This window comes from Dromaius novaehollandiae, unplaced genomic scaffold, assembly GCF_036370855.1.
Source record: "Dromaius novaehollandiae isolate bDroNov1 unplaced genomic scaffold, bDroNov1.hap1 HAP1_SCAFFOLD_32, whole genome shotgun sequence".
Taxonomy (NCBI): domain Eukaryota; kingdom Metazoa; phylum Chordata; class Aves; order Casuariiformes; family Dromaiidae; genus Dromaius; species Dromaius novaehollandiae.
The window spans coordinates 994,561-1,066,649 of record NW_026991447.1 but is presented as its reverse complement, the minus strand read 5'-3'; the positions used below and the strand labels follow the sequence as shown (position 1 = coordinate 1,066,649).

General features: G+C 41.4%; 3 long non-coding RNA genes across 3 annotated transcripts; all 3 read right to left on the bottom strand.

Annotated features, from left to right (window-relative positions):
* Positions 1 to 26,825: 26,825 nt before the first annotated feature.
* On the bottom strand, positions 26,826 to 30,659 carry LOC135326589 (uncharacterized). Its single transcript, XR_010386909.1, has 5 exons — positions 30,527 to 30,659; positions 29,152 to 29,274; positions 28,981 to 29,040; positions 28,183 to 28,340; positions 26,826 to 27,965 (listed from the first exon to the last, which is right to left on the bottom strand). It is a non-coding gene; the product is annotated as an uncharacterized LOC135326589 (long non-coding RNA).
* Positions 30,660 to 34,647: 3,988 nt separating this feature from the next.
* Positions 34,648 to 36,958, bottom strand: LOC135326590 (uncharacterized). Its single transcript, XR_010386911.1, has 3 exons — positions 36,770 to 36,958; positions 35,205 to 35,318; positions 34,648 to 34,791 (listed from the first exon to the last, which is right to left on the bottom strand). It is a non-coding gene; the product is annotated as an uncharacterized LOC135326590 (long non-coding RNA).
* Positions 36,959 to 37,288: 330 nt separating this feature from the next.
* Positions 37,289 to 43,518, bottom strand: LOC135326591 (uncharacterized). Its single transcript, XR_010386912.1, has 3 exons — positions 43,424 to 43,518; positions 37,487 to 37,580; positions 37,289 to 37,372 (listed from the first exon to the last, which is right to left on the bottom strand). It is a non-coding gene; the product is annotated as an uncharacterized LOC135326591 (long non-coding RNA).
* Positions 43,519 to 72,089: the final 28,571 nt, after the last annotated feature.

Sequence of the window (72,089 nt, the reverse complement as noted above, 5' to 3'; positions counted from 1 at the left end):
TCAGGCTGCTGTGACCTCACAAGCACAGCCAGCAGCGTTGAGCCTGCCACTGGCCTCAGAGGCACTGAGGCTGCTGTGACCTCACAAGCACAGCCAGCAGCCATGAGGCTGCCACTGGCCTACGAGACACTGAGTCTGCTGTGACGTTACAAGGACATCCACCCGGGGGCACTGGACACTACCCAACGAGGGACTGAAGCTGCTGTGCTCACTGTCACTGACATGGGTGAGGAAACAAACTCTCCTCTATTTACAAAGCAAAGCAAAGATTCCTTTTGCAATTAAAAAAATAATGTAATGCCAAGCCTATATTCCCTGGGAGGCTCACGCATTACCACAGTCACAGGCAGGGAACCAGGGTCCTTTCTGGTTTTAAAATCCAGCATGTTTCATCCAGGGGCCACGCATCCCCCACAGAGGCACCCATCCCTCCGGCACCAGGAGATCATGGGCTGGGTGCCCAAGGACAGATGCCCACCCGGCCGGCTGTGGCACCCCCCCACCACCAGAGGCCTGCACCCTGTGTCCATGGCCCCTCCGAGGCTCTGGCGTAGCCTAAGGAGAGTGGGGAGAGCAGCAAGGTGGGTTTTGCATCATGGAGGAAATGCAGTTTCTGCTGGGGACCCTCCTGGGCACACAGGCAGCCCTTGCCCTGCCCCGGATGCAGCTGACTCTGGAGGTCCCTCGTGGGGCCTGTGGAGCACAACTGCAGCCTGCCCTTCCTGAGAGCGGGCAAGGCACTCCCTGTCCGCAAAGTCACCCCCTTGGCCAAGCAACCTGTGGCTCCGGCATCCTCTTTCCCTTTCCGACACGAAGCTCTCGCTGGCCCAGCCCTGCCGGGGGGCAGGATGCCCGGGACATCCCCAACGCCCAGGCGGGACAGGCGGAGGAGCTGGGGCCAGGCAGCGCCCAGTGCGGGCAGTGCTGCCCTCACGCGACATGGCCGCCACCACCAGCCTCCCACAGCAGGGAAGCCACCGGCTGCCCTTCCCTAAGATGGCGGCCAATGCCCCACCCCACTGGGTGCTGACAGCCCCACCCCTGTCGCCATGGGGACGGCCCAGCCCAAGGCAGAGCCGCCATGTTGGCTGCGCCCTGCAGCTGCTGAGGGGCAGGGAGAGAGCTGGAGGCAGGGCGGGCCAGGGCCGGGGGCCGGGCTGAAGGGGCGGGGGATGTTTGGGGCCAGAGACCCTCCAGGACCCCACACACCACCCAGAACGCCCCGCCACCCCAGGGCAGCTGAGAAACCCCCTCAGGCTCCCACACACCCTCACTGCTCCCCCCAGTTTGCCGCCCTGGGCCTAAGGGCACGATTTTTTGTGTTATAAGGAGGACAGCTCAGTTAGGCATACATGGACCTTGAATTCTTTTGCCAAATTGGCAATTCATACCTAGAAAGGAAACATTTTGATTTAATGTTTCTTTTAGGGCTTTAGCAGTTCTAGGATGTCCTTGATTAAAGAATGCTTCTTCTCAGAAAATAGAGATAGAGGTTACCGTGATCTTCCTACCACAGGCTTTGGGGTATCCAGTGCACCGTGACAGTGGGAGGCCGGATCCATCGTGGGGAAAGGCGGTGCCGCGGCAGGGTGAGAGGGTCAGAGCGGGAAAGCACTGAAACAGCGCGGTACTGCTGGAGCTCTGGTTTGGTGGCCACTTCTGCTCCAGGACTCACCCACACAGTGTCCATTAGGCAGCTGTTTACTGTTTTCCTGCTTGTTTGTGTGCTGAAACATTTTGCTTAAAATGGAGGATTTTGAGTTCTTTATTTACAGCTTCTCGTTCAGAGTTTACTACTAAGGGTTTCTCCTAGGGAGATTATGACTTAGTACTTCATTGCATAGTGCTCAGAGCTCACACTTTATCATTCAGGGTCTAAAATTTCAGCCACTGATTAGAGGTCAAGGTTTAAAATGTGACAACCCATAAATATGAAACCTCTAAGTGTAGTTTGTGTTCCAGGGTTTACAGTCCATTGCTTCGAGTTCAGGGTTTGTGGCTTACTGTTAAATAGAAAGTCTAAACCATTAGATGAAGAACTGTAAGCCTTGAGCGCCAAATGATAAACTGTAAATACCTGTGTGGGATTTGTCACTTTCCACTCTGCCACCCAGCATGCAGCTCTGTGGTCTGAGGTCTAGGCTCTGCTCTAGGTGCCAGAGTAGAACTGCAGACAGCTAGGGCCAGGGGTTTCCCGCTAGAGTATCAAAGCTGATGCTTATCCCCAAGGGAAAAAAGAGGGGAGTCCAATGCCAGCTGGGTGACTTAGCCACACCCATGGCCTTGTCCAAGCAACAGCAGAAGCCAATCAGTTGGATGACTGCCAGTCCAGTAACTACTCTTCAGGTGCCTTGGAGAGCTGAGGAAGCATACTGGTACTTGGGCCCATGGCTAGTCCACTCCTAGCTGTTGTTTGTGCGTATTAATGAATAAAGAGTTGCTTTGATCTCCAAACTTGGCTCTGTGGTTTCTGTGGTCTCTGCACACAGGAAAAAGTGCCTGAACACAGTGCCCTGGGGAGGAGGTTACACAATGTTTCTGGAGGATGAGGCAGCCTGCCCTTAGATCTCTCCCACTATTTCGGGTGCCCTTGGACAGCCCCAGTGTTGTTTACAAGGCCTCAGGAGCCTTCCATATGGATTTCCATGGATGTTTGAGACTGTTGGAGGCTTTTCCCACTGCCCTGGAGACAGCTAGGGTCCCTCCAGGGCGGTAGGAGGGCCCAGATGCCCTCCTGATGCTCCCTGAGCTGCTCTCGGCACCCCAGCAGTGTTTCGGAGCACTCTGGGGACAGTGGGGTTTTCCATACCCATGGCTCCCACTGTCCCAGTACTGGGTGGGGGATGTTTCCCATCTCTGGTGGGATCAGGCAGGGTTTTACAGGAAGGCTGGGACTGTCCCTGTTGGCAGTGGTGCAGGGCAGACCCACGCTGGGTGCAGGCCCACAGTGCTGTGTGCTGGGCAGCTGGAGAAAGCAGAGGGGGTTGGCCTGAGCAGTGCAATGTGGGGCAGGTCTGGGGTGACAGGAGGGATGGGGGGGCTGTGGTGGCTCTCAGTAGCAGTGCCTTTGTCTGGGGCTGGGAAGGCAGCAACCTGGAGCAGAGGATCACTGGGACCACAAAGGACCACTGAGAGGAGGGGAAGCAGTGGGAGAGGAGGGTCATGAGAAGGATGAGTTTTAACAAGCTTTTCCTTTTCTAGTCTCCTATAGGCTTGTCCAGTGGACATGCAATTCCCTCACCGTGAAGACTGGATGGCTGCAGCAGGGTGGTTCTGCTTCCAGATCCCTCCATCTTCAGGTCCTCTGTGGCATGCCCTTCTCGCTAGTGTCTCAGCTGCTCATGCCACGGTAGAAGCTGGGCAGTCAGGCCAGATTGAGGCCAGAGCAGTCTGGCCAGAATATTTCCGTAATGTCCATTGGACACTGCAGACTTTGGGAATGGAAAGAGGGCATGGGTCACTCCTGCTTGGGGAGGCACACTGGGATCTCCTCCGTGGTCTCAGCTTGCCTCACATGGAAACAGTGCTGTGTGTAGTGGTGGAAGAGGTGCCTGTCCCAAGGAGAGTCATGAGACAGGCTGTTTCCCTAAGCCTATTGTCCTGTTCTCCTGTGGCAGCATCATTGGAAAGCTTTGTGTATTTGTTTGGCCAGTAGCCCCACTACACTGCACAAATCAAAGAGCGGATCTGTTGTGTGGCACCCAAGGGAGTCTTAACAGTGTGAGCAGTGCTTGTGAGTGAGGAGAAGTGTGAAGCCAGATGAAGTGAGTAGAGAGAGGGATTTGGAGAGACACGGTTGGGCTGTGGATTGCAGTGGATTGCGAAGAAAGAAGGCCTTGCACACTGGTTGGAGAAAGAGTTGGGGAGCAGACAAAAAGCCAAGGTTAGTAAGCATCTGGACAGTTTCCTGGTGCTGTATCTTTTCAGTTGCTTCACGTACTATGGTGGTGAGCTGGACAGCATTGAACTGGACTTTCTGCCTGTCCTATGATGAGATTAAGCTACATGAAACCTGTCCTCCAGGGATATTTGCTTTTTGGCACTCACATTACTGACATGCATGGCTTCCCAAGGACCGTTCTGGGTGGGTCCTGGTGCACGAGCAGTGATTGCTGAGTTGTGTGCTGGGCCGACACTACTGCTGAGAGAGCTGGGTTTGGCTTCTCAGAGGTAAGAAGTGGGGTCTGAGTGGGAAGGTGTTCAGGAAGTCCCTCAGAGGGTCCTTTGCTTCATCGGGAATGTGTACAACCCTGTAGTCTCTGTTTGCACACAGCAGCCAGTGCCTTCTCAGATGTGACCTGAGTTAACAAAAGCCGTTGTTAATGCTAGTGTGTGCTAGCAGCCTTGCACAGATTCAGCAGCCTTTCAGCCTCCTGAATTTATTAATTCTCATGCATTCCATGTCACTACTCATCGCTGCAGCTAACCAGTCTCTGGGTGACTGTGGCCCATTGCCTCTCAGCACATGCTTTTCCTCTCTTTGGCCTGCTGTATTCTGCTTCCTGCTTTTCCATCCACACCCTCAGGTACCTAGAGAGCCCATTCGCAGAATCACAGAAACCCTGGAGTTGGAAAGGACCCCTGGAGATCATCTAGTCCAATCCTCCCGCTCAAAACAGAGACCCATAGAATAGGTTGCTCTCAACTGTGTCTACTTGGGGTTGGAACGTCTCCAGCAATGGAGACTCCACAACCTCTCTGGGCAACCTGTTCCAGTGCTCAGACAAAGTTCTTTCTTATGTCTAAACAGAATTACTTGTATTTCAGGTTGTGTCCATTTCCACTTGTCCTGTCACTAGCTATCACTGAGAAGAGCCCAGCCCCATCTTCCTTACTATCCCTGCATCAGATATTTATACAAATGGATAAGGTACCCCCCCCCCCCGCCCAAGTCTTCTCTTCTCCAGGCTAAGCAATTCCAGCTCTCTCAGCCTTTCCTTATATGTCAGATGCTCCAGTCCCTTCATCATCTGTGCAGCCTTTTGCTGGACTCACCCCAGTAGGCCCACGTCTTTCTTGTACTGGGGAGCCCAGACCTGGACACGGCAGTCCTACGAGGTCTGAGCAGAGGGGAAGGATCACCTCCCTTGACCTGCTGGCAACGTTGGCCTTCCTTGCTGCAACAGCACATTGCATTGCATACACTAATACAGAACGGTCTTCTATGAAATCCCTTCCTCTCGGATTACAAGTTACAGCTGTCATACCATTAATATCACTCAGAGTGGACATAACTGCTGATATTCACTTTGGTGTTATTTTCATTATATTTACTTGTAACCATGAGCATAAGCATTTTTACCTTGTTATGATTATCATAACTGATAAAGTACAAGTGCAATTAACCATTCAACAGGGTGCCTTAAAAGATACAGAGCAGTAATTCCCTTAAGGATCCATCCCTTAAAAACTGACCCCAAATATCTCCCCGTAACAGGCAGACAATGGTGGGATGTTTCCCTTTCCACATATAATTAATCTATTTGCCAGGACATTCTCTTTTACTGTGAGTAAAATTATACTTACAACTTACCTTTTCCAGGACACAGGTACATCCTACCTTGTCACATCACCTAATTTAGCTCAGATACATAAACAGTGCTATTTCCTGTCATTACTGCAAGAGGTAGTGTGCAATTATGATGTGATGATCAAACCAGTTCCATCCCTCTTGCTGTTGACAGCAACAGCTTCATCTGACTCACAATTTTTGCCTGGCCTACCCCTGTTCTTAGCCTTCTTGTCTTCTTGGAGGATGTTTCACACACTAGCAGTTGTCTCCGAAGTCTGGGCCAAGGTTATGCGGCTGCGCCACATCAGAGCTGGGCTTCAGATCCTTCAAATGCAGGCAGCTAAACAGGCAGGAGGAGAGAGTGGTGGAGAGAAAAAGCAGAGGGGAACTGTACAGAGTTGTCTTTAGGCCTGACAGAAGTCCCTGCTTCCAGTCTGAGTCTCCACTCCTTCACACTGCACTATCATTCTAGGATCTTTGGCTACAGTCACCCACAAAATAACAACTTGCTATGGCTCTCTGTATTGTTAGAGTGCATAGTTAGACGCAGCTAACTAGACAGAGGTTTTATTACAGGTGAGCTAGCTAACCACAAATAATCTTATTGGAGGAATTACTGGTTATGCCAGTTAGAGCAAAGTAAAGTTCCAAGCAAGCAACAACCTGACACGCCTGGCCTGCAAAGTTAGCTTAATACAGGGCCTGTGGCCCTGCTAGCAATGGCAAGGCCATATTCACTGGCCTACTGGTTGTTGTTCCCCTTCTCCTTTGGTAGTCCAGGAATCACAGGTCCAGCAAGGATGTTGTAAACTGTCCTATTGCTCAAGGCTCCCAATCAGGAGCAAACAGAGCATCTTCTTGGAGGCATTGGTTTTCTCCTATCATCTGGTTTGCCTCGTGATGACTCATTAAGGTCTTGAGGTAGCCTGTAGTTCTTCTGGGCAGTGTAGGGTCATTACCTGATTTGCTACATGTCTGTCATTAACACAAAAACTAATACAACAGCTAAAATCCTTGCTGTAGGATGTAGAGCCAAGTTAAAAATGCTGGCAATTGCAGGAACCCTCTCTGAGTCCAACAGAGCGAGCCATACACAGCACATCCTAGAGCTCAAGGCCAGCAACTGCTACCGCCCAAGTTCTTCTGGCAGTATCTCAACTGTGGGCATCTCAACTCCTCAGACTTGCCTCAGTTTCCACTGTGGCATTGTAGCTTGGTCAGTTATTGGCTGTTGATGGAGCTGTATTAAAATCTGTCGTCTCACAAAAGATGATAACGCGCAAGCCACAAGCTTGTCCCACCCTTTGTTTCTGAGGGATAATGATTTGCTGTGGGTGGGAAGGAGGGGGAGTTAAAACTAAATAGCCTGTGGAGGTATCTTTAAGAAATGTTGTGTGTCCTTATTTTTGGTGCAGCTGTGCTCTGCCCCTTCTTCAATTAAGGCATAAGCAAGAAGATCCAGTTGCTGTAATGCTTGTACCCCTTCCCCCCTTCGTTAATATTAATGACCACTGTGCCACTTGGGCAGATGACACTGCCTACTGAAAACTACAGACTTCTAGACTGGATTACCACTGGACTAGAACAGCCAGCTGGACTATTCAAGCCTCAAAGATTGTCACAATCCCACCTGCTGCATAACCTTCTCACAGCTGGAGGATTTCTGTCACAAAGGGGACATGGTTCCTGTGCTACTGCTACCCCTTTTTCCTTCACTATTGTTTTGTAGCAGTCCTGCTCCCACAGAATCAGCCGCTCTTGAAATCCTTATCGCAAAAGACTTTCCTTGCACTCAGAATTCTAATGCAGGAACTTCTTTTTAAAGAAGTGTCTTTCAATGTGGTTCAAACATCAGCATATTCCTTGCCCCAAGTCCTTTACTGTTTCTCTGAACAGTGTTTTAAATTGTCACTGACTAGGAGGAGCTTTTATTTCACTCGAGACCTTAAGCTTGCTTTCTGTTACCTATCAATTTCTCTGTTTCTCCGACCACCATTCCCAAGTAATTAACCTGGGGTTGCACTAACAGGGCTTTGGTCAAATTGATCTCTTAATTTTAAAACTCAGATACTTCTCCCCCATACTACTTCTTCTGTGCCTCCGGTCACTAGAATATCATCTAAAGAATACCTTGGTTTCTTACAGCCCTTAAAACATAGTCTTTTGTAAATGCACAAAATCACACACAAAAATATATATACGTGTATATACCGGCATGCACTTTATGTTATCTATACAGACCTTACCTTATGTGATGGTGTTCCATTAATCATGGTCTGTATTCACAGCAGTATTAAGAAGACATTGATGCTCACCAAGAGAAACAGAGGACCTCATCTGGAGATGGAGACACTTTTCAGTTGGATCCATTTGCTTTTACTGCCTCAGTTTGTATGTATTTTTCCCTTTTAACTTCAGCCACGACAATTAGCCTATAAAGAAGATCTTATATGCTTCTTTTTAATGTATGCATATAGGATAATAAAACAAACGTGGTGACAAAAAGCTAAGCAACATACGGGTTTGAATATCCATAGGGCTGGAATGGATTACTTGTTCTTCTGTGCTACAACTGGAAGACAAAAATAACAAAAGATTGTTATTAGCAGTTATCTTAGTTACCCAAGCTGGAACATCTCCCTCCCTCAGAGTTTCTGGTGATAGTCAAGGTCTGCTAAGCTGTGGTTTTGCTTCCTTCACTTTATCCAGTTCATTAGCTATTGTTCATAAACAACTGCTCACCAGTCTTCCATCTGTGTTATCCATCAGTGTTTGTTATCCACTGGCTCCTTCTCTTCTACACAGCAAAGAGATAAGGTTCATACTTCTATTTAAATTGCCACTATTTACACGTACGCATAAATTTTGACCATCTTCTTTTTCTTCTTTCTTCTCTAAAAGGTTTTAAAACATGGCTTCCCATTATGTTACAGAGTTAACTTTGGGGGAACATTAATACAGCACTTCTGTTTCGGTTACTGGATAGGTATGAGTATCCTCCACTACTCTTGATATCCTTCCTAGATCCCTCCTATACTTGCAGGCCCTTGCTTCAAAGAACATGACTGAAATCAGTTCTATCACTAGGTCTAGCCGCTTCTCTTCAAGTTGTCCTTTGGAGAGCTACCCTGGAAAGAAACCCTAAAAAATACCTAGAGAGGCCTTGAGGTTTCTATATTTCGGGTCACTTTTCCAAAGCTTTTACTGTGAGTAATAATGGAACCACTTCTAGGATATTTTGGTTACATTTCTGTGTTACTTAAGCCTGAACTTAATTGTGTCAGCCACAGCCTGCACCTCATAGATACTTTTTTTTTTAATATATCGATGGATGTGTTAGTGTCCAGTAGGCGCCAGGGGGCTCTTCATTTCTTGACCACCCAGCAAAGTTTTCAAATTAATACTTACAGGGTCATTTACATTTAGTTTTAAACGACTAATATTCTTAAGTTTACAAATTGACCACTATTCCATTTTGAGTATGAACACTGATGACTAAATTGTCTTTAGTAAACGACACAGAGCACAAGCACTAGTCAGTTTAGCTAGTTCATTTACATTTAACTCCTAATTTAAAACTCCTAATTTGAAAGTGCCATGCTCCAGTCCACGGCAGTGCTTCTTTTTCATGATCTGAGATCTGGAGGCTGTGGAGGGAGCAGAGCTCCTGGAGTTGGGGTAATGGCCTGCATCTACAGGGTGAGCTGGGGAGTGTCGGGGTCATATCGAGGCATGTACTAGCAGGGCAGTACAGGTTTGGGCACAGTGCCTGAGGCCACGGGCTGTATGTGTTTTCAGAGGGGTTCTGGCTTGGCTGTTTTCCCCTGCCCAAGGGCATGAATCAATCAGTGGGAGGGAGCTGCACTGCTGGGAAGGAAACAAAGTAGGACTGTATGCAACGTCTTGCAGGAAAGGGCAGTTTTACAGTCCTGCACTTGCCTGTTTTCCCACTAAAAGCACCTAGGAAGCACCCCGAGCACGTCAGAGACATCAACTGTGGTCCACTGGACAAGTTCCAGAGTGATTCCTGGGTTTGGGGTGTTTGGCTGAAAGACAGGTGAATGCAGGTACCGGTGGGTCTGCTGTGCTTTTCGAGGCAAACATGGCATGGTGTGAGGGGCTGGGGATTTCTGCAGCAAAGGTGGCTGCCCGGGTATGAAGGTGGAGGGCGAGAGCATGGGGATATAGAGTGGGACTTCTCAGGGGAGCCAAAGGAGCAAGGAGGTTAATATATATGGGGGCGGGGGGGAATGAAGAGGATGAGGACTGTGGTGGTGGTCAAGGATCACCTGGCAGCCTTCAGTGCAGCCCAACTAGGTATGGTGTTACTCTGAAGAGCAGAAAAGTGTAAGGATCATAGTGCTGTGATTGTACTAAGCTGTGTGGCTCTTAGTTGCAGGTGTGTGTTAGTACATGAAACATCATGATAGGAAACAGTTATTTTTTTAACTGTGAAACAGAATTCCGAGCTTTCCTTGTGGTTCTGTAGCAAACAGGCCTCATCCCTAAAAACCGCTGTAGCTGACCTGCTTTTTGTTTAGGAATTATGTAGGTGAGATAATGAGAAGCTACTGCTGGCAGAGTAAGCATGATTCTGTACATCTCAGACAGTACTGGCCATCTTTACTACCTCTGTGTGTATGATGCAAGAGAATTTGTCTTACTTGCAGAGTCCAGGGGTGAGGGTTACTTTCCTAGAATCTGTTCAAGTCTGTTATAGAGAGGGTGGTCTTTAGTAACCCAGAGACCCAGAAGCAGCGACAAAAGGCGCGCTTGAGCAGAGGAATAAAAATGGGACGATGCGGGCGGGATGGGGGTGCATCGCAGAGGAGACAAAGAAGAGGCTCTAGGCTGCAGAGGCCAAAGAGGGAGCCACAGGACAAAGTTCAAAGGGACAGAGACGCGGCAGCCACGGAAGGTCCGAGTGGCAGGTCCACATCGAGCGACGGACAGCCACCTGGGAAGAACTGCGCGAGGCTAAATGCAGGGCGGCGGGCTCGTGCCCGGGGCGAGGGACCAGGTGGTGGTGGCGCTCCAAGTACTCACCGCTCTGTGGTGGACTGGAGCTGCCCCAGTCGCAGGTGGCAAAGCTCCTCCTGTCCCATGTTTGAGCAGGCACTTACTTTAGTGGGGGTGAAAGCGCTCCTGCGGCTCTGCCTCTGCCTAGTCTGGGCTCAACTTGCCGGGGAGGCAAACCACAAGCAGCAGGGCGGAGGTGAGGGCAAGCGTGTGAGCCTCGGCCATGCCAGGGCGGCGGGCAGCGCACTGCCGGGGGCCTCGGAGGAGAGGGGCCGTGAGGGCAGGGCTGGGGGGCTGCGGGGGCAGGGCTGGAGGCGTGGAGCTCCGCGCGCCAGGACAACAGGGACATCGGTGCCGCGCAGAAAGGCTTCCCCGGGGGACTCGGTACCTAGCAGAAAGGCTTCCCCCCGGGGACTCGGTGCCGCGCAGAAAGGCTTCCCCCGGTGCTCTCGGTGCCGCGCAGAAAGGCTTCCCCCCGGGGACTCGGTGCCGCGAAGAAAGGCTTCCCCCGGGGGGCACTCGGTAGCTCACACAAAGTCTTCCCCGGGGCACTCGGTGCAAGCAGAAAGGCTTCCCCCCGGGGGACTCGGTAGCTCACACAAAGGCTTCCCCGGGAGCCTCGGTACGTCCCAGGAAGGCTTCCCAGGAAGGCTTCCCCTGGGCACCTCGGAATGCCACAGCAGAATTCCCCCCGGGGACCTGGCAGCGCTCAGACTCCTGAATGCTCAGAAAGCATTCACCCCAGGACAGCCTGTGCTTCGGAAAAGTGTGACCTCCCGTAAAAGACCCCGTCCTTCTGCGCATGGTGCCTCTGGCCAGGCCGCTTCCACCTGCTTGCTGTCCTGTGCCTGCGTGTGCTCGGACAAGGCCCGGCAGGTCTGGCCCTGCTGGTACCAGCTGCTGGAGAATGCACTGCCCGCCAGTCTGAACAGCCTCTAGCACTGATGGCTGTGTTGCAGTCCAGCACATTCAAGGCGCATGTCACTGCGGTTAGGCTTTGCCAACCCATGAAGGCTAGCCCACCCGCAAAGCTCCACTGAAGCTGAGGGATTTGTTCTGGCTTCAGGTTTGATAGCAGAGGAACAGTGTTGGGAAGCTACACGTTCAGTGTCACGACCTACAGCGGGAATGACCAGGGAGCACAGTGTCTGTATTAGCCCCGCTGCTCCGACCCCTCTCAAGGATATGCTACTTTTGAAGCCTGGGCACAGCACTGCCCGTTACAAGGAGCCCCTACATTCCCACAGAAGATGCGATTGCAGCTGGGACTGTCCTGACTTATTGAAGTGGAGGCTCGTGGGTGTCTCAAGAGAGACATCAGCTGATACCAGGGGAAGATATCCACTATGTATCCAGCTGATGGGAATGGCTCTCCAGAAATACCCAGCTCTCTCCCCTGACTACAGGCTTTGACAGAGAAAGCGACCTTTTAGACCCCCAGGCTGGCCTTTCTCTGGCCAGATGCCTAGAAGTAGCTGAAATGAAGGCCCCAATTAAACACGAGTGGTGCAAGATGCGTCTTTCATCCCTGCACATAGTCCTCAGAGCTCACCCACCTCCTGCTGCAGTGCCATCCCGATCTTTCCCTCCTCCAAGCAGAGCACCCCCTGGGACTGATGGCAAAAGGCAATCTTGCCACAGTTGTCCTGTTCCCCCTTTGGGGATTTACAGACCACCCAAAGAGGCAGGTTATCCTCCTAATGTCTTTGTGTGCACCTGTGCCTCCCTCTCAACAGCTGCCAGCATTTTCTATGCACTGCTGTTTTCATGTCTTTACGGCCCAATTCACAGCACTCCATGTGCTGTCCGAAAAGCAGATTCGCTGCCCGATGTGCAATAAGCCAAGAATTACACACATTTACGTACAATTATAATATTGCTTGCACACCATTTTACTACTATGCATGCTCAGGGGAGGGGTCGTCACCCGAGCGCGGGTCTTTTTGGCCTATGGGTATGATTTTTTTGTGTTATAATGAGGACAGTTCAGTCCTTGAATGGACTTGAATTCTTTTGCCAAATTGGCAATACACACCTAGAAAGAAAAAATTTTGATTTAATGTTTCGTTAGGACTTTAGCAGTTCTAGGATGTCCTTGATTAAAGAATGCTTCTTCTCAGAAAATAGAGTTAGAGGTTACCGTGATCTTCCTACCACAGGCTTTGGGATATCCAGTGCACCGTGACGGTGGGAGGCCAGGTCCATCGTGGGGAAAGGCGGTGCCCCAGCGGGGTGAGAGGGTCAGAGCGGGGAAGCACCAAAACAGCGCGGTACTGCTGGAGCTCTGGTTTGGTGGCCGCTTCTGCCCCAGGACTCACACAAACAGTGTCCATCAGGCAGCTGCACTCAAGGTGCCCACTGTCCATGTTGCCACTTTCTCCTCTGGTGAGCAAACAAGCCTGCCACACCGCTTAGCAGGCTAGTGCCGGCGCTTGGCTGAGCACACTGCCTGTGCACGCTGCAGAGTGCCGAGTGCTCTAGAGCTGCCGAGGACGCTTGCTGTGGCCTGCTGCCAGATTGGAGATAGGGAGGCGCACGTTCTCAGCTCTGAGGTGTAATTCCCATGTTCAAACCATTCCCCCAAGTTCCCCGGGTATCTCAAGGGAGTCTCATCCAAGACGCCGTTCCCAGATTTCAGCACCTCAGTTCACAGGTACGTGATTATGCCAAGATGGCTGTCTACAAAGTCCTTGCAATCATACGGAAGCAGTTAGAAGAAGAAAATAATCAAAAGGCAGATGCTTTGTGGGGCAGGCCAGAGGAAGACGACACAGGATCGTAGATTCCATCTTAGGTCGGTGCTGTCAGCATCTGACTGCCTTGCCTTCAGACCCACATTTTGCAAGGTGTGTGGCAGAAAAGTGGACACCGTCTGGAAAGGAGGCCTCTCCTGCTCGGGGCACACTCAGGCCACGGGGAAGGAAAATACCTGTGAGAAAGTTAGAAAAGATTCAGCCAAGAACCATCTTGCCACCTATCAACATCCCTGGAATGGCCGTTTACTCAGAGAAAGAAACAGAAAGCGAAGAGGAAATGCTTTGTGATCTCCTCCCCTCTGTCCTCCTAGACTGTGTGCCAGGGGCCCAGACCACACAATGGGGGATTCACAAGTCCACGTACTGGACCGCTGCATCCACAGCAAGCTCTCCAAAGCCAGTGCTGCATTCCCTACCTAAACTGAGGCCCAGGAGCACCAGCGAGACCCTGCCCATCATAGGCCAGGAGTTTCCAAGAAAGCCCTTCCCTCCTCCGTGTGCAAAGCCCCCTTCCCAGAGGGCAAGGCTGCGGAGACCAGTGCGCGAGGCGCCTGTGCCAAGCGAGCCAGAGCAAGTCCAGTTGGAAGAGGGAGCACTAGCCAGCAAGCTGGTGGAAGGAGGGTGCTGGGGAGCACGGCCCCTCCTTTATACCGCAAGTCCCAGAGGAAAACGTTGTTTGTGTAAATACACATTAAAGGGCCAGATAAGTATCATCTAATTGCCATCAGTCCTCCCCCTCTACAAAAGATACCGTTCACACATTGCCACAGCTCGAGGAGGCTCGGCTCCGCCGTGTCTGCCCCTGGAGGAGTTCACTCCACCGTCAGTGATTTACAGCACTTGTTACATCCTATCTCCATGCAAATGGCATTTATAGCGCTGAGCGGCCTCAAACGGCGCTGGGGAATGCATCCCCGGGGGGGCGCACAGGGACCGCCTTCCCCCCGGCGCTGGCGGGACCAGGGTCGCCGGCGGGTCCCAGTCCCCGTTCCCCGAGACACTTCTCGATTCCCCCTTCAAGCACAAGTTCCACTTTCTGAAGGGATCTTCCCAAACCTGCTGCTTTCTGGGCTGAGCACCGTGCTGCCGAGACAGCCGGAGGCACGCAGGCAGACCGACCCACTCAGCACCTTCTCCCGGGTCTGCTGCGCCAGGTTATTAGCACCAAACACAGGGAGAAGAGTTTGGAGGAGAAGGCTGTGAAACAAAAAAAGGTAAAGGTCAAGTCTTGAGTCGTACCAATCAGCTGGCTCTCGGTTGCTTACATAAAGTGTATTTTCTGAACTAAAGAATCAGGAAAATACAATGACGCCCTTAAAATTAACCTTCTGCTGAGGCTGCAAGATTTGTGTCCTATCTTCCCTCCCAGATCTTTCCAACTGCACAGGTTACACAGGTTTCCCTGATATCCTGCTCTCCCTGCCTTTCCTCTTACTTTCTTTAAAATGTTTTTCAGGAACTTCCCCATCCATGTTTGGGGTTTGTGTGCACTACCAACACTTGGCTGCTGCAGTAATGCCTTTGCAGTATACTGAGAAAAGGTTTCTAGTGGCCCTGCTGTTTTACTGACCGTTGTGCTTTTCACCCTGAACAGTAACCATCAATTCTTTTCCACTTTCCCCCTCCCTTCCTGCACAAGGACAGACTGGGACCTTCTGCCAGCACCTGTGATAACTCCTATCACAGCCCTGCCTGGCATTACTCTGCCTCCAGAAATCACAACTGCATGTCTGATCTGTCTGTCCTTGGTCCTGCTTTCCTCTTTAGACTCATCCTCTGCCATCTGCACACAAACCCGATGCTCCATTGCTCATTTATCCTGTTATTCTGCCTCTCCTGCTGGATTTCTCAGCATTCACTTTGTCTGTGATCACAGTCAGTTTAACCATGGCTGTATTTCTTGGTCTGTCAGAGATAGAAGGCTTGAGGACCGAACCCCTCCTACTTATTTGTTTAGTTTATGTCTAAACCCTTTCAATTTATTTCGTTTTAAGCTTAGATGAATCTTTTCTGTTATAGCCATACAGTAAAAGGTTTTTCTCAAACCCTTTTCATCTGTCCTAAAACCTACATTTCAACCTACCTCCTGTCCAATCAAAACATAGTTGCTATATCCAGCCATCAGGAATTCCTACCATTTTCTGCTCACTAGCAGATTGTTGCCTTGTATGAAGTTCAGTTTGACTTCTGAGCCTAGTCTAAGCTCAGGCTCTCCCTGCTTGTCCATTCTCGTGGCACAGTCTGAGTGCTCTGTCCTACCAGTGATGCCACTGTTCGAGCGTTTGTCTATTTGATCAACAAGAATATAGACCTGGCTGTTGCCTTTATTTAAAAGTGGCTAATAAGCAATCCAGAATCTGTGGATACTACCACAACCAGGCATGACCATAGTCCTCCTGGAGCCCTTTGTTTCTGGCCTACATAGGGATCGAGACACAGGCCGAACACTTAATTTGAACATACATTTCTCATAAAAATCACCACTAACACACACAACAACAACCATACCCTTGAGCCTGCTAAATGAGCTTCCTGGAGGAAGTTAAGGGAACTGGTGTTAAAATATCTAAACAGAGATGCAAGTATTAATGTACATCTGTTGCATACCTAAACAAGCCCACAAATGCCTCTTGCATTAGTTTTTTTCAGCTGTGTGAAAGACTCTGATCTATAGCTGATGACTTAAAACTCATTCATTTATCCATCCCAAGCATTTTCTGATTAACATTGCAAAATTGAGAAAGTTCACTTGACCAAGCTATACAAGATTAGTTTTAAATTTCCTGCATTTCATACCCTTCCTCCCTCCTCTCCCCTCCTGCCCCCACCCAAGAAGTCTTCAAGCACAGGTTCTTAACTACCCTTTTCAGTAGGTAAATGTGAAGATTCCCGCTCCCAAAGCCTGAGGAAATATTTTAAAACATCAGCATTTCTAAGCATTTAAGTATCAGCCAGTTCTAGTGCCAACATATCGCATAGACCTGACCAAAGAGGTAGGAGATATACAGAGAGGAGTCTCAGAGGAATCTGCTCTGTTAACCGAGTTAACGGAGCTGAATGATGAGTCCCTTGAGTTAGCTGTATTTAACATGTGGCCTGGAAACAGCATCTCCGTTGAGGGATGGGAATACTAGTGCCATTTTGCTTGCCCAGAAAATCCAGCCAAGCCTCTTTTGCAAAAGTAAGAGCAAAAATAAGCAAGGTGCCTTTCTCAAGGACTAAATTCTCATGACCATTAAAAAAAGGCAGCGTTATTTTTCTGCAGGATTCGTTCTCAGTTTAAATCTGTGATTAATGCAACTGCATTCTGCATCTATGGATAGGGCCAAATAGGAAATAATTTGGTCCCTTGTGCCCAGGCAGAGGATTATTTCCATTCCTAGTCTCTGTACAATATAATGTGTATGTATATATATTAAAATATATATTCACACATAACATTATATATTATATGTAAAACATTATATATAATGCATAATGCAATATATAACATATTATGTAAATAATCTATACACACATATACACACAATATATACATGTAGTCTGTCTGCAAGACTCTCTTTTATGTCAGAGTACAAAGGCACTGGCAAGCTGTTGAGCAGGACACAGAATACATGACATATGATGGTGATCTAAAAATTAGAAAGTCTCAGGTTTTAGCATCCACTGATACATCTGTCACATAATTTCTTTACAGATTTTAAGCCATTTTCACCATCTGAGCTGCAAATTACATCTTTATACACTGCTGGCTTATTAATTGCATTTTATTGAGGCAAATGTCACAGCCAAAATATGGTGTCAAATGTTGAGCTCTCAGAGACTCAAACCGATCCCATTCCAACAAGGTTAAACCAAATGTCATTTCCATTCTACATAAAATGTGAGCTTAAATATTCCATTTAGATGGCAGATGACTTCTAGATGTAATGACTGCTACAATATTTAATAGCTGCTGGTTTAACTTTATCTACATTTCTTAAAATGCCTTCTTTCTGTTTCTATGTTATTCGTGAGGTGTTTGTTTGAAAACCTACTGCTAAACTGTGAGTCAGAAAATACTATCTTTAAAATCAACTGATATTTCTGATAGGATGAGAACCTGCTCATTCTGAAGTCCTTGGGGATTTTGCCAAAGACTGAAAGAGGAACGGAGAGCTCCTTCTAGCTCTGTTGCTACAAAGAAGTAGAGATGAAGAGCTCAGACATACCGACATGGCTGCCATAGCAGAAGTCTTAAGATCTATTTGCTGAAGATGACGACAATATTTCATGCAGATGTTTGTTCAATAGACAGTTGCTCTCTCTGGGGAGACAGAACCTTCTCCATGAAAATAAAGACCACCAGCTTCCTGATGATAAAGGAGATCGAGGCTCATAATGCCAAACGCCAGTCCAGGTCAGGCTGTTCTGTGGGAGGTAGAAGGGAACATTTTAGCATTCTGGAGAATTAAACTGAACTGAGATTTGTTACTTGACACAGACTCCCTATGTTTCTTGTGAGCAGGAGCTGCATTCGAAGAGGCCGAGAAGAAAGATCAGCTTTATAGATGTCTTTGGCTGGGACAGGTAGGATGGGATCAAGACAACAGTGCTTATGCAAGGCAGCTCTGCTGAAATGTATGCACACAAGGCTGGGCTCAGGCTGAGGAGGTTCTGCAGAACTGGCTATTCCTGCTTGGACCCCTATTAAGCAGTTGATAACAGACATATTTCAGGATAACAGCCCCAGCCTTTGAGAACTAATTACTGCGCCACATCTTGCAGAGCAAAGGCCAGTCCTGCTCCAACGGGCCGGGTCACAGCCCTGCAGAGGGGCAGGACTGTGCTATTCCCTTTCCCACTGAAACTTTGAAATAACTGAAGAGACAGAGTACCTCCGGGCTGCCAAGCAACCCCCCACTACAGCTACACTGAAGAAAGCTGCCACCCACTTGGCCTTGCTGCAGTGGGGCACACAAGACCAAAGGTGGGCACTGTCCTTTGGTAACAGCAAGTCGTCCCTTCCTGTAAGAGTCCTGTGAGACCAGAGCAGAGCGAGTGTGCGCTCCTGGGAGCAGCTGGGTGGCAATGCAATAAAAGGAGCAAAAAAGTTGGCTTAGGACATGCAGGGGGACGCGTGTTCATCTGCGGAAATGCAGTACTTTTATTATGGGAGGTCCGTGAAGCAAGGGCTGCTGGCATCTGTCATACAATTTTTATGGGCTTTGCCCTGGCACTTTTATCCTATCATTGTAGTTTCTGAGGAATCACTCTGTAGGACTTAAAAGCATTACAAGTGGCCTTTCACCAAGCTCTCTGTTATCAATTATTATAATCTCTCCTCCTTGACAGAATAACAGCTATTTTTCCAGGAGAAATAAAGAGACCATATGTGCAGAAATACCAGGAGGGCCTGGAATAAACACAGTGGCAATGCCTAGATGAAAATTAAATGCTTCATCATGCTCGGAACTGATCTAAATCAACACAGCACTCAAAATGCCAAGAGCTGCCATGGCCCCTTACCATAAGGTTGTTACTAGCAGCTTAGCAGAGCCCGTGAAATGTTTTAAAAAGATATATTCTGCAGAGAGATGCTGCAAATACTAAGGAGAGAAAGACTCATATGGGTTGTGTTTTTAACAGTTCCTTGACAGAATTTAAGCATATCAAAAAAGAAGTCAAAGTAGATATGTCAGGACCACATTCAAACATGTATTACTGCTGTTACAGAAGCAAGGTTCACCAGCACATGATTCGTTTTTAAATTATTATTAGACCAACTAATATAACTGGAAAAACAGCCAAGTTTCAGGCATTCAGATCCTTCTTCATCACTCATTGCTGTCATCTTCTAATGGAGAGGCATCTCTACGGACAGTGCTTAAGAATTTAGAGATAGTTTAATTCTGTCTAGACTAGCAATCAGAGTTTTTAAACTGCTGGTTTAAACAGTTAGGATGATAAAGGACATTTAGAAATGGCTTTATTTTCCTAAAGTAGACAGGGATTAATTGTGAGGCACACAAATATGCTTTAGAATCCATGTTGTGTTAAGAAGGAGAACTATCTACGGATAGGAGATGCACCTAGAGAGAGTGATTTGCATAACACATACACACACAAATTGCACTGGTTTTAGCAATAGTTCAGATCACTTGGACTACAAATCTGATCAAAACTACGAGTCATACCCAGATATCCTGAAATCTTTTCAAAAGCTAACAAAGAGACTTTCTTCAGGAAGCTCAGATCAAGGCCTTTTTCTTTGTTAGTCTTTGCTGAAGAATAAACGTTCCCATGATGGTTACTTCTGAAATCACATTTAACAACCTAAATAACATAAATCTGATAATGGCTTAAATAAGAAGTGTTCCATTATTTTTACTATTTGTTTCCCACAAATGCCTTTTTAGAGAACTATAGCTGTACACCACTAAAGCATATATCACCCCTGAAAGTAACTTTTCACCTTCAGCTATTAAAAAAAATGAATCATTTTTCTTGGTTTTAGAGCCAGCATTTGAACATCGTGAGGTCAGCCGCAGAATGTGCCACCGCAGCGGGTAGCCCTGGGTCATCTATCACACTCTGCTCCCATCCTGGTCTGTGCCAGACAGCGCTGCTTTGAAATGCATTGGTCCCAGCAGTGGAAACAGTTTATCGACTCTTCCTGCTCTTAACTCATCTAATATAAATCATGTGTTTGTAGTCCCCCAAAACCTGTCCATTCCAATTAAAAGGAAATCAATGATACTTTTCTTTTTCTGACTTCAAGGCTCTTCTCCATTTCATGTCTCTAGTGATTTCTTGCCCTCTTCTGTCTTCCTCACTATATGTTGTTTCTTCCTATTTTCTTTCTTCCACTCATTTCCATCAAATATCCTGCAAATGTTGGTATTAGTTAAGGAACAGAACAAGTTTGAGGGGATGTAGAACTGCAGCAACAGAGCTCAGATGACTCCCCCCATCCACCGACTTCGCGGCACTCAAAACCAGGGAGCAGAGACACAACCTCCTGCCATTCCCACTCAGTTTAACAGTAAGGGAAGAGCTGGGCTGTAGAGTGGGTGAGGGCAGGAATATAGTCATATACAACGCCTAACAGTACACCTGCAGCAGTGTCTGTGTTCCCTGCAAGCCACACAGTGTACTTCCTTACATTGGCAGGTTTTACACAAAAGAACTGGCACATTTGGAAATGAGTGCATTATGAAGTTGTGTGTTGCATTTCTCTAAAACATTACAGGGAGCAGCTGAATACACACATATATTTGTTTAAAACATAGAATACCGAAAAGCCTCTGCTATTTTGCGTTTGCCTGTTTCTAGTGGACAGATTTTAGGCAGACATCTGGAAGGCTGAACATTTCTCATGCTACCTTTGCTCCTAGTGCAGCATGAGCACCTGAAAGGCTGCAAGGGTCTCTTGTGTCATCTCCTGGTTGCATTAAGGCTTCAGAGCATCCAGGAAATTGCTACACAAAGGAAGTAAAAAAGCTGCAGAAGTTTAGCTGAAGCGATGATGTTCTTGGCAACTTTGAGAGATGCCTTCCACTCTCCTACAACAGCAAAATGTAAGAGGAGGGCTTTCTCCCCCTCCTGTTTCTAGAATTAAAGTGCTTTTCCACTGCATTAATATATGTATGTTATGTAAATCCAGTATTCTTCAATCACATCTTTTACATGTGTTCAAGTAATGCAGACCCTGGCCACATCTACTCCTTTGCTTTGCATCAATGGAAAAATGCAAATAAAATCTTGAAAATGAAAGTGACTGGAATACAATGAAGTTAATAAATCATTGAACAGCATATCCTGGGTGCAGGTGAGTATTTGAATTTGGGTTCCCTCTACTTTAAAAAGAGTGCAGAGGAGACTGAAGATCACTGCCGAGTCCCTCTGCCTCCTCAAGGACAGGACCAACAGCCCTGGGCACTCATGACAGCTTTATCTGGTCTGTTCTCACAAATCTACAGGAAAGGGGGTCCTACAGGTGTGTTACAGGTGAGTAACCTATTCCAGTATTTACAAGAAGCTCTCCAATTCAAAAATTGAAACAGAATCACCCTTACTTCAAAATTCGTACTGCCTCCCTTACCCTTCACAGAGCACAGAGAAAACACTCCTGTGTCTAGCTGTAAGAACCTTTTTTTCCAGCAACATTTCACACACATGGTACTGCACAATCTAATCTTTTCTAAATAAGTCTAATTCTTTCAGTCTTTATTTGTGTTTTCTAAATATATTTTCATTATTGTCTTCTAGACTTTTTCCACGTTGTTTGTGTGTTTCTTAAGTGCAGTGCCTAAACAGCAAAATATTCCTGCTAATGCTTCATTAGTAGCAAATAGAGCAAAATAAATACCTTCTGTCACGTATGGCTCTCATATATTGTATCTCAGGTCTTCCTTTTTCTTTTTGCCCTCTTATCTGAAAACTGTACACATAAACTCATATTCAGTTTGGAATCCATTATAATACCCAGAGTTTTTTCCTCAAGTTCTGCAGTTATTTTTCATTTTATATTCATCTTTCAAAAATGTAGGGCTTCAAGAGGTTGATTAGCTTAAATTCAAACCATTACCATACTTTTTGTGAATTCTTACACTGTATGTTATGTAAGTGTACTTTCCATCCCATCCTCCATGTCAGTAGTAAAAATACCAGATACAGCTGGGTCCTGGCCCTACTCCAGCTATCAAGGGTACCCTTACCCCTACTACATCCCACTCTTTTTCTCTTTATTTACTGTAGAACAGATTTTATGAGGTTTTAATGATCTAATACATCTAAAAACAGCCTTCAGCTTACTAATCTTCTATTCAGACCAGCATGCCTGTTTCTTGGTTAGCTTTCATCATGATAAGCATCATCTATCTTACCTTTTGTTTGGAGTGAGGGTAGGGAGTGAAACGGCAAACACTCCAGGCTTTTTCACCATCTGATATTTATTCACCTTTCCTGGTAAGCAAAGAAAGAACTTTATATGATAGAAAAAGTATTTAAGATCCCATTTTTATGACTTCTTTTTCCCTGCTGGCCATAACATTTTGTCTGTCCATTTTTATTCCTAACATGCTGTGTTATTCTTTTATACTTGTTGTTGCTGATGCACCCTTCTTGTTTCTACTTTTTCAGCATTCTTTTTTAATTTTTCAGGTCATTGACAAGGCTCTACTGCAGCCACACAGCTCTATCAATTTTCTTTCCTTTGCATGAGGATAGACTGTTGTTATACTTAAAATATGGCCTGTTTTAGGAACCGCTCTTTAGAAGCCCTCTGCTTTCCTGAACTTCTGTTTGCCTTAGAATTCCTTCCCTTGTGACCTTGTGTACCCATTTCTTGAGCTTACTAAAGTTTGCTTTTTTGAATCCCGTTGTTATTATTCTGCTGCTCTCATTCCTTTCTTTCCTTAGAATCATGAATTCTGTTGTTTCACAGTAACTTTCATCCTAATTGCTTTCCACCTTCAGATTTTCAACCAGTTTCTCTCTATTAATCACACTAAATCTAAAAAAGCAGCCCTCCTACTTATATCCACCATTTTTTGAAAGGAAAAGTTTTTCTCAACCTATTTCACAAGCTTATTAGACTGCCTATGTCCTATTATGTTTTGGAAGATCTGGAATAATTAAAGTTTTCTCTTCCCTGTACTGAGATGAATCATTTTTGTACAAATGAAGTCTCTGCCCTCTCTTCCTGCTTGTTATATTGGCTATAGACACTACTATGGCACTTTTCCCCTTCTGATTTTCACGGAGAAAGTCCAGTAGGCCTGTCTTTGAATTCTAAAACAAGTATATACATTTATGACAGTATTTTAACATATTGTATCCTTTCATCTCATCTTTCCTTCCTGTGTGGGCTTGCTCTCTCCAATACTTTGCAATTGTGTACACTACAGTCTAGCTTCTTCCCATTATTTCCCACGGTCCCAGCACTGGTTTAGACATCCAAGGCTACATATAAACTATCCCCATGTTGGGTTCAGACTAAAGCATGTCCTAGCCATCATTAGGAGGATACGTGGCTGTATGGGTAGAGATGCAAAACACTGCAGCATGTCCCTTGGCCTGGACTTTCAAAGAATGAGACTGTTGGCAATATTTCTGAATATACCATTCTTGCAATTTTAGTTGCAGCCTAAGATGTCTAGTAAATTGCTAAGTATCTTATCTCAGGTGTTCGATGACATACTGCAGTTCCCCACATCTTCTTTCTTTAGGTTTCAACCTCTTGGTCAAATTATCTTTTATTTAAATAAACTAATTTAGAGGATGGTGCATTTCCTACAGTGATCTTCAACAGATGGAGCCCATTTTTGTCCTGCAATTTACCTTCGGGGAGCAAAGTTACTTTGCTGACATCTTCTGTGGATCTGTACACTCATCTCAGGAGTTGTCTGCTCTTTTTTGGCATTTTATCTTCAAGCTCTTTGCTCTTTCAGTTCCCTGCATTAAGAAATACAGAATTATGAAAACTGAAAAGTCCTTCAAACTTTTGTGATGCAGGAAATTCTAAATAGAGATCAGCAAGGTGGAACTGTTCATGCTCGCATATTTTTCAGAGAGTCAGAGTATGAAATCACAGCAAAACTCAATGGAACCTTCCACCATAAATATAGTCTTCATTGTTACTTAAAAAAAAATTACAAGATCACTTCGGAAAACCCTATTAATAGAAGTTATAGTGGCGGGAGTTCAGATGACTAGCAGAAAATGTTTTAGATTTATATTTACATCTTAATGATAACTAAATGAAGATAAAAAAATTATTTATAGGTCAGAAAATCTGTTAGTAATGCAGAGATGACCCAAAGATGACCACTCAGCTAATTACTGAGTTTGATTTATGGGGCGTAGTCTTTAAAATACTGCTCAAACCAGCATTTCCAAAGCTTAGAGATCCCTTCTAAAGGTCAACATAGATTTTAAAATAACTGTTTGTAAAGCATGCTTTGAGAAAGAAGCTTTGCCAAAAATGGAGAAAAGCTCTTAAGAAAACACAATATGTAATTTCAAGGAATATATGCTTTGGATTGCATTTAAGCAAGTATGAGAAAGGAAAAAAAAAACCCCACTTACCCGCACTCTTTACTTCATTTTAATATGAGCGATTGAAACAATCACAATCATATCTTTACCACTGAAAAAACGTTGCCAGCTTCCCTCCCTTCAGACTATAGCTTATTTGTTTGTTATTTAGAAATGGCTTTCCTAAAATTTGGATCCTTTGCAAATCACATACAATACTCAGAAGAGTTATAAAAGAGTCCCAGGAATGCTTAAAAAAACCCAATCTAATACACAAAGAATGCAGAATAGAGAAAAATAAAATGCAAAGTTCAGAACTGGTTAAAAAGTTTCCAGGGAAAGAGATTTGTCAGAACCATGAATCTGTGTTGATTCATGAAATATTTTCCAGTTTCCTGGGTTGGGCTTCTATGAAATAACTCATAGGATCCAACAGAATTCAGTCATGTTTCCTGGCTTCTAGAGGTGTTGGAGCTGTGCGTCCTGGAAACTCAAATATAAAGCTTTCAAATGCACGTAGTGTAGCTAGGACTTGGTACCCAGGTCTCTACCTAGCAGAAGGCCTAAAAACCCCAGGGATTCTGGGGACAGACACCCGCGAAGGGAAGCAGGAAGAACACCAGTGTCACCGAGCAACTGCAAAGCAAGGAGCACATTTCATTTCAGAAACTCCATGGGTCACTGTTTGAAAAATAATCAACATAAAAACAAGATGAGGGATGAGAGTGGAAAATGGAGAAGAAATAGGAGAGCTAGTGGCAGTTCCAGGTTATAGAACCACCTCATTTTTTCCAAACATTCTCATTTGATATTGGAACGGGAACATGGGGTAGACTGCATGCTCCTTCAATTATGCATTACTGACACCAAGAAACTTTTGTCAACTAAATCATACTGAACTTGTTTCTTTGACAAATTTTGTCCTTCATTTTGTTTTAAAAGGACATTCCCGACAAGGAAAGGAAACTTTATCCCCATCCCTCCTAGAAGTTACTCATAAACAAACAATACAGTTAGATGCTAGACATAACTTTATTCAGAAATCTGTGTCATATAAGAGGTGCATACATCAGTGTTCATGGACAAAAGCAGACCAGTTTTCTTGTAAAACTGTGATTTTTTCAATAGCTATTTACATTATTTTTTATTGTGGGGTGGTATCTAAATAGAAAATCTTAAATATCTGATTGATGAGAACACCCCAAAGTAGTACCATAATGCAATCATATGCATTTACAGCAATACCAAGTCTGATACACTGAAGCATTACACAGAAGGTAAGAAATGATTTTTAAATGCTTGAATAGCACCAGTTATTGTCATAGAAGAAACATAATATTTTCTAGATGTAGTAATTGTTTTAAATCCTGATCAAAACTGTAACAAATATATGAGCTAAATATCATGGGTGCAAAATGTAAATGCTAAGTAAAACCAGAAAAGCAATTTCAACAGTCTGACTGACAACTGTATCCAATGCATTTACTAAAATCATGTGATTAGAAAGTTTTGTGGAGTTCTTTGCATTAGTTAAGATTATGCTACTTTAAATTTTACTGTCTTTCAAAGGCAAGGCGTGGCTTTAAGTGAGTGGTAAACTTTCGTTTGAGAAAGCAAAGCAAATAATTAAAAATAAAAAAAATTAGAATAAATGCATATAGATCAAATATTATGTGAAATTTATGCCTGATGATAGCATTATCATTGACATTCTTGCATCACTGTATTACACAAAGATAAGAGGTAATCATTAAGTGTTTTTACAGTTGAGAATTTTAGAGAAATATTATTAAAATAACAACACATTCTACTTCCTAGGGGTAAGTCAGGATACTACAATTAATGACAAGATAAACTTACATATATGTATCAAAATAATTCATCTTAAAAGTAGAACAAATGCAAGAAAATCCTGCTGGGGACTGAGTTCTACAATTGTTTAAACTAGTAAGACAGCACAAAAGTTAGTCTGGTGTTAATATATTAGCATGAATAAGTTACTGAGGTATTTAATGGAAAGAACTGGCACAAATTGTGTTTGACTGAGAAAGAGCAGAAGCAAAAGGCTTGTGTTCATATATATTGCCATTATTGATAAGAGAAAAGGAGAAGCTTTCCTCTTCAACATTGAACAAGCTACAATTTAACACGCACATGCATTTCTGTCAAACGCAATACTACAGTTTGCAAAACACTGAAGATGTGCACATTCCCATTTCTTATTTCATTATCTTTCCCCTCAAAAAAATATTCCAGTGCAGTTAGTTCACATTGCTCTTTCCAAAATATCTTTTTTCTTCATTTTTCTAAGAAACTACCTTCAGGATAGAGCTTATTTTAGCTGTTTCTTGCCCTTCCCTATCTCTCTTTGAGTACTACTAGTCTTCACTCTGATAGAAATACTTGTATTTGTAAGCAACTTGTAGGCTTAAAGTCTTGGCCTTGCATAAACCTTGGTAGCTCAACAAACTTTCTAGCAATATCGTCCAATTTCATTGGCATTTAGATGGCCCTGTAAGCATAAGCTCTATAAATATGTTAGCACCAAAGTTTCACAAGATGCAGATCCAAATTTCACACACAGTTATCTTTACTTAGTGCTGTTGCAGCATTACAGTCTAGTAAAGTAATGTCAGGAGCAAAAGCTATAATCAAATGTGTGCACATACGTACACAAATCAGCAAAGTGACTCTTGCACCAAGTACAGACAGAAACAAGCAATTTCACATCTGCCACAAAGGCAGAACCAGAGCAACAAAGTGGTAATATTTAGATTCAGGTCTTACTTTTATTTGGAAACAGGTTAGTTCAATGGCATTAAAAGCAAACCAAAATGTTTCAGCATGGCATTCCTCTCCTTCTTTAGTATGTTTGAAGAAAAAGATGGCCAATTATTTAAATCAAGTATAGTTTTCATGAAACACGCCATAACAGAAAAAACCACCAACAGTTAGAGGATAGCAGAGGACTTGTGCCCCTGAATTATATGCACACTGTGACAGGGTACAAATGCACTATGTTTTTATAAAAATATATTCAACATCTAATGAACTACACTCTGAACTCTCCTAGGCCAACTTTGCAACAGAAACCGTGATTTTAAGTTCTTTCCACAGTATTTCTTCCACATTTGTTTGTGGACTAATTATTTTTCTGATAAAGAACAGTGACAGAATGAGTTATCCTTTTCATCTATACCCTCTCTTTACTTTTCTCTTTATTTTTATCCTTTTGATAAGTCATCCAGGAAATCCAATCTCATTAGACAGTGTTTTACAATTCCATGTTAAGAAATATATCCATTTCAACTTGAGATAGTATGTTGAAATTCACTTCACTTAACTATTTGCTTGGGAATTGGTCCAGGAGATGTAGTCAACTTAATGCAGTTTTACACTTGGCATAGAACAGATAAAAAGCAAATAATTACTGAAATGTTGCCTTCATCCTGCGCAGTGTGTCTTGAATTTTTCGAGAATGCTTTTCTGCTGGTATCTGATGGAAGTTGGCACAGTTGTCAGCTGCCAAGGCAGAAATGTCTGCATCTTTAAAACGAGTTATTCTTTGTCTGAGGTAAGACTGCAGCTTGAAATCTGGTGTAAATGTATAGGGATTCTCTTGAAATGCATGAACTTGGCTCACAACTTTTGCAATATTTCTTGAAAGAAAATATGGGAAAAAAAGATTATTTTGTTTTGCTGCTGATGATAAAACTTTACATTCAAAGGCACAGAGCGTTCACTTCTATATCTGATGTCAAAATGATGCAATGATTTAAACCGCTAATGTGAAATGCTGTGTTTCCTCTTATTACCTCATTAGACCATATTCTGTTCTAAAAATTTAGGTGATATACATATAATTAAAATAGTTACCTAAGTTTAGTCCACTTGTGAGCTCCATTTGTCATCGTGAATCCTCCAGTTTCAAGCTGTTGGACATGCATAGCCAAAACATGGGCTGATGGAATTGTTGGATGTGTTTTGAACCTTTCTCCTTCCATCAAACATAAGCTGTCACTTTTTAAAAACACCTGGTTTAAAAATGTACACAAACAAATCTCAGGTTTAGTGTCACAGCAGGCTTTATAAGAAGGTCTCCATTTTATGTGTTTAGCACTACATATTTATTTGTAATGAATTTTAACTTTTGGCATTGCAGTTGAAGAAAACACTTTAAATTAATCTGGTGGCAGACATTTTAAAATACGGAACTAAAGAAAGTAACTTCAATCAAAAGATATCCCAAAAGAGAATTCTTGATGTTTCTAATCCACAGACAAAATTATATCTTAGAATTTTTCTCTAGGTTTCAAAATCAGATAGATCAATGAGGGAATGCCTGTGATAAGAACAAACACTTAAGGTTGTTCAAAACAGATTAGAGTCACAAAACTCCTGCAGAAATCAAAAGAAAAAGTGTATATCCTAAATTGCTTTGAAATGTCTTTTTTTTTAGCCACATAGGATACATTTTTAAGAAAAATACGGAGATGAAAATTAATGTTAACTCTGGACTAATCAAGAGCTAACAGTCTTAAATCAAATTAAAATCTCCTTAGTAGCACAAAATAATCATTTTGGCTTTTATCCTGCAGAGGCACCCATGTAGGCAGATCTCATATCTTCTCCAACCCCCAAGGAGTATTTTACATTAAAGACTTTATACTATACCTCAACAGCCTTGAGTTCTTCCATTATTTCAGCTACTTTTGCAGGTAAAATTTTCCATGCCTTCCAATAAAACAAAATACAGTTTTGTTATTCACATTACTCTCCGTATCAGAACAAGATTATGTTTAAACAAAATAGTTACAGAAAAGAGTCCCAAAATGTATCACTTACTGGTAACTGTCGAACAATAAGATTTTCCAAGCCTGCTAAGATTTGCATCGCAGTGGCAAAATTTCTTTGTTCATAGCAGGATTTTGCTATAAGAAGAAATTTTGATAACAAGCTCACCTGCAGCTGGAAAAAAATATTAAGATACACAATTTTTTTTAGAGCTCATGTGTGTTTGGAAGCTATTAAATTCAGTCAGTTGCTAGTAAAAAGCTTAATCTGGGTACCACTTTATTTTGGAATTAGAAAGTAGTTCTACTGATTTCGTGGGGATAAAGTACCCTTGCAAGTAGCGAGTGGTGCTAAGACTCACACCCAGTGCTTATCACCAGTAATTTCTTGATTCTATTGCTCTTGCAAGGCTGGAAAGAAGCACTAGAAGAAAACAGCAGAGAGAAAGCAAGGGACTAACACGACACTACTCACTGAAGATCATTCATATATAGTGTCTACTGAGTACCTTGAAAGGTTAGCAAAACATGCAGACTTTATATGACCAACCAGTGCTGTACTGCCTGTCAGAAATATAAACTGTGAGCTATATATTGTGATTCTAGCAGATTATTTCTTCTCCCAGGATTTGTTAAAAACTATTTGAATTGTTCATTTCACATATATGTTTCTGAGAAATACTATAAATTGGGAAGCCAAATAAAAACCCAGAAGATAACCCAACAGAAAGAGTGATAAGGGAATTCAGAGGTTTGGTCTCTGATCCCTTGAATCCACAGAAACAACTGTGGATAGATGTAGACTCAGATTTTTCATAGTGATTAGAAAGGAATCATCTGGTAGCAGCCTAGTAGCCATTGAAACACAGATTTACTAAGATATTACTCCAGTAGTCAGTTCAGAAGTCAAAGCATAAATCAAGTTTAAGGAGTGACCTTCCGTTAAACTTTCCGTTAAACAAGAAGGTAGATAAGCGATGCACGCAGTTCTGAAATTTCAGTTAATCACAACAGTCAACAGCTGCTTGGTTTTGACAGAAATAGTAACTGGCCAGACAGAAATCTAATTACTCCTCGAATGTGCTACTACATAAATCTACAAAGTGACTGGAAATAAGAAAATTAGATGAGGAGGAGGAAAAAAGAGATGCACCTTCTTTCAGAATTTGTCATCAAAATTGTTGACTGTAGTAATATATCCCTCTGTCACTATTTTTTCTGTCACTGAGGTTTCCCTGTTAAAGTCTGACTTCTCTTATCCTTAGGCAACTAATTTCTTATATTCTATTAAGTTTTCAAACCTGCTACTACAAAACATCAAGCAGACCCTCCTAGTGACAATAAACCAAACTGCTGACAGTCCACTGACAGGGACAGAAAATAGGTAACAGTTTCATAATTAATAATATAATAAAACTATGACAAACCTTTGAAGTGTGACACGTTACAATTTCAGCAGCAACCCAGGTACTGATACTGTCTGCATTTCTTAATAACTGTAGAAGATACTGGTCTTGTACACACTTTGACAGAAACAAATTACAGACTTTAAGTGAAACTGCCTCAGTCAAAACAGCTCTATGAAAAGGGTGGGGAGAAAAAAAAAGGCAAAAATAAGTAATGCAGATACTGGATTTGTAAGGAAAAATGTCAATTTCTAACCATTTAAAATAACTTTGCAGTGTTTTCAATCTTGATTTTTTAAAACTTTTTAAAAAGTACATGGTGAGATATGTTACTTATCTTAAACCTTAAAATTACTTATTAATAAATAAATAAATATCTTAAAATTACAAGATAAGCATATGTAATTACAAGATAAGCATGTGCAGCATACACTTCTGTATAAAAAGACACCTTCACACTTGTTCCTGAAAAAACAAATTTGTTCAAGCGGAAAAACAGCTAACACACAAAATAACAGCGAGAATCCAAATTCAATAAAACCTGAAACCACATAAGAAACCGAGCCTGAAAGGGCATAAGGCTACATCTATGCTATTCAACAATGGGCCAGTGGCTGTTCTCTGGTCCCGACACCCAGCGGCACCACAAGTTCCTTTCCCCATGCCTCCACCCCAAATCAGTGTAAACCAGCTGATCTTGCCTCTGACATTCAACAACTTATACAAGAAGATCTGATTTACATGGACCTTCCCCATTGTTAGCCTGAAAATTCTACTACATTTAGTATAATTAAGAAGTACTAATCAGAAGCTAGCAGAATCCATTGGGTATGTAAGAACTAGACCTCAATCAATTATAATTAAGAGCCCATGTGGCTGGATGAAAATAATAATTACAGTTGAACAAATAATTTAAAATTTGTAATCACTCTATAGGAACTATAAGAAAATTCTTACGTATCTGTGAACATCAGCAGCTGTAACAGCACAAAATGAATAGTCACGGAGATTATACATGGATATAGTTGCCAAGTAGCCTGCTTCAGAAACCATTACAATTTTCTCCCCACAAAATAAATCCTCCACAAGGCCCACAACATAAATTTTCCCTAATACTTTGGCGTGACTTACTTTAGATTTCAAGGAAATCACTTTGCATATGTGAGCTACCACACATATGTACACACATATGTAGCTACACACATATACATATATATAAAATCTCCTGAAGTTCAAAAACGCATGTAAAGATAATATCTACTCTGAGGAAAAACAGAAAGTATTTTAAAAGTTTCTCTCTTCCTGGATGTATTAAAGGTATAACATGAACTATTGTGCATCAACAGAATAGAGCGATGGTTAAAACACGCAATGTACTTACTTTTGGGAAGCCACACATTTGTCTTTAACACCAAGTGCTCTTGAATTTAGAAAGTGTACTGGATGGCATTTATGAAATATTTCCTAAACAAAAAGAACAAGATACATCCTGTTGTTAGAGCTAGCAATCCTTTTAAAATGCTAGAGGATAAAAATGACAGAAATTTCTTTTCTTCACAAAATTTATCACAGGCATCAGTGCCTATGAATCAAGTTAGCCATTCTAGATTTCACTGTAGAGACTTGGAGAAAAATGGAGTATTATAATTCCAAGCATTACGAAATAGTGAAAGCCCACTCAACTTGAAATAAGGTTGGAAAATAGTAAAGAAAAGAGGCTGACTATAAAGTAAGATGTGCATTATTGGTACTTCCAAGTGAACCCAGTCCTTTGTACCTGTTGTAGCAATGTCAGCTGACAACAAAGCTGTTGCACACTGTATTCTGTTAAGAGATATGGTTCCACTTCATCTGCTTTAGCAAAGGAAACCAGGAATTCTTCTGTAAAATTGTGATAGCATGGCTTTGGCAAAACGGATGAAATAGTGTACAGTCGCTGTCTCTGATGATGGGCAATTGGTCCCATGCCTTTGGAAAGCTTCCAGTTGAAGTTCTGCGGACTAAAAAAGGCGGCCAATGTTATGTCTCCTGTTCTCTAAGGCCAACGTTACGTCTCCTATTGATCTAACCTTCTGGAACACCATGTCAGAGAAAGACCTTTGGAAATGCAAAACTCTTTAGCTAGTCTTCAAGCTTACCCAGAGAGGCATACACTAACTGGTTTCCCCATACTGCTACTTCAGGTTAATATGATATGCACAGTCAATGAGCCTGAGCAGGAAGCTTCTAGATCTAAACCAATCTGTATTTAAAACAAACTTTTATGTATTCAAGCCTGTCAACATAAAATAATTTATGTTCTGGAGTTTTATATTTTACCTCTTACTATCTCTGGCACTCTTTTTGCTTGGAATCAAACAGCCCTGTGAAACAGATACTACATATGAGTGAAAATGTATGAAAGCTCATACAAAGGCTATTGCTGCAATCAGAATTAATGCATACATTATCGTTCTCTTTCCAGAGCACAGAGCACTTTCGCCAAATTCAAAAAAAATTAACATGAGGCCAAGTCAATGCCTTAAGATTATTCTTTACAACAACATTATCAGACTGAAAGGTAACTTGTTCTTTGGATTTTTTATTTTTTACAATTTTTGGTCAGGGCATGGATTTCCTCTGACCTTCACAGCTCTAGCGTGCAGTACTGTATATTCCAAATCATTATTCATTGACTTTGTTCAGCACAGACATCAAACTTTATTTTCAAACTTCTCCCCTGTATGACTTGTAATCAACGTCCTTCCAGAAGGTGAACTGTTGATCTCATTCTAGATCATGCTATTTTCCTGGGCATAATCTTGCAGTATTTCACTGTATGTTCAGTATGCCCTCTCTTCATTAACTCCACTGTTGTGATATCAACTGCTAATCACTGTGATACTAACTTCTAATCCTGATATTAACTTCTAATCACATACTGCTTGAAGTAACATTGCTCGTTTTTCCATTCTTTTCCCTTCTATCTTCTGGTATCATTGTGATGCAACATCAATAAAAGCAGTCTGCTTTTTCCCTATTCTTTTTGCCCTTTATTGATTGAATCTCTGATGTACCCCATAGAATTTTGCAACTTTATCAAGACGGTGATCCCAAATTCAATTTGCACAATATCAATACATTCAACTTTCATATGCCACTCCAGTTACTCTGTGAATAGGACTTTTTTCGGGCAAAGGCTATAGTATGTTCCAGGTTCTGGGGTTACTTTTCACTAGCATACTCTATAAATGAGTACAGACAGACAAAAGTGCAGAAGAGTTTTTGCTACAAGCTTGAAATTCTAGAAGGAAACCTTGCCCCTCACTGTTTTCTTATACTTCTGGTCTTACAAATGAAGATGTATGTGTAATAAAAAGTATCAATAATTGCCAAGGGGGAGAAAAGGTTTCCCAGTAACTATGAATCACCGGCTAGTATCAAGGGTGAAGTGTTTGACTCCTCTCAGAATTTGGTTTATCTGATCTATTATTACCGAAACAGTTGACAGGGCACAGTTAAGGCCTCAGACGAGCTTTCTAGTTGTACAACTGTTTAAACCATAGAAACTTTCAGCAGACAAAGCACAGGTATATACATTTTACAGAATCAGGGTCCAGCTCCTAAACTGAATACTCTGTTTTTGTTTTGTTTTGTTTTTTGTGAGAAAATAATATATGGAAAAGGTGCTGAATATACTACGATCTAAAGAAACCACATACCTTCCTGGAAACATCTTCTGAGAGCTTTTTACACAACGAATGTAATGCTTTTCTGTCCTCCTCACCCTCCTCTTCACATTTGTCCATGCTGGAGCAATGATAAGCACTGCCACTTTTCCTGGCAGAAGAATCCTCAAGCAATGACAACAAGCGCTCACCATAGCCATTTAATGGAGCAACCGGTAAATGGAATATAGATTAATAGAATATTGAACTGAATTTCCCAGAAATTATAAGCAAGATACAAAATACTTATAAGACTTGAGTCAGTCCAAAATCAGCTGTACTGAACATAGCTGTCAAAGACAGCAATTTTTTTTTGTACTTTACTTTTATTTGTACTTAAGACAGATTTTATAATAGCAGTGTCTCATACACCATAACTGACTTCAACTGACCTTTTTTTTCTTAAAGCTTCCAGCAAAATTCTGTCTTACCTTGGAAGAAATAAACTCTTTCAGAGTATACAAAAGATCAGTATTTGTTGCAAAGTCTACACTGTAGCAGTCTTCAATCCAAGCCTGCAGGATGTAGAAACTGCGATTACATATTTTGGTAAATGATGTGGAAGGGTCCAGACTTGCACTGGTGAGAAGAAAAAGGCACTTATTGTACCAAAATTGATACCTTATTACAATTAAAAATAAATGTTGAAAAAACTGCAGATACTATATGGTTTTGACCGTACAATTAAATGCTTACGTTTCACATCTCTACAGTCTGTGACTCTACGGAAACAAAACTGTGGTTGTGTTTATGACCCAATATCGAACAATTGGCTAAAGCAAGATTCACAGAATTTAGAAGAAAACATTAAGAAAGCATATTGCCAAATACAGCACTTGCTCTAATTTCACTCTCACTTGCCAAGCCAGTCTTATAAAAACAACCATCAAAAACTAAAGTTCATTAAGTAGCTCTTTTCAGAAGCAGCTCTTTGCCATTAGAGGAAAAGCCAATTGTGCTTTGATAATATTTTTCACAGGAAGTTACTGTACCTGGATAAAGTGCTGCTGATTCTTTCAAGAAGAAACTGCAAAAACTCTTCTTGTGTGCAGAAATAACGAAAAGTGTAGAGAAACTGCTGTACGTAACCTTCCAAAAATGCATTTCTGTGAAGCACAAGAGAAAACTTCAGACAAGCAAGAACATGATTTCTTCTTGCAGTAGAGTACAGCAACAATAAAAATCCTCAAAACACCAGGAACTGGCAGGGATTTCAAATTCACAAGCTCTACAGGAAATTCTGATTCATTTTTATTTCATTTTTACACATCAATGCTTTGGAGAAAAATGAGAAATATTGAGATTGCCAACAGCAGAAGTATAATTTCTGTTTAATAAAAAAGTTAATAAAGAGATTAGAGTTTTATGAAGAACCTCTCTGACATTTCTATTATCTTCAAAATTTACTTTCTAATATTAGTACTGAAGAACACATTTAATTTTCTTGTTTCTGTCATCTCATTTGATGCTGCTGCAGATTTTTACAGTAAAAGCATAAAAAGTAGATGCTTTGATAAAGAAAATGAGATTTTTCTTGTAGCAGTAATTAGAATAGCAGCTGCTTTAATGATAAAACTATACTTACACATTATAAACGAGCGTATTTTATTTATATATATTTATATACATGTACACAAGATACTAAGCTGAGCTAATTGTCATGTCTACTTGACAGCTTACTGCAAACTGCTGAATGGTGAAGCTCTGATTCCAAGGCATTTTGTTTGCTCTGACCCAGGAAGGGCAGCACGCAGGATAAGTAACTCGGTCTAAGGGTCAGGACGAGTCAGGGGTAAAAGATTATGTTGCTTCCTATCACCTGCCTCTGCCGCTTAAAATGCTCCATTTCATTTTGCGCTTTTTGGAAACTGAATCCTTGTATTTTTGACTGTTCAAACCAGATGAAACTGAGACTTACAAATCACCTGGGAGTGTCTTTTGTATTTAGAGCCCGACAGTGCCGCAAGGCTGATGGAGCCGTCCCATCTCTCAGGCTGTTCCCCTCCCTCCTACGGTCACTCCCAGGGTACCTTGGAACGACACCCCCTCACCCCAACTGAGCGTTAAAGGACATCTTTGTCCCCCTCTACAGCCCTGAGAAAAGCATATGTCTTGATCAGTCTCAAGGACTGAGTCCATAATTTGTAAAGCAGAACCTGTGTTTTCACCTCCAGACCCTATGTAATAGGAATTATCAAATTATATGTTCTGAAGAATTGCTACCTGCTAGCAGTAACGTAAAGCCATGATTCCATGGCAACTATCAGAGCTAAACTTCAAATAAGGAAAGGATTAAAAAGTTTAAAGTTATTAATTTTTGATTTATTATCAACTGCTCCAGTTTAAGATCAAATCCAAACTTTGTGGTTCAGCTTATTTCTTAGACTGCCTTTTGCCATTCCCATGCCCATTTCTGCACAGGAACAGTAAGCTTGATATACAAAGGAGAGTTCATGCGATCTTGAATATTTAAGATCTATTGTAGAAACTGTTTTTTTAAAACTAATAACAACACCCTGCTTCACTCCCAACTAAGGATGTGCAAAATATACTATACCTAGAATATAAATAAGCCATTAAACCAAGTGGTGTTCCAGCCTGCAAATCTCTTATTCCATTTTGATTATTGCATTGGTGTTTCACTGTATTATAGTAAACAAGCAACGATGGCTCTTCAGTAGGTGCCACATCCAACGTGTCAGTTCTGCCGTTGTGAACGACTGTGGGAAGCACACAGGACTCCACACCCCACTGCTCTGCATACATGATCTGCTCAAAGACCCAAAGCAATGCAAAAATAAAACGTACAAAAACAAAGAGGAAAATCCACAGAAAATGCAGTCAATTCAACCTAAAGTCAAACACATTTATTTAAACAATTGCTTTTTTTTTTAAACAATACTGGACAGCTATTATATTTATTCCAATCATTCTTTTAAATTTTACCTAATTTAGCTCTTGTCGAAACATTCCACATTTCACATGCTGACTTGAAGGGCCAGCTACACTGATGCAGTATTGGAATGACACATGAAACCAAAGCAAAACAACATCTGACTTGCCTGCACGTACTTCTTCACCAGTTCAAGAAACTGCACCTTTGATTTCATTTCCTGTAGCTGTCCTTTCAGTTTGGGCAACATCGATTTGATTTCAGAACCTTTGCATGTAAAAATACACACAGCATAAAAACATCAATGATTTGATGTATATGGAAATTTCCTTAAATGATGTGATATCACATTTCATTACTAGCAGGTTACTGTAATATTACCTTTGTTTCTTCTTTCTTTCTGCAATAGCTTCTGATAGAACTTTATGGTCTTTCTATAATTTTTTGTCTCTATCATTAGCAATTGTTCCAGTTCCTATGTAAAGATGAAAAAGATTCTGATCATAATGGTAAATGCTTTTCCCGCAAAGTTTCAGTAAGAAACAGAAGCTACCTAAGAGTTATTTTGCATGAGAAAGAATATCCAAACAGTAACAATATGATGACAGCGAGGAAGAACAGCTTTTCACAGCTATGCTGTGCAGGATGGCTACAGCAAGCATCCTCTGCCCCCCAAAACATTACTGGAGTTACAGTTTTACAGCTTCTGAACTGGAGCTGGTTTGTGTGTGATGAGAGTACATTCGAGTTTGTCTAAATCCATTTCTGTAAATATGTCCTGACATGTAATTGCACTTATCTGGTTGTTTTCAAGAGCATTTTCCTAAAATGATACTTCAAAGTCCTCCAAAACTAAAAGCAATAGGCTCTGAAATCAGAGCCCACCCCAGAAATGCTCTGTTAAGCAGCTGACCTAGATCTGCTGCAAGCACTGAATGTCTGACTTAAAGCAGTGGTTTCCAAACCAGTCTGTAGGCTCTGGTTTTCAGTCAATGTGCAGGTTCACTGGTCAGGCTTCAGCATGGCTAAACAACTAAACATGGTTTCAGGCATGTGATAGGTCTTTTTGTCTCATGATTATATGTGAGAATGAATTTTTGGGAACTACTGCTGCTGGACTCGAGTAGTGAGACTACATTTTTCTTACTGATTCCAAGGATTGCTGTCATCTTTCATGCCAGAATTAACTTATGATCATATGAGAAAGACTATGAAATACATTTTGGGGTGCTAACAATTTTTGTAAATGCATTAGTATTTTCATGTCTTTATCTAAATTACATTTTCATGACTCTCCCCCCCCCCAAAAAAAAGCTCTGTATGCACTTATTCTCTTGATATTGAGTATAACTTCAGAACAGAAGAAAATATAGCAAAGTCAGAAGCAGTTAGTCATCATTAAGAACACATGCTTTCTAGATGAAAACTTTGAAGTGTTACAAAAGTTCCCACTAGACTGCTCATTTTGCTGTTCAGGAAGTGATACATGCCAGGTTTACATTATACTACACAACCAGGTCAAAAGTCAGGCAGGAGACCTGCTGTATAAAGGATATATCAATTTTGAAGTTCAGTTTATATGTTTTATATTTATGCATTTTATACAATAGAAAAACTAAATTTCTCTTGAGCTATGTAACTTTTAAACAGTGGATAGAGACAGACGTATATCCTGCTTAGCACAATAATATCATTTTTAATGTAAACATTTATATTTGTTTGTGTATCCAAGTTTTCATTGTTTTTCCAGTCAATGAAAGTGGGCCATCCATACTAGGGTCAGCTTCTGATCTGGGATAATAGTTTCTGATAAGTAGCTGCCCTTGTAAAACATAAAGGGACATTGCATTTGAGTTTGTTTTCCCAGCAAAATAGAAAGCAGAAACTGATAAAGCTGAATGTCAAATGCCAATTGGTAGACGATTTTTGAATCGCATGCAATAATATTTGGATAAAAACTGGGATTCTGTTAAATTCCAAGTATTTTAAAATTAACTGTTCAGAAACTGAGTAAAACAAACAGATTAGATCCCCCCCCCCTCAGTTTTCATAGCTAAATGCGGATGAGACATTCAGGGGTACGTGAAAGTCTAACAAATCCCAAATCTATTGGGACTTTTAGAAGGGTCTGCTCCTAGGCATTCAAATAAAATGAGGTTCACAGGAACCAAAAACAGTCAATTCAATAATTACATCCAGTAGTGCTTTTATGTATTAAAAGAAGTTTTAAATAGTATTTAAAAACCAGAATGCACTATGAAAATCGACCCTATATAATTTTTTCCCATCACATACACACTTAGCAATTGAGTTCCAAATAGGAGAGTGAAATGCACACTTTCCATATGTATTCTCGCTGCAGAATGCCTTTCCCTTAAGCAGCGTATAACAGATAAATAAGCTGCTGAATAAGTAAGTATGAAAAGACAAAACACACTTGATTGTACCTCTTTTAAAGTAAGTTGTATGTAAAAATGAAAAAATTAGCAGTGCAATTAAGAGATCATGGAAAAAAGAAATGACAGCAGAAAAAAAAGGCTACCCCATGATTAGAACATGATATACTGAAATAAAACCTGCAAAGAGCTACCAGAGGGAAAAAAAACTAAACTAAAAAACACACCTATCTAGAGATTCATTAGGAAACAAGGGTATTGGAACATAATGTGTACTGTGGTTTTTCAAAGTGGTGGCTTTTGTATTTGGGCCCTAAGCTAACTACCAGCGACCTAGTTATGTGAAACAGCATTTTAAATGGAATAAATTCACTCAATGCAGCAGATAGAACTCCCATAAGCAGAATAATCAAAAAACACATGGCTCAGAGCTAAAATATCAAACAACAGATTGGTAAATAGGTTAACTTTTGATGGCATGGACTTACTAGAAATTAATTTGAGTTTGAGCAAAAACCTGTCACTGAGGGGTGTGTTTTTGACAGAAGCTCAAAAGGTTTAACAACACAGTTCACATTAGCAGCAAGAATCACACAACTTAAACCCTGTGGATTTTTAAAACTTATTATATAGTCATCACATACAGACTAGTTAAAGCTCAGAAAAGTTATTATCTAGATTATAAATTGGAAACAGCTTGCTTTCGCTTAAGATTCATTTTTATTTCATCAGTGGAAGTGAAAACAAATTGATTAAGAGAATATAATCACAGGAAGGGAATCAGAAAAAATGGCCATTTTCTGATGTTTCGCATCTAATGGATACGTTAAGAAGCGTCTTGTCCCCTAAATAACTCTGGGCGAGTAGTAGAAGATAGATGCCTTCCCAGTCTATTCTACATCATCATCTTCCATAGACCATTCAGGTCTAGCATAAATCAAATTCTTGATGAAGCAGTATGTGCAATGTTATGGGATTAGATCCTGCTTCCTCTGAAGTATATTTTGCTCCTCAATACACTTTTCTACAGCATTTCCCTTCGCCCGGGGAACAAAGGAATGGCAGAATCACTTGTTTACTTGGGAAAAGTGATGATTCCAAGTTGCCCTTAAAGCACCGGTGTTTACATGCTGAAGGGCAGCTCCCTGCACGGATCCAGAACACTGGGGAAGAGGGATGGGACAGGGAAGAGCGTGAGCAGAACGTGCTGCGTGTTCACTACGAACCTCCTGGTCACAGGCTGGGGGCAGAGAAGTTGGGTGGAGACTCTGCAAAGGGACTTACAAGCCCTGGAGGGAAGAGCTGAAAGCCAGCGCAGGCAAAGAGGAAGAGGACAGAGGCTAAGGGCGAAGGCTTGATCCTGCAAGAGTAGTGAAAGCGGGCTGATCAGAGCACAGAAAAACCCTTATTGTGAGGGCAGCCCTGTACATGCCCCTGGAGAGAGGGCAGCCCTGGCGGCTGCCTTCCCCTCCTGCTTTGCTGCAAGGGCTGGAAGGCTTTGTGTCTGCAGGATGCGTGCCATAAGCGGGAGCTGAACCTGCTATTACTTAGCACAACACACAGAATATATGTTTCTGTGCAAATTAATTTTCCTTTTGCAGTGCATTAATAATACAGCGTACAAGTGAATTTAGTCTTCTCTTAATCTCTGAAGAAGATAGTGGAATATAAACTGAATTTAATGACATAATTGAAGATGATAGTTTATAATGGTATTCTTTTTAACTTGTACACAGAGTGACCTGATGCATTAGGAAGGCTTTTTATGTAAGATATGAGGCTTCTATTTCTACAAATAATTATTTTATTCCTGTTTGTCCATCTGGCCTCATGTGCAGTCCAGATCACATACACTAGTTCTGCATTACTGAAACAGAATAAGATCAGGGTCTAATTCTTGTCCATCTACTAAGATTTCATACTAATTATAACCATCTGATTTTACTAGTCATATATGTGTAATACATATATATATACATACATGTATATTTATATACCTATATATTTAACAAACAAGAAACAAAGATTAGTTCATCTACCCTCAGTAGTGAGAAGAGTACGCACTTTTTTCAGGTACTGCAATGTATTTTCTGTTGCTATGAACTGATTACTGAATGATCTGCATTTAGTATCAACAGTAATCTCCCTCAGTGGAATGCATGGGGCACAAAGACTATAATTTTCTACAGACATATCTCATGACTGTTCCCCCTGCCCCCAACCCCTTGCATGGTTGTTGGGTTAGCCAAGTTCTTGCACATTAGTGCAAATAGTAGCAATATATAATAGCATACATTAATTTTGCAAGCAGATTCCAGAGCCAACACTCTAAACACCTTAAATCTTGCTTCATTTTTGTTGTACATCTGCTAGTTCAATAGGGAAAAACAATTGCCAAGTACTCAGAAGAAAAGATCATTTATCCTTTTGAATCAAGCTAAGTTGGTGAGAGGTCTGTAAAATCTCAGAGTAAGACGACTACTTGTTAGAAAAATCTAATTAGATGCTTATAAAAGCTCCTTACTCTTGAAAATCAGTTCTGCAGACAAGAGTCAGTCCTTTGAATAAGGGAGATTATATGCAAGTCCATTTTTCTCTAGCTGGCATACTTACACAGTGTTAAACAACCCTATGGGATTAAAAATGTGAATACTTGAGTAGATGTAAATTTTTAGAGCAACAGTCCTGAAAGCTTTTTTTCATTTTATTTTTACACAAACCAAGAGTAGGTCACGTTTCTCACGCTGTTTTCTCCTATGTGCCAACACCTGGACATTAAGGAGCAAAAGAGAGGCTGAACGTCCTTAATGAATCAGGCTTTAACTTGCTTGACAGAAAAATACAGTGATGGTTTTTATTGCAAATTGTAGTGAGGTCACATCGTTTCACAGACGATGGATGTGAATAGATCCACTGAGATTTAAACAGACTATCTAGAGATGAAGAAGTCCAGATCTTATTTTCAACTGTCCAGGTCTACTATGCTATGCTCATTTAAATATAAAGCAACAAATTCAACCAATTTCATAGTAAGTAAATCTGCAAAAGCAGTACAACTTTTGCTTCATCTTTATTAAATATTTATCCAGCTGAAAAATTACTGATAACACCAACCAAATAATTAACCACTCTCAGGGACACAAAAAGATTTCAGGTATCCCTACACTAATAGGTATTCCAATACTAACCCACTTACTTCAATTTCATTGTCTCCTTCCATGAACCAGCTCCAACTACATAGGTTTCTACAGTTTCATATATATCCTTACCGCTGCTTTGGACTTAACATATTTATGAACTGAAGCTTGTTACAGACAGATGCACAAATGTAAAAATTAAGTAAATGTGATCAATGTGATCTTTAAGGGCATGGAAGATCTTGCTAATCTAAAATAAACTCCTCCCACCCCAACCCCCAAACTGTTTAAAAGGCACAAGGCCACCCTCTTGATGATGATTAGTGGTCTCCAAGATCTGAGAGCTAATGGCCATTCTGCTGACAAGGGTGAGAAGCTTCAGGGAATTCACTGTGACCAAGGGAAAGGGCTCAGTGCATACGGAGGGCAGAACCTTTTGAGAGCCTGGGCTATACACCAGTCATAGCCAGCCTCAGCTCTTTTTCATAATATTACCACCACAGCTTTGGTGCATACCGCAGGTGGTGCTTTTCCACTCAGCTTCGGGAAGAAAAGACAGGTTGTAGTTCAATGATATCAATTTTATATCAGTGCTCTTCGTTCCAGAATACTATCCCTACCCTGCTTTATCCCTAAGACACAACACATTTCAGTAGGAAAGCATTTTAGAGTCAGTATTTAACAGAAGAAAGAGGGGTTCAACTGACTATAACACAACAGATATTATCATACTTTTAACTAGTAAGTAAAGAGGTATCTTAATGATTTTAAATCAATGTACTCACCACTTTCTTAGCATCTATATTTTGTGACTCACTTGATTTCTGCTTTCCAAGGTTTTTCACGTAACTATGAACTTCGGAACCAAAACAGTCAGCTCCATAAAATACACTGCTCCAACCAGGATTACAGCTGTGAAAGTCAGGTAGGTTGGGAGACGCAAGGTAGCTGTTTTCAGCTGTCTTTATCATGCTCTCTTCCCCTGGCTCCATATTTTCTTCTGCAAAGCCTGTACCAACACAACAGTCATTGCTTTGTAAACACTGTCCCTCTTTTTCTATAAGAATAGTATTCTGCAGCCTGAATTCTTTTTCACAGTTATGTGCAGGTGACTCGTCCAAGTCCTTTTCGTCTAGTGATGTATTCATCACAGGCTCAGCCTTCATGTCAAAGGTTGCTTCCACTTCTCCTAAAGAGGGTGAGGGGTGGAGTCAAAGGAATAATGGTCACATGTTTTGATGTATGCTTTGTTAAACTTAAATGCCACACATACAAAATACAATTGTGAGACTGCCTGTGCCCTCTAACAGTGTTATAGGTGTGCTACTCCACTTTAAAATGTCAATTGCTATGACAACAATATCTTTCATGTTCCCTTTATGCTTATTTTGGCTCTGTGCTTTCTTTTTCTCAGCTATACCTTGTAAAATGGTAAAGGTTAAAGAAACTGCAAAACTATTAAGTTTTGGTCAATAAGTTTTTGAAAAATACAAAATATGTTCTGAATACGTACAAAAAGCATTTAAACAAAGTATAGTACAGAAGCTTCAGAACAAAATTAAACATGTCAAACCTGTACACACATCATTAAAAAACTTAGCTCTTCAGATTTTTTCATCCATAAACCTTGAAGCTCTTTACTTCATATATAGAGAGCAAGAGTATTTGTTGCAGCCAAAGGACACACACATGTTACTGTTGAACATTCTACTCCTACAGGACCAGTTCCCTTGAGCTATGATGGGACTTCTCTGAAGTTATAACAGCTACTATCAGTCCTAAGGGATTGCGGTGACAGTCAAAGGTTGGCACGATGCAGACAGGAGCCACCTGCCAGAAGTCTGCCTTTTCACTTGAGCAATCCCCCAGGGCTTAGATATGCCAGCCTTAGAGTTAAATGGACCTGAGTTACTGGTGCAAAGAAGTCACATACCCCATGGGAAGGCCTCGCTCTACACTTGCAATCATTCTAAGCAGAAATAAAAATTGTAACATAGCGTGACAGCAGCCAAGTGCAAGCTCACAAATTTAAGTTTTGCCATAACACCCAATCCAACTTTACTCAAAACAGAGAAGTAACCTAGTTTAAAAACAGATGGACTTATATGTGCTTTATGTACAAATGCATGAAAATGTGCAAGAAAGGAGATTCAGGACTACAGAAATAAGTGAAATTTCTGTAACTTTAGACTACGAAACAGCTTGTACAAGCTCTGTACAATCCCTTTCCCAGAATTTGTAAATAATTTAGTTGACAATCCCTACTTTTATTTTAATATATTTTTTATTTTACTGCCTGGCTTTGCTTAAATTCTGGTAAGTGAAAAAAGAAGGACCAGGTATGCTAAATGTTAGTGAGTCACCTCTCAGTCTATCCTCACCTGATTCAGTAATGCCTAAGGAGTCAAGCATTTTCTAAAGCTCTCCTCTCTCGCTAAGCTTGCTACGCTGTATGGAGCTGATTCAGTAAGGCTGACCTCTTCCCCCCTCTCTCCGTTAAAGCATGCCACTAGAACATCTACTGGGTGAACACAAGAAAAAAACACATGTAGCAAGTAGGATTTCATGACTTTTTCAACAGTCGCATGTTGCTTTAGAAGCAGGCATCCCACTCAATGACATTTGGTCAGATATATAAGCTTCAAATAAAAAACAATTCCACAAGGCATCAACAATGTTCAGATACTCTGTCATAAGCTCTGAGGTGAATGTTTTTCTGAAGGCACACTGCAAGTGCCAGTCTCTCCAAACTTGAGTCACTGGTGGATTCTCAGCACACACAAAGATCTAGAAACACAAAGTCCCTTCTCACCCTCCATCTGATTGCTGCTTACCAAAAAGCTGTCAGATTGCTTCAGCTCCTGGAATACACTGCCACATTTTGAATCACCTGCCTCAGTTATGCTGAAAATACAAGAGGATGGGGAAAAATTAATGTTTCATATCCTTAAATATTTACATCAGGATAAAATGAGATCTTACGAATAATGCTAGCATCTACATGAAGGACTTCACTGCATTTATCTAACTCCTGACGTTTGTATGCACAATTTCAGTTGTTAATTTACAGGAAAAATGTTCAAATTCTTATTGACATTAAGGCACACTGAGCAAGGTGCAGAGATTTTCCTTTACAACATTTAGCAAAATTTCAACAAAAATATCAGAACACACATAAACAGAAGGCATAACTCCAGGCATAACTTAGACTGCAAATTATTGTAATGGGTTTTTCATTCAGGATTCAGTCTCTGGATAACAGTCTGACTCGAAGTTGTCCCTAACAAGAATATGATAGTTTTGAGTTAAAGAACATAACAATTAAGAATTGCTGTATTCTGCAGATGAATGGGAAAACAGTATCTCAGTGATATTCTGAGGCAGTTCTTAACTGTGATCTAAAAGCTAGACCTGTATTTTTTTAGTGGTTAATAAATGATGATTTCCTTTTTTCTCCCACTTTCAAAGATTTTACATCCTAAGAAAAGTTCATATAGATGGTGACCTCTTCAGATGTCTCAGTAATTCAGCTGCAATAGCTCAACCTTCTCCTGCCAAAACATTCAACTCTGGGAATTAAGAACCTAACCTCTCACCAGTTTTCAATGGTTCCTTAAAACTCCCAACCCTAACGAGTAATGGGCCAGTATGTGAGGGCCTTATATCTGGAGGTCATACTCCGTTCCCCCTGAAACATGCTGCTCACATGAAACACCTCTAATACTGAAGTTCTCCTGGACTGCATGTACTAAGCTGCTTTGTCAAAACTTCCAGCCTATAGTTCAGGACCACACAGACAAAGAAAACATACATAATTTCTGCATATGCATTCACTACTGCTTACAATAGTTTTTGGTAAGATGTTTTTAAAAGTGTGTTACATTTGGAGGCTGCAATAAAACAAGTACAGTCTTTATTGTTTTTCAAGGTAAATATGTCACTGAAAATGAAACAGTAAAAATGTGAATTTAATTAAGGTGGTGTTTTCTCACTTAACATGCTACCTACAAAAATTGTGAGGAGGAACATTAGGTCAAACTAAGGTAGTAAAGTAAAAGGCACTTCTAGCAAAGCTAAATTAATTTTCTTGTTCTAAGGTGTCATTAGAATGAAAAGGATGCATCAAGGCAACTTTACTTTTAAATTAAGGAGAATTTGAGCCAACGCATAAAAAAACAGGAACCCAAACAGAATAAGCAAGTTGAACAGTAAAAACAATATATTTCAGTTCTGATTAAATGGCCTTTCTCTAACACGAGTATGAAGCTCTCCATCAATAGTTACGAACAGTATTTGATCGGAATTAGATCTCCATTATTCACCTACCCTAGGGCAGAGATACAGACAAGCTTTATACAAAGTATTTCCTGCTAATTCATTAAGTACTATTTGCTATGGGGGAAGCCAAGAAGTATCTGATAGAATGGAAAATTAACAGTTGACAGGAAACAAGTAAAGACACCTGAAGAGAAGCAGCATATCCTTTCCTGCTGCTAGTAATAGGCAAGCTCTTAAAATTTTGGAAATAGAAAAAACATCAAGCCAAACTGTAAGAAGGAAAAAGCTGAAAAAATACCTACCACAAATGTGAAGCTTTTTCTCCATTTACAACCTGGTAGAGATTCTCCAGTAATTTTTCATCCCAGTACAGGTCACAAAATTTCTCACAAATTGCATCAGAGAACATACCAAACTTAATTTCCTTTAAGGTTAAAATAAAGTTACCTTATTAAAAAAAAAAAAAGAGTGAGTGATAGAAAGAGAAACAGAAAGAACACATTACTAATAACATTCTTTTATATCAATGATATAATATATATAAGAAAACATACATACCCATATTAATAACTTCAACTCCATTCTCAAGATAGCCATCAAATGCAAACTCCTCTTGTATAAGATGAACTACTTTCTGTAATAAAGTGTCACTTGTTCTGTTCTGCTGGGACAAGGCTTCTACATCAAGGAGATAGGAAGTGTTTTGATTCACTGAGGTACACAGTGCATGTCCTTGCTCAGTGAAAACACTGTGGTACCAAAGCTAAGGATTTTATTTCCTCAGAAACGCATTGCAAGTGGCTTAAGCTTTCTCAGATGGTACTTTATCCTTGGAGCAGGTGCTGTATGAACCTACAGTAGGTACTGTACAGCAGGTAGTACCTACCTGCTCCAGAATTCATGAACTTCTGAGCCCTTTCACCAGGTTTAAAAAAAAAAAAGGTGTGTGGGGGGGTGTCAAATGAGGCTTTCCTCCTTTGTTTCAGACATAATGGCAACAGGTATTTTCTTTTTACCCAGGGCTGCTGGTCAGTCTGAAGCTATCAGTTTTGAAGGAAAAGCTCATGAAAGTAGTAAATGTTATGTTTTACATGTACAATTTTTTGTCTATATGGGCTGTACAGTTCAAGTCATATTGCACAATACATCAGTTTTATGGCTGAATAGACAAGAGCATGGTTTACGTGTGCTTTGAGTTTACCCTCTTGTATTTACATTCTGAGTTTACCCTCTTCTATTTACATTCTTGGGATACACTGGGAGCCAACTATTCAGCTCATTTGCCATTAGTCACCTACAACTGTTCTGTGAAAATCAGTGTTTTAGGAGTATCAACAGGATTTGAGGTCAGAGACAGCTGGTGATGTTCTGTGAGTGTTGTCTCACAAGATATTATGCAGTGGGATAAGTTCAGAAGTGTTTCACCAGCTTTTTACATTTGGAGTTCATCAAAGATCCTTATATCTCTTCCTCATAGAAAAAATCTTGTGCAGGAGCTGCTGACATTGGGCTACACCAATCTAGATTATTACTTCAAAAAAGAATGAACAGATTACTGTACAACAAAGGATATTTTGTGATAGGATATATTCTTCAAACACAGTACTTTAGACTCCTGGTGTCATTGGTTCATGGCATGTCAAGGAACAAGGATGCTGCTCGAGTTTATCGGCCTGTAATGTTCTAAATGGGAAACAGTGAAATGTGAATTGTGTGTGTTCCCCTTCAGTTCTTTAACTCCAAAACATGGAATAAACATCCCCCAACATAGGACTGCATAAATGGATTACTCAAAGAGCAACAGATTTTATTACCAGTAAGCAGCTTCTGTTAGGTTTAAGACAAAAATAATATCCTTTTTCTTTTTTCCATTTTTTTTTTAACAAACAACTTTGTGTATTTATGGGGGAAAAAAAATCTGCCCAGCATGTGTATAACTGTTTCCTAGGTTTCTTTGTTACTATGTTTACAGAGAATAAATTGTGTTAGTTTTAATTAAGTGATACCTGTGGCAGGTAACTTAAAAGTGAGGAGGTTAATGGCTGATAAATCATAAGAAGTGTTGTGATATGTGAAACTCGCAGTTTCAAAGAGTTGAAAAAAATTACGTTGTTTAGGAAGCTTTAAAGATAAATGGATCTATAACTTTTGCTATCTAACCTCTGCAGTCTCCGGCAGTTTTACTGCTGTACTCTTGCTTACCTGTCGTAATTATACTTTTACAGTCCTGCAGAAGTGGAATCAGCTGGGATATTATTTATCAGTTCTGGGAGTGCCAATCCTTATAATTAAGGAAGGACAATATTGGGATGGAAGTGTAAGAAGTATCTTCTTAATTTGTCCTCTCTCCCTGCAAACACATGAGTTATTTCATGCACTAGTGTTATAGCATGGTTAAAATTACTCAAGCTATGTAAGGTCTAGCTCTTCTGTATGTTCATCTTCGTGTGACTTGTTAAAGTGCAGTGAATGCATATGAAGGTGACTGGCAGTGGCTCAAGGTATATCTCACTCTTGACCACAACAATTAGGGTAACAGTTTCTTTGTTCTTCAAACTATATTGAGGTCCAATTGAAAATTTTCTGCTTTTGTAGCTCTGGATTGACAGTATTGCTTTCCAAATTCATTACAGCTGCACATACTAGCAAATTAGTGTATGGACAGCAGGCACCCATTTTTTGTAGCTATATGTAAAACTAAAACAACTGCTAAAATAAAATGTTTGCAGGTAGCATGCTGATTGCTGTAAGGCTATTGTAAGGTGTTTTTAAACAAATTTGTACCTCCTGTCAAACAAGACCCTAAAAGACCTAAAAGTCTTGTATGCAGCTAGCTAAGCAGATGATTAGAACTGAGTTAAAAAGTGGGCTTTAAAAAATTTCCTTTGTCAAAGTCCTGCCCAAATAAAGAAATTGGAAAGGACTGTAAGCTCTGGCAGGTTAAAGGAATAGAAAATGGAATAAGGTGAGCTGAAGCCTGAAAAACTACCAAATTTTCTTTTCAAATCTATCAGTCAAAGGAATCCTGCCAGTCTGCAAAGTCAGCAGATGATCAAGTTACAAAAGAATTCTTCAAATAAGGCCATGGCAGAAAAATTGAGTTTAACTTTTTTAACCTGTTTTCATCTTGGAGGACCTTCAGGAGGTTCCTATATTGCAACTCTTCTTTATGGGGAATTCATCAAAAACTTTGTCTCAAATCAGAGTGTCAGTAGAAGAGACTATGAAGTTGACAAAAATTAACAAAATAAATTTCCAGGAACAGATGGTGAAACGATTCATAAAAGAAGCAATTAGTTAGAGTAAGATTCTTTAGCCTGGGAAAGAGTACCCTCAGGGAGAGGTTATTGTAGAAGTCTGTGAAGTCTTCAGTGGCAGTGGCCATACAGAGTGATTATTTGCCAGATCTCATAAACATAGAAGTAGGTGGCAACAGTGAAACGAACACAGGGTGGATTCAAAATAAACAAGAGGAAACACTACTTTGCTCAATATGCAGTAAGCTGTGGAAAAGAATTGCATGTGGATAAAGTTTAGACAAATTCATGGAGGAAAAAAAATCTGTCCTGAGCCTTTCCAGGTAAGAGGCCCGGACTGCAAACTGGTGAGATTTGAGTGCCTTGCTAGGTAAGCATCACCATGCAAATACCCTTTTCTTGTGTTCTTCTCTAGTATTCGCTGTTGGAGATGAGACACTGGCCTCAACAGATGCCACTTTAAAACATTGACAGTTGTACAAATAACTAATCTTTGGGTGTTACTTTACCAAGAACCAAAATGTCAACCAGCGATGTCAATATGGCACCTCTTCCTCCCCTTTCCCCTCACCCGAAGGAGTGCAGTGTTTCGTATAAATTTGATTATTGCTTTAGGCTCTCTGCCTTTTCTCTCTACGTTCTTTGCAAACCAGAGATGCTACTTGTCTGATTTGTTAGAAAGAATATTTGATAGCTCTGTTTTAAGACAAAAAGTTTATTTAAGACTATTGCCCTACAAATCTCTGAGACACGGTCGCAGCGAGGACAGTGGCTAGCTCTGTATGTGCACCAGGCTTCCCAAGTCTGAATGACTGAGGGCAGCGGGTGATCACTGGCCCTAATGATCCTTTGCTAACGAACGAGCCCTATGAAGGCAGGACAGGGTACTTGAGGCTTTACTGAAATAAGCCCAGTGGGACTGCTTCCCTGATCCCACTTCTCTCCTGTGGGATTGGGAGAGAGCCCGTGTGAGTGTATACATATGCCAGCAGCTCTAAGATCAATCATCATTGCTGTGGGGGGAAACGGTTTGATGCAGCTGTAGTTCAAATTTTATTGGTCTTTTCTGAAACTTCAGTACGTCTCCCTCTTTGGTGGTTCTGCTTCAAGGCCCTCTGGACTGTACTGAGCCCGGGCAGGGGAGTCTCCCTTGGGAGGGCTGCAGGGCTGGAGGCAGAGCAGCAGGAACTGAGCACTAGGAGCTGGCTCTCAGAGACCTCGACTCCCTGCCCTTCTCTTGTGGTGTGGTTAGTCTGTATTGTTAATTTTGTTCTTTCAAAAGAATAAAAGCTATGACAAGCATTACTTGTTTAAGTACAGCTGCTTCAGATGGAAATGTTTATGGGCAAGCTGGAGTTTTATAAAATTCAGGCAGTTCCTTGCAAAGGCCATTTAAATTGACTTGGAAAAGAGGTCAGATGCTGGCACCACTTCAGCTGTTCATATAGATACCTCTTCGCCATTTGATGTAGACCCTCCCAAGGCAACAAGCTCATTTTTGTTTCCCCTAGTCTTTAGGTTTGTCTTTCTTATATACATATGTGTGTATATATATGCATGTGTATATACACATATAATTATATACATGTTTTTTTGTCTTAGGGTCAGCTTTATGGTGAAAATCTTATGAAACTTCCTAAATGTTTGATTTGATACACTATTGATAGGGGAAGTGCTTGAAACACTGAAAATAGGAGTCTTTGGAATACAAATGCTAATTTTCTCACTTCAGCCTGAGTGACTAAAGTAGTCAGAGATCACAAGAAACCTAAACATAGTAAGAAGGTGGTGTAGGCAACATTCAGTCATAGCAAATCTGCTGCATGCTCTTTCCTACTGCATTTAGATTTTGCTTGGTTCATTTCTCTTTATGTTGTTGTAGCACTGCTTTTTAGATGATTGTATCTGTAAAAGCTTACTTGTATTGTGGGATGTAAACCGATTGCTCGACATTCACCTGTGAGCAGGTTAAGCCTTCTAAGCTTTCGCTTAGGTTTTAGGCCAATAAAGGGGCAATTTGAGAGTGGGAATACATGCACGTTTCGGCTGTGAGTAGATTATTTGAGAATATCTGACCTGTAGTTGCATTTCTTTCCCCATTTTTTAAAAAGAAGTCTTTTGGGGAAGAACTTTGCAATGCTGTTCCGGACTTCTCAACTTTTGTGGGCACAACAAGGAACAACTGTATTTAGAAGGGGCAAAATGAAAGTATGGCATCAGTTTAAAATGTTATTTTTCCAGCATTTGCTGGTAATTCAGGAGCTAGAGTATACTTTCTGTGAATAGTCTACAATAGTTTAGCACTTTTATCCTGCAGAATAATTAATCTAATGTCTGAAGGGCCAAATGAATTAAAAAGCTGATATTTAATGCAGCACTTTCCAGTATTTACAGTTTGCTTATGCAGAAAAGCATTTGGTCCCTTTGTAATGAAGGAAAGTATTAAAAAACTAATAGGCCTATTTCCATTTCATTTTGTTGCTGAAGAACATTACTGTCTGACTTCATTTGGCTTAAAAATAGCACATTTTAGAATGAGTCATGAGTCAGTGAAAAGAGACATAGGTAAATATTAAACTTATTTTCTTAATAGTAATTTTTCTTGGGCATTAGCTTGAATTTGTTTATAAAATTTAGAGTTTATAACAATTCTGAAGCTTTCATTTGTGGAACCTTTAAATGCTTTGAATTTTGAAAGGGTGGATATATCTGCAAATGTCCAGCAATCAAAAAAAAAAAAAAAAAAGAATGGTGCAAGTTCAAATAAGGGTTAGATATGAATGTCAAAACAGAGTTGTCATATCCTATTCCTGTATCTTTTAGTAAGAAATATTTTACAGTGAGTATTAATTCTATTACGCTCACTTTTTCAATTCTTTTGGAAGACTGAAATTTCCAAACTCAGTGGAATCTTGATACAAAATGTAAATGGCCATTATTCATAATTGCAATATGTGAAATGCTTATGCAGTCACTATTCAAAAGCTCTTTTGTCAGCTTTTTCTCTTTTTCTGTATTGTTTATCTGTAAATACGAGTTCCTATAGAAGCTTGCTTCTGCCAAGCAGTAATACAACAGAGCCTCTGTCACACTCTGTGTGTAGGCACTGGAGCTTTTACTGCTTCTCCTCATCTTTTGATTTACAGATTTGAAAACCAGAGAGGATCCTTATTGTTCCCTGATTTTACTTCTGTAGTGTTCAGTGGTCATAAAATGGCATGAAGTAAGCCAAATAACTTGCCTGGAACTAATACAAGCCTATTTGAATATATTGCTCTCATGATATAATGTTCTAATGTGATGGTAGAAACGGTCCTCTCCCTTGGTAAGTTCTTCCAGTACTTAGCCTAAAAGTTTTAAAAATCAGTAGTATCTCTATCTTTTTGAATTCTTTATCTGGTTTTGGTTGGTTGTGTTGTTCTGTTTTTGTGGGGTTTTTTTTGAACTTCTGAGTTTTGTTATGCCTTTTTGTGTTGAAAAACACTCAATTTTAGAAGTTATCTTAATTTGGAGCTACTTGTATGATTATCACTTTCAAATTTTTCTCTCAAATATATCGAGCTCCCATAGCCTGTTGCTGAAAGGGATATTTTGAGGACCTCAAATCATGCTTGTGGTTTTTCTTGGAACATCTTTCCTCTGTGTTGTTCGTGCTGGTTTGGGGGGGGGGGGGCTGTCTTTTTTCTTGCTGTATTTGCGAACATTAGGCTAACCTTGTCATCGAGTGGATGTATGTCTCTACCACCAAATCTGGAAATCCTGTTTTCTAGCATGACTTCCTCCCTTTCCCTGCACCCTTTTCAAAGTTGATACTGTAGTGCCTGCCAGCACAGCCTATGTTTTTTCTTACTAGAATTAGTCTTTGACTTAAAAGTTTTTTAGGAACTGTGAAGAGAGTCTTTCTTGAAACCTATAGTATTTATTGGCTTCTGGAAATATAGCATGCTTATGCTATAATGCAATAGTTCTTGTAATTCATAAATCATTCTCCTTGGCTAGATTAAAAAAAAAAAAAGTTTTTCCCAGAAAATAAGAAGAATTAAAAAAAAAAAAAGCAAGAGGGGAAAAAAAACTTCAGTGGAAAAATTTTTAAGTAAGAAAATTCTTAAGACTTCCAAAGTAGTGCCAGCTTTCACTTGTCTTCCAAGAGAAGGAAAGTTGGTTGCTGCTCTTTCCTGTTCATTTTCTACACTACTTATAAAACACAATGAAAACTTAGGTTAAGCATGAGATTGTTTTCGCTGAGAGCAGTCTGTTTTAGTGAGCCCTGAACATCTTATACTTGTGACTTTGCTTTATTTACTGCGTGTAGGATCTTGCTCTCCTTTCTCAGAAAGTCAGATCATCATCTTAGGCCTAAACTAGTAGTAATAGCTGCAGATCTGGTGCATAAACTTGAGGAACGCCCCACCTAGTGGATAGCCACGAACTCATTCTCTCATTGTTCGGGCTCGGATGGGAAGCTAAGATTAAGCTGAAAAAGCTGTTCTTTACCTGTTGGATACCTTAATAAGAGCAAATGCAAAGGGGGATACTGTGATGTCAACACCACCATATGTCAAAGCTGCGTAGCTGTTCCTTTTAAAGCTTTTTATAACCAGTATGTCTGATAAATTGAAGTCTCTCAGCCTCCTGTTAAACTTCCCTATTTCTGTTCCCTCCTGTAGTTATGAAGTAGGTTCTTTGAAGTTAGTGTAACTTGAAGGGACAGAAGAGCTGCAAACATGGCTGCAAATCCCATGTAAAAATGTACCTGTGAAAATTTGTGTTAAATGTGATACGTATGGATAAAATAAGACTGAACAGCAAGCAGTAGGTTTTTTAAGGTCTTATTAATGTGCTTATCTGTAGCAAAATAAGCACAATTTTAGATATAACATGCACCCTATCTTCTCATTTGGAGTATAAAGGAAAGATCCCTAGAGATACATAGATAGCCCTGGTTAAACTAGGGAAGCAAAATACATTGGGATGCTGTAAATCCAGATGTCCCTTGGTGTGACACCATTTTCTTTTTCTGACTGAGAATTAAAAATTTCTAGACCCAGATGGTTGGACATCTTATTACTTGATTGGCATGAAATATCAAAGTACCCAGATACGTGTTTTGACTTGGGAAACTCATTCTAAGCTATGGTAACCGAAATAGCCATCTTCAAAACTGGATTTTCTGGATGTCAGAAGAAGGAGATATCTCAACCCAAGAACTTTCTATGCTAGAAAAAAAATCCCTTCTTTCTTCATTATAAGAAGACTGGCGTATCCCTTGTACAGAGAGAGATGTGGTGAACTTTAAAGCAGGACAGCAAAAGGGAGTGGAAGTCAGTCTTGTTGCATCTAAAAGACACTTCCTCATGCTCTTAAAGACAGACTAGGGGTACAAGTTTTACCCCACTGTGAACAGAAATTGTGAAGAAGAGGGATGAGATAATGTCATGTTGGCCTTGCTAGTGCTGCTCCCTGTAATGTCCCCACCCATCTTCATATGGATGAAGAAAATTTGCCAAAAGAGAAGATTAACCAGTGCTCCCATCTTTGTTTTCTTTGTTCCCTCAGAGTAGTGTTGCTTATCTTTCTGTCCTGCTTTTGGAGTTGGTATTTGAGTTGTAGATAATGAGATTATAACCAAATATACTTTATCTTCCTCACTGAAAGAAGTCTAGATAATCTCTTATTTAATCTTTTGCATTATGTATCTAGAATAGACACTACACTCTGTAAATGAAATCAGATCCTGAGGAATTGCACATCTTTTGGAGAGACTTAAACATACAGGTAATGTCCAAGTGATAAGATATCAAAAGTGGTGCCTACAGAAGTCTGTGAAATTCCACTTTTGAATTGAGCAAAAAGAGGAGGCAGGAACAAGAAACTTCCACCCGTAGTTTAGTTTTCTGGCCTTTCCAGAAGTATTTTGTGTGCTAAATGCCAAGATGGGAAAACAGAACTGTTTCAAGAAAGTTGAAGATTTGGAGTAAGCTGTATTATTCTTATTTCAGGGCTCAGATATAGCCTGTCAGTTGATGTGAGTTATTAATGTCGTAATACTTGGCATGTCCTTATCTGTTTCTGAAGGCTGAGTTTTAGGTGGTGGTGGTGGTAGTGTTGCGGGGAGTTGTTAAGGATGAATTAATAGATTCTTTTTTTTCCTCCTCCTAGCTGTTATTCTGCCTTTGTAAACCTTAACATTTCTGTAAATAGAATTCTCTCCTGAATAAATGCAGGTGCAGGATTTGTTGATAGAGCACAAATGTAAAGTGTCGTCTGCTTTTGCCATATGATGTAAGAGCATGAGAGCAATATGTTACCAAACTTCACTGGTGATATTTTTAAAGGTATCAGCTACATAGTGGTTGTTGGAGTATAAAAGGAAATTTTCCTAATAAAGAAATATCCATTTCTGAAGTTGGTGGTAGTAGTATGGAGAGGCTGAAATGGGTTATTCTAAGGTGTCCCAACAAAATATGGTCTTGGTTCATCTGGTATGCTGACATTGCTCACTCTGTATAGTGGAAGTGCATTTTAGTGAGTTTCAGGACATACTACTGAAATTATTAAATTTAAATATCCAAATATGTGCCTTATGGATTTTTTCCTCCAATTCTTAGAGGTATAATTAATTCTTTTTTTAATAAAGCCATTTTGTAGAACAGATGCCATGTGTTACAGATCATATAAAATACATGGAATAACTCACTAATATTTTACTGAGTATATTAAATTACTGCAGTATAATGTCCCATTTGTACAAAATTCAAGTAAAACTGTATTAAAATTTAAAGCATTTGGCTTTGTATTTCCTTGTTCTTTTTTGGCTTTATGTTCAGCTTTGTGTTGTTTTGTCTATCAAGAAATGTAAAATGACTTTATTCCCTGAAACAGTTTGATATCAAAGAGAAACAGAGTCTATCTAATATCAAAGTAAAGGAATAAGTTGTACACTTCCCTTTGCAGACTGTTTCATAAAGTTTTGAACAGTGAAAAAGAAAAAAAGTTAAGAAAAAAAGATCTTCCTAAGCTCTTGGTGGAGGGAGGGGGGGAATTTTAGTTTAAATTTATTCTACAATATAATAAAATATGCATCTAGAATCTCGGGCAATTACTAGTCTTCAGTCTTGAGCAGCCTTAGAAGGTATCAGTTTATACCTAGTTAGTTCTACAGCAACTTGCCTTGTACAAACTCCGAGATCACTATCCACTAAACTTCTGTTAACAGGGGCTGTATATTTTTGTGAGTAGTTCTGTTAGTCCAGAGTAGAGTTCATTTTCCTGCAGCTGAAATAGTTATGAATGGGGTAGCAATGAATTAAGTCTAAAGAAATAACCCTCTTCCCATCATCTTGTTAGAGTTTTCTGTTATTCAGGCTTCATGTTTTCATATCCTTGTGCCAATATAGTCCTTTTTCGTCTTGCAACAAAGTCTCGCCAATCTTTCAATAGTGTATATGTGTGCGTGGTTCATTAGGGCTACTGGTACTAAGTTTATTACAGTAGCTTATGTAGTAAAATAGAAGAAAGAGTAAATCTTACTAGTCTTACTGTATTTCGTCTGCTAGATCAAAATATAAATCGTAACAATTTCTGCCAGAGTTCTTCTGAGATTCTCGACAGAACAAAAAAGTCTTCGGTTACCTTTTCTGCTTAATAGTGAAGTTGTAAAATGGTGAAGAGCTTGAGGCTATTTTTTTGAAAAGCAATAATTTCAAGTTTTGATCTTTTTTTTCAGGTCAGATTACATAGTGTTTTTTTTTTCTTTTCTTTTGTTCTAACCTTTCTCTTAATCTTGAAGTCCCAAAGCAGAACTAAAATCCTATTTTGTTCATCCTATTCTGTTTAATTTAAACTACCTTTCCAATGAACTGTTACTTGGTAAGTTTATAATGTGAGCTATGTCCCTTGCGCTCTTGGGGTTTTAGAGAGCGAGAGAGTGCGTGAGAGAGTTGGTAAAAATATTGAATGTCTCTTTTAAACTTTATGCAGGCACACGTCTATTCTTTGGGTGCAACCTTGAAAGCAGCAGTTGAATACGTAGTAGAACCTGAGACAGAATCAGAGTTTGGACAAGATCTGCACGCTCTCCTCGAACAAATGCAAGAAGAGAATCCTGAAGATAGGCCAGATATTGAGGTAAAACAGCCCTCCATAATTTTAAGTGTTTTCTTTTACAGAAATGACAAAGTTTGTGGATGTGTGCTCATTAGTAGAGAAGGATGCTCTATATATGTAACCTGCTCCAATTTTGGACCAGGACTGAAGTTTTCCCTCACTCAGCAGAAACTCCTGTGACTTCCTAATCTAATGGCAATGCAACCTGAAAAGCAGATGTAAATATTTTATGGTAATTCAGTCTTTAAGAAGATTGTGTAAATATTCTTGTGGATCTGATTTGTTTCATTAGCCAATTCTTCCTGTTTAATATTTAGGAGAGGGAGAAAAAGGAGAGGGAGGAAGAGGGGGAGACATTAGAAGTAAGCACAGAAGGCATTATGCCATGAAAAAAAAAACGTCTAGTGGCTCAAATGATGCTTAGATTGCATTCAAGAAGGGGATGGGAGGAGCCATGCTCCAGGATCCCACTACTCCTTGGCATGCTCAAGGCACTATTATTAACTAGTTCTTCTGTAAATGTATAAAACTTGAGTAATGCTTGATTAGATCTCTTAATTATTTTTCTGTTTTACTCCATTTAGCCTCTTATTTTGCCTACCATTTTTAAAAGTATTTGAAGATAGGTAGATTTTGAAAAGCGATATATTGAAGGAACTTGCATTCTGAATGTTGATCACCATAGTCTGTGTTATTCAACATGGGTGTGTGAAAGTACATCACTGTAATATTACAGGCTTTTAGACTATAGCTGGAGAATAACAGTTGTCCAAATGCGACTTTTTTGGCCTCAGTACTACTACTTCTACTTCAGAATAGTGGTATCTTAATCCTTTCTTCCTTTTCTTTTTTTTCCCCCTTCTGAGCTGATAGTATATATTATAAATGGTCTAGCATCTGCAATCAGTGCTTTGCAGAAAGAATCTGTTCATTCTTCTTTTGCAGCACTCATTTGCTATAAAGCAAATGGAAATAATTTTGGTTCCCTAGCTGAAGATCACCTAGACTGGGCACCATTCCCGGCATGGAGCCTGCATGATCAGCTCTTGTATTTCTCATCATGCCCTTTCCAGCATAGTCAGGAAAGGGATTGTGTAGCGCCTCTTACTATCTTCAGTTAGTTTGCAGTTCCTGAAAGTTATTCCTGACTGCTCACATCAGCCCAGAAATGGTGTGGGTCAAAACTGGATGGGGGTAGCATATAAATGTTGCTTTATGATTATCTGTTCTTTTTGCCTGCCTTTTCTTTCAGGTGCTTTCTTGGAGGTGTGTGTGTGTGTGGGGGGGTGCCTATGGAGGAAAAACACACAGAGCTTTGCAAGCGTTTCACTAGAACTTTGCAAGTGTTTTGCAGGCTCCATCACAGCTGGATCCCTTTTTCCTGTCTTTGCTCAGTCTGATATGTGAACCAGCAGAGCCATTTTCTTTCTTCCACTCACAATAGCAGAAGAATGGTTGAGTGGCTTTAATGGGGACATAAGAGCAGCTTCTCAGAGCTGCGTGAGGTCTTGTCAGTGTTTGCCTAGGAACAGTCGCCAAGGAAGCAGTGGGATGCATCTGGAAAGAGAGCCCTCTTCTACTTCCTGCCCATCCTGACAGTTTTTAAATGTATGAGTGTCTGTAGCTAACACTCAGTTGACACCAGTGCTTATCAGATGATGCCCAGGCTACAGATTAGAGATGCTCATATACTGTTTCTTGTGACCTGGTAATTCTGTTTTCCAGAATTTGCTTTTATTGTGATATTGGCAATAAAAATATTCATCATACTGCCTATGTCACTGGATTAAAGTGAATCGCTGTCTGTTTAAAACATAATCCACGCTCTAGCTTTTTACATTTCCAGTACACTATTTATTAAGGATAATATTTAAGATGATTAATTTTCATTGGTTGTTCTTAGTATTTCCTAACTGCAGGCTAGAACTTGAACTGAATTAATTTCATGACAGCCCGTGGTAAAAATAAGAAAAGAATTCAGCTACATAATAGAAATAGTACAGTGAACAGTGCAAGAGACGTTTAATGTAGCATCTTATTTATAAATTCAGCTGTATTGTGTGAGTGAACATGATTCAGTTTAGTCAAAATTCATAACTTTATTCAGCATTAAATAAGTATTTAACACTAATTTTCTCTAGAGCATTTTGTCATTATGTGAAGAAAAACTGAAGATTGCTTCGCCAAGTAATATTTGTCGAAGTCTATCTGCTGTTGGAAGAAGGGTTCTTTCAATTGAATCATTTGGTGCTTCTCAAAGTAAGCTTAAAATGTATTTACTTTAGAATTTTTAGACCTTCTGAAATATCTAATGATTTTTAAAATGCTATGTTTGTGTACTCTCCTGTCAGAGGGTATTTTATGGATATCCAAAAGTCATTAAATATTTGTGGGTTTGGGTTGGGGGGGAGGAGCAGACAACACAAAACTCTCAATGAACATAATATATTTTGAATAAACTTTTAACTTATTTTGGCTCTCTGTATAGTGTGTCCTTTATGATTAAAAGTAGTCCACTCACTCTTTGTAACATAAGGAAGATACTTAGTAGTGACAGAAAAAGAGCTATAGAGACTTGCTAGGAAAGAGGAGAAGGTTTTAATATATTCTTAATATAAGCATCTGTTTTTTGCATCTAGATGGCTGTGATAACATGTGGAAGGGAAGAGTGTGTCAAAGAAGTTTGGGATCTAAATTATACTCAGATGAGAAAAACAACATAGCAGGTGATTCCTCTGCAGTGGAAGATGTGCCAGCTACCTGTCACAAGGACTCTTCAGCAGTTACTATGGTGACTGGCAGAGAAAGTGGATTAGCGGAAATGCAAATTGATCTGGATAATGACAAAGCTCAACATTCTCAACTTGCAACTCAAGTTAAAAAGAGCAAAGAGGAGGATAAACATGCAGTATATAATGACAGTTTTGCTAGTGTTGCTTTGGATATAAAATCATGCGTTATTGACATGGAGAGAGATGGCATTTTTAAGAAAGGCTGTCTGAGAAAAATTAAAACCTTTCCAAAGCTACCACTTGAAGCTTCAGATACAAACCCCTTTTTTACATCTGTAACCAACAGTGGACTGCTAGCTAGGAAAAATCACTTGCTTACACAAGAACCACTACCTCTAGACAATAATAATGAGGTTGCTTTTTCAAAGGGAAATCTTAATTCATTTGCTATTAGTAATCCACCAAGAGCAGAACCAAAGAATCACCAGGTTAATGATCTTCATTTAGAAGCTCCTTGTGTGTGTACGCAGGTGTCTGGCATGAACCTAGAAGAGCACATGTCACTTATTAATGGTAAAAATACAGGTTTTCTTTCATCTGATCACAAAGAAGACTGTTCTGATGCTACCTCTGAAATGCCAAATATGGCTGGTATGCTAAAAAGCCCTAATCAATCAATTGCTGGAACAAAAATGCTAGACAATTACATGGCACTGGAAGACTGTACTGAAACTTCTCATGGGCCAAATGAAAATTCTTTAATACATTTTAACAAGATGGATGCAGTGTTAACAACAAAACCCAGTGGGAACAGATATGGATCAAACCTAATTAGTTCTCCAGAATTAAACAACGGTGTGATGAGCGCAAACAATAATGAAGATAATCTTTGTGGAGGCAGAGGGTCAGAAATCAAAAGTAATGAGCAGGTAGTAAAAATAAAGTCTTCATTATATAGTTGCTGTAGTCACTTATGTGGAGAGGAAATGACTTGAATACTGTGTGATTGCTTCCCCTGCCCCCAGCAAGTTAGTGTGCTGCAGAACAGAATTCTGCTAGTCTGCACGCTTTCGCGTTCACATTGGAAATGTGGTGACCCTTTTTTCTCTTCAAAGGTAAAATGCTACAGTGAAATTTCTCCTATTGCAAAATCAACATTCATTTTAATTTTTTAACAAAGTGTACGGGAGCTCACTCACTAGTGTGTTAGTGCAGCATAATTAATAGTTAATTACATTTGTAAGAATACATTACCAAAGCATATGTAGATTTTTGAGTCTCTATGTTGCTGTCAGTACATGAAGTTCAGTACTTTGCAGTAGGCCTCCCAGGTGCTTATGAAAATTGTAGAGTTCCTGGGTGTAAACTTGACCTTGTTGAAATCAATGGCAGTATCCCATCTGCTTCAGGAGGGGAAAAGATTCCACTTTTTTTAATCTACATATGCATTTAGGATTTTGAGAATTGTACATATGCTGTATTTATCCTGTGTTCTTAAATTACTGCTTCTGTGTGTGCTATGTATATTTCATGATCAAATTCAAATATGTGCACAATATGATGGATATGTCTCAAGCATTTCATCTCTATAAATAGCCAAATAAGAAGAGGGAAAGTTGACTACCTTTTTTTTTGTCTACTAGAATTCAGTGATAGGTAGTGTAGTGTGGTCTCTTCTCTGCTCAGATTACAGATTCTCAGGGTGGACAAATTTGGTCTCTCACTAGATGGTTTTCTCTTGTGCCACACTTGAAGAGATGTAAACAATCCATGTAATAGGAGAACTGCTGGCTGAAAATGCAGGACGGTTGATGCTTCTCTAGCTGTGCTGTGCCTTGGAAAGAATGAGCAGCACAAGCATCCAGTGCGCACTTCATTTCCAGAAATGATGGTGAAGACTTTTCCTCAGCTGTCTCTACTGACAGCTCTGCCTGTTCTCCTTGCCTAACAGCTTGTCTTTCAGTCATCCAATGCAGTGGCCTCTAGGGTTATTTTCAGTCTGTATCCTTCCCTGTTTTCACCCTGCTCTGACACCTCCACTGGAGCAGTAATCAATGACAGTCAACTGAGTAAGGAGCCTGTGATTCATTATAGCTGAGAAATGGATGCCACATTAAAGAGACTGTTCTTACTGCCTTTTTCTCTTTCCCTCTCTTCTCCTCTAAATATCATGCGTGCTTATAAAATTCATAATGCAGGAGGATAGTAAATATGGATACATACCTCATGGCATGGTTTTGTTCTCTCAGGGAGTTACTCATTGAATGCATATTTATTTCTTTATTTAGTTTTTAAATCCTGTAGGTTTCTTCTTCAGACTCTAGGAAAAGATCCTTTTATTGTAAGCATTTTTTTCCTTTTTCCTCTCTCTCCTGCTCTGGACTATGCAACCCTACATACTTCAGAAGGGAGTGAAAGGGGATCATGAGCTCCAAAATCATTCCAAAATTGTCTACTTCTGCTACGTCATTTGTTCCTCTGGACTTCCATGAACCTGCTTTATTTTGTAGATGTGCTTGTATTTCTAACAAGGATCGTGGCATTTTCAGCCATTGATTTCTTGTGAGGAAGCTTGTTATGTCTTAGTATTCAAGTGACAGAAACAGCTCTATCTGCAGTCTTTCATCTGTGTTATGCCATGAATCTCCTTTCCTGGAAGGATATTTTATATTTTTATGCAGAAGTGTATAAACCTAAAATTAATTGCATTCAAGTTGTCAGGGAGAGGGTGACTGAAATAATTCTAGCTATCGGATGACTATAAAGCCACGCAGCTGCTTTTTTTTCCTCCAAGGAATATAGACACTATACTTCAGCATCACTTGTCTGAACATGGAAGTGGACTTACTTCAGGCTCTGTTAACTGGAGAAGTATGTGGGATAAGTAAGCTGCCACCACTTAAGAACATGAATTGAGTGCATTGAGAAGGAGTACTGCTTTAGGAAAAAGTCTATTGAATTAAGACCTATATTCTGTCCTCACTGGACCACCAGGACCAGGTTTTAAGTCTGTCTGGGTACATGAGGATGCTTTCAAGAAATTAAGCTTTCTCAGAATTACGGCTTCCCAAATTTCTCCCAAGATTTAAAAGCCATAGGGACTGTTCTGGTTGCTTTTCCAGCAAAAGCAGTTGAAATTGGCATACAGAACATATGTTTTCAGATTAGTCTGCCATTCTTCTGAATGTTAAAATGCTTCTTTTCTTCAGACATTTTATCATCAATTTAAAACAAAATGATCTACAGCCTGCACAGAACTTCATTCTTCCAGACAGGTAGGCTCTAATCGAAGTGAGGTTATCCTGCTTCTGCCTAGTCTGTTGGCCGATCACAGTGAATTAAGAAAAGGTAACTGCTGTTCCAGCTATCTGAAAAGCAGAGTAGCAAATGTGGTCTGAAATGAAGACAGCAGGGCAGCTGATGTCCAAGAAACCAGAGGCTTATAAAGCTATGTTTTCAGTAGAAAAAAGGTTTTATAGACTCATGCTCTATTTTCTTTTTTTAGTAATCCCAGCAAATATTCAGGTCCTGCCACATAAAAATATTATGCTCTTTAGAAGCTGTTAAAATCCTATGTCTCAAGTAATCTAGGAGATTTTTTTTTTTTCCCCTAACTTGGGTAGAGAAAGAAAAGCATTTAGGTATATCAGCTTCTGTGAGCAAGACCTTTAGCTTTCTTACCAAACAAAATGACTGTCTGTTCCCTGAAATGCAGAGCTTCTAGCCTGCAAATCTATATTGTTCGTTTGTTTTCCGGAGGAGATGCTAAGGGAGAGTCATTCATTTTCAATAGTTGCTGAATGGTATGGAGGGCTCTCTTGTGAGCCTTCTCCTTAGTGAAAGGGTTGGGGTTTTCTATTGTATTTTTTTTTATTTTTAGAAGCTTTTCAACTCTCTCCTTCTCCTCTGGAAGCCAGATTTTATTCCTCAGGTTTCTGAAACAGCTGTTTCTGCCTCTGTCTTACGTCCTGACAATTGCAAAAATAAACCCATACGGTGCTATCCTTTGGTTCCAAATTTTACACCTGATTTCTGCTTACCCTTTCAAGTTCCCTTTCATTTCTGAATGCCACAGTTTTAACAAATACCTAAAAATGTTTGAATTTAAGAAACTAATAATTGAGTCTGCTCACTTGCTGCAAAGGGACAAAATGAGTGTGGAGCCCTAAGAATGTATTTTCCATCCTCTGGGCTAAATGGATAACACCTCATAAGATTTACAGTGCTGCTCTTGTATCAGTTTTCTGTAATATATAAGCATGATTACTGCAAACAGAGCTTTTAGACTAGTATCTCTAGCATCTCTTTTAAGTATTTCTTGTTATTTAGAGTGCAATACAAGTCCCATCGGCTGAAGATCAACCTTGTCTACTCTGGAGAATAGATGGTTTTTCTTACCTGTCAATAGTACTTCTCCAGTGGACAATATTTTTCTAATATCCCAAAACTGCTTCTTAACGTTGTGTGCTTTACTGCTAGTAGGCATTACTAAAAATACTTGCTTGCTGTGTCTTGCTACTGCAATGTATCTTGTGAGGGTTTTCTTAGCATTTTTATAGTTTTGCATGCCATAAATAAGTATTTTTCACTTCAAGTTTGAGTGGAGATCCTTTATTTCTCTAACCAATTGCATTCTAATCAGGTGTGTCCCATCTCTAATGCTTTTAAATGTTTCTCTGTGATTCAGATGCTGTGGCTTTCACATGGGAAGGGTTAACAGGATCCTGGCATACGCACATTTGTTTCATGTTGATCATTCATACCCAGTCAAGCATAAGAGAGGTGAAAACCCATGTAGCCAAACAATGACACTTGAACACTGGGGAAATACTTGCAGGAAAGAAAAGTTGTCTATTCCCAGAATAGTACTCCTTAAGTAAAGAATAATGAAAGTCTTTGTTTGCTTTGGCTGTTTAAAATATCCCAGCATCATGTTCATGAAATCTTTAACTGTTGGCATTGTTTGGATACTTTGCTAAAATTATGGTTGTACAGTTCTGGTATCAGCCATGAAAAAGAAGACCTGATAAATGCTTTTACTAACACTGAAGGAAAAAATCATTTTCTCAACAAGTGAGGTTTAAATATAATCTTTTTGGCATAAAGCGAAATGTCACCATTATGTAGTTATAGGCATTAATCAGCCATGTGACTTTTCCATATTTTTAGTCAAATTTTCTGTGTGGTGAAAAAAACTTTCTTATTTAAAAATTTCTCTTATGAAAAAGTTCATTTTAGAGCATGAAAAAATTTCCAGGAAGAGGCGCTGGATTAAAATTTTGCTTGTTTTTTAGTGCAGTAATCACCAGTGATAATATAGATTAAATGTTTTATATCTCAGCATTAAAACAAGTAGAGGAAATGAGCAATGTTAATGATTTAGGTGCAGTGGACCTGAGGCCTTATGCATGCTGAATGGTTGTCTTGAGCTCGCTCTGCTAAGTGTCAAAATAGATACTTAGGAAGCAGACTTAGAACGTGCTACAGACTGTTTTGCTAAAAATTTTAGTCAGATATTTTCCAGCACTTCAGACTTTTTTTTTTTTTTTTGAGTTGTAGAAAGAGCTAATAGCTGTGAATTAGATCTGGACTTGCATGTGAGACAGATACCTAAATAAGGGAAAATTCCACTTACCTGTTTACCAAAACTGTAGGGAACGGCGATCGGAAGATCTCGCGATGGCACGGAAAGAGGAAGGAAGAGGAAGGATATGACGTAGAGATAGCAGTATGCTTGTAGGTATATAAGCGAATACATGCGTACAATAAACGCCATTTGCAGCATCCTCATATTGGTGTCAGTGCTCACTGGCCCGGAGGCAGGGGGAGCCTCCGTGCCGTCTCAGGCGAACGGGAGATTGTCGCATCAGAAGGCGACAAGTGGTGACCCCGACGTGATAGCTGAGACGGCGGACCGCAGGCGGTCGAGAGGTTCCGGATCATGGACGCGGTAGTTAAGGTTGTACGCGTGGGTGCCCGGGAATGGGGGCTCTCTATGAGAGCGAATGCAGTTGCGAACTGCGTCGGGCGGCTCCTGAAAGATGGAGCGATAGTTAGACCAGGGGACATTTTTTCCCCTTCTAACTGGGAGAAGTGCACTCGAGCACTTGCTCAGAGAGCTATGGCCACTAAGAAGGCCGCAGAGCTTAAGACGTGGGGAGACATAACGATCATTTTAGAAAGGACTAGGGAGGAGCTTGAGACCTGGCAGGCTGCCCACGTGGCGCTGCACATGTCCGCGGAAATGGCGACACAGACAGCAGCGAACGCAGAGGAGCGAACGGAGGCGATAGAGGGAGAGACGATAGTAGGGGATGAAGTGAAAATGGAGAGTGTGGAAACAGACATAAGGGAGGAGGCGGTTAATCAAGAACCAGAGCGGGGAGAGGGGGAGGCAAAAACTCCAGAGGCTTACCCAATAACGCCCTCTTCTCCGCCACCGCCGCGGTATCCGTGGAAAGAGATGAGGGCGATGGAAGGGGGAGAACTAGGAGAACCAGGAGACCTTTGTGGAGACCGAGATATGAAAAAGCCAGAGGCGGGTAGAGGAAAAGAAAGCAAGGTGAAAGTGGAGGAGGCAGAAGAAAAGGAAAGACCGATTATAGTGGATGATCCCCGAGACTGGCTACCGGGGGCCATGATTCGGGTGCAGTGGGAGGATGAAAGAAGAGAAGAAGCAGGGGAAAGACCAGAAGCAGGGGAAAGACCGAGGGTGCCGCACCCAGGAAAAGATGGCGCTGGCCGAGAGAGGAGTGGGCGTCGACCAGCATTGCGGAAGGAGGAGACTGAAGACTCAGGTGCAGTAACTAGGGCGGAGTTCCCCCGCCGCAGTCAGAGGCGAAGAAGAAAAAAAAAAAAAAAGGAGGAAAGTCACAAGAGATATGGAGCAGATGTTTATGCTGCTTACAGCTCTGGAAGAAGAAACAGCTAAACAAAGAGGGCTATCAGAGGCAGCAGCTAAACAAAGAGGGCTATCAGAGACAGCAGGTTCCGCCCAAGCGGGAGGGGGAAAAGAAATTCTCCTAACAGACTGGAAACTGATAGCGACAGAATGTGCCCTGAGTGGCCTCAAGTTTCGTGCGCCAATAGGGGCCTTCCCAGTACGAGTTGCCCCGGGGGGGGGGGCAGTGGAATGGATGCCCCTCGACCCAAAGACGGTACAACAGCTATTGAAAGCAGTGCAAGAACAGGGCCTGCGACACCCGGTGACACAGACGTTGCTGGACGCGGCACACGCGGGAGGCCTAATACCGTGGGATTGTCGCGCCCTCGCGCGACTGGTTTTATCGCCCACGATGGTCCTTATGTGGAAAGAAGCGTGGACCTCGCGCCTGCAGCAGGCGTTGATGGCCGCGCAGGCAGACCCGCAGAACCCACTGGGCCAATCCACCCTAGCGCGGTTAAGAGGAAATGATGCGGCCATGGCTACACCCCAGCAGCAGGCCGCGGGCCTGACACCTCGGGAGATACTGGTGGCAACAGAAGCATCTCGAAAGGCCTTTGATGATATTGGGCCACTGGTGCAGCAGGCAGAGCCATGGACGACTGTGAAGCAGAGAGTGGGAGAGCCGTTTGACAAGTTTTGTGACAGGCTACAGGCAGCAGTAGAACTTGCATCTTTACCAGACGCTGCAAAAGGAGCGGTGATGTTGGAATGTATCAAACAGCAGGGCAACGAGTTGACAAAAGAAATCCTAAGAACAGCGCCTAAGGGAGCAAGTCTAGGGCAGACGATCAAGTACGTATTAGAACACCGGGACAAGACCACAGCCCTACAGATTGCTGCAGCAGTTATGGCAATGCCGGAGGTTAGAGCTAGAGGAGGTCCAAAAGGAGGCCCATGCTTTGGCTGCGGGCGAATGGGCCATTTGAGAGCACAGTGCACGAATAAGGGAAGTTACGCGCGCCCAACAGGGGGTATGGGGAGCCTTACATGCTGGGCCTGTGGAAAACCAGGACACAGAGCACGAGATTGTCGGCGGTCGGGAAACGAGAAGCGGGGAGGGCAACTAGGGGGCCACCCCTCCCCGGTGAACCGGCCTCAAGTAGCCCCCGTCAACAACAACACACCGCTGATGGACAGCTCCAGCGACCAAACTCCGAAGGGAAACCCCGCGTGGCCCTGGTCTTAGGGTGTGAGAAGAGACCCCGAGTGAAAGCGCATCTGATAGGCCCACCAGGGGCGGGTCCTCCTAGCATCCCCTTAATAATGATGCTAGATACGGGGGCAGATGTTACATGTGTGCCCTCGTGGTTGTGGCCATCGAGTTGGCCAGCAAAAGTGGCAAGCTCGTTAGATGGAGTGGGAGGCAGGGCGGAGGCTATGATTTCTGAAACCGATATCACAATTGTATTGGAGGACCGGGATAGGCCTGCTCAGATCATCCGTGTGCGGCCGTACATAACTGCCATAGGGGAACCATTGTTAGGGCGAGATGCCTTATTGCAAAGCAGCTTTCACCTGACAAATTTAGGGTAAGGGCCACTGCCTACCTCCTCGGGGCTCATTTCGCTGTCCCGCTGACATGGTGCTCCAATGAGCCTGTGTGGGTAGAGCAGTGGCCATTGACAGGGGACAAATTGGCGGCTGCCCGACAAATAGTAAGTAGAGAACTAGAGCAGGGACACTTGGAGGAAAGCCACAGTCCCTGGAACAGTCCTATATTTGTGATACACAAAAAGGATAAGTCTAAATTTCGATTACTGCACGACCTACGAGCGGTAAATCAGCAGATGGAAGCGATGGGTGCCCTCCAGCCAGGGTTGCCACTACCATCAGCAATACCAAAGAATTGGCCAGTGGTGGTGATGGATATCCAAGATTGCTTTTTCTCTATACCATTAGCCCCTCAGGACAAAGCTCGATTTGCCTTCACACTGCCCTCAGAGAATCTGCAGGAGCCAGCAGCGCGATATCAATGGACAGTCCTCCCGCAGGGCATGAAAAATTCACCTACGATTTGTCAGGCGGCAGTAGCTAAGGTATTGCAGCCGGTAAGGGCGCAGCTCCCGCGCGCGCTTATCATCCATTACATGGACGACCTCCTAATAGCTGCAGAGACCCAGCAAGAAACCGATCAGGCAGAACAGGCAGTAATTAACTGCCTAAATGAAGCGGGATTGTACGTCCAGAAAGCGAAGACGCAAAGGGGAGAATCTGTCGACTATCTGGGAACCACCATCCTCCCCAGAGCTGTGGTCCCACAGCCGATAAAGCTCAATAGAGAGATACGGACGTTGCATGATGTACAGCAATTGGTTGGAGCTCTCCAATGGCTGCGAGGGCTGATAGGTATTCCCAAGGAGTGGATGGAGCCACTGTTCGAGTTGCTCAAGGGCCACAAACCATGGGAACCGAGGCAGATGACACCGAACGCGTTAGAAGCCCTCCAAAAAATAGAAGATCTCATGGCAAAGGGCGGAGTAACGAGATACGACCCGGCCAGACCTATCAATCTGTACGTGGCAGTTACAAGAACAGGAGCCATAGGCGTTCTAGGACAAGGGACGCCGGAGCGTCCGGAAGTCGTATGGTGGATAGTGTCGAACCAAATAAGTACGGCATACGTCACAATCGTAACAGCGTTGGCACAGATGATACAGAAGGGACGAACCGCCACCGTTCGGCACTTCGCGAAGGAGCCTGAGTCCATTTACCTGCCGGTAAAAAGGAGTCAATGGGACAGCGTGGTCCAGAAACAAGATAGTATAGCAATAGCTTTAGAAGGATTCCCAGGAACAATCAGATTATCGCCTGTGCTGGAGATGTATACACACCTCTCCGTCCTTCGGCCCCATCTGAAAGCCCGAGTGCTACAGCGACCTACACCAGGGCACGCAGTGTTCACCGACGCGTCATCGGTGACCAGGGCAGCAGTCGTTGTGTGGCAAGATCAAAAGGCCCAATGGCACCGAGTGAAGATCAGCGAGCCGGACAGTAGCGTACAGCATCTAGAGGCCCGAGCTGTGGCGCAGGCATTGCAAATGTGGCCAGAAGAGCATTTGAATGTAGTGACAGACTCCATGTTCGTCTTTAAATTGTTACACAACATGTCATATCCCGGATGGGCCGGATCGCCCATTGCGCTAATGCTAGAAGAAGCCCTACAACAACGGCGGGCCACTGCCTCTGTTATTCATGTTCGGAGTCATGAGGCAATCCAAGGAGTGTACCAAGAAGGCAACAATAAAGCCGATCAAGCGGCCAAAGGTGTGTGGACAGTCGCAGAAGCAAGGCAGGTGCACGACCTTCTCCATGTTGGTGCAAAAGCACTGGCAAAAAGCTGCAACATCCCCCTCACCACGGCTCGTGAAGTGGTTGCGGCTTGCCCGTATTGCCAAAAAACCCCCCTGTGGGGCACCGGCATCAACCCCAGGGGGCTGAAAGGAAACCAAATATGGCAAACGGACTTCACAATGTGCCAGCGACTTCGACCACGGCCCTGGCTGGCTGTTACAGTGGACACACACAGCGGTATCATTGTTGCGACCCAACATAAACGAGTCACAGCGCGGGCGGCACAGTTGCATTGGCACACGGCAATGGCCTGGCTGGGTGCCCCAGAAACTATTAAAACAGACAACGGCACGTGTTTCACAGCGCAAAGCACGAGAGAATGGGCCGTACGGTGGGGAATTAAGCTAGTGCACGGTATTGCCTATAATAGCACAGGTCAAGCCATTGTCGAGCGAGCAAACCGCACTTTAAAGCAAAGGATCGAGATTCTTGGGGAGGGGGAAGGATATACACAAAGAATCCCCGCGCACAAACAATCAGAAATAATTATGCGCGCCTTATTCGGTCTGAATCAGTTCATCGGGGGGAGGAGAACAAGACGCCAGCGGAAAAGCATTGGGCGGTCCGAGCGATGCATGAGGGACCAGACATAAAGGTCCGAATCCCGGAAAAAGGGGAATGGGAAGAGGGGTGGCAGCTGGTAACCCAAGGACGAGGGTATGCAGCGGTCAGGCAGGGAGAAGTAGTAAGATGGGTCCCTGTGAAGTGGGTGCGCCCAGACCTCAGGGCAAGGACAAGACAGGAAGCAGAGAGTCAGGTGAATTAATGAATGTCTGAGTTT